We start from the raw sequence: 72,089 nt of genomic DNA, 5'->3' as shown, positions 1-72,089 counted from the left end.
GTTTACCATTACAGTAGGATCAGTTCTAGTGTCCTCTTGTAACTGTGGAACTTCTTCTGTAGAGGCAGGGATACCAGAAATAGTTGGAGTAACTAGAGTTTCTGAGGATGTTGAAACACAAGTTTCAAACAAACCAAGAGACTTTGATCTAGTTAAACGAGATCGCTTGGCCTGGAATGGTTTCGTTTCCGGAGCCAAAGATAGTTGACTCGTTAGTCTATGTGAACGACGGGGTTTTGATTGAATTTCTTCCACAATTGCGGATTACTTGATCAACTCAAAATAAAAAGGGGAAAATGTTATTCTGAATCAAATGAATTTTAGGACGCTTTGACACAACTTGCTTTTTCAATTTTTAAGAGTCGAGAAAAAGCTAAAGATGACTCTAGTTGCCTTCAATTTTAATGAGCCTGAAGTGACAAATGCTCAGATGGACCTTTTCTTTTAAGGAGTCTGAAAAGGAATGAAAGTGACTACTCTGGAAATGTAGACAAAGGGATTACCAAACCAATCGCAAAATTGCATAATACTTTTTACGGTACGGCAGTCAATCTTCCCGAATGCTGTGTTCAGTGCATTGTGATCGATAGGGCGGCAGACATGGCTTCCTAAGGATAAAGGATGTAGCCTATTGTGGTCTCCCAATATATACTCAATGGTATGTGGGAACACAAGTGCATACTGGAACTTGTCGTCTCAAAGAGGAGGAATCACCCAACCTACGATGAAAGCGATAGTTACCAAGCTTTACAATGCCAGAATACGTCTCTAGCCTAGACTTCTAAATGTTGTGCGTTAGGTTCCAAAGCGTTTTTATGTTCATTGAGGTTTATTTTAAAGTTGATCTTTCTTAAGAAATTTTCCTTTAAGGTTCACCACGTGATGTAGATATACAATTCCTAAATGTGCAATCTAAGATGATAAACAGTCGTTTATTTTCTTTTTGCAATGAAAATCCTAGCTACTAAGGAAAGAGAAATGAAATTCTTTCAACATAAAGTAGGGAGCACATAGTAGATGCACTTTTCCTAAATCAACTTCAGCATGCAGTCTTAATGTAAATGCAAATGCATGTATTGTTTTTCATTTTCCTTAATGTGAAAATGACAAAAAGAAAACAAAGTATAGATCTGAACTATCTTCTTTCAAAGCGACAGTACTAACAATTTTCTTTTCAAAAAACGAAAGTAAAGCCAAGATGACACTTTGTGATTTCGAATTCAAAATTTCTTTCGACACTTGAAATACTAATGATTCAAATCAAATACAATGGCAAAAGTGTAATCGACTGTATAAAAGAGGAATGCTTTGTAATACTCTTTCTCTTGACTGAAAACGACACTTGCAACACTTTCAAATCAAAAGACGACAGTTCGATTAAGCTAATATTTGCACAAGAGAGCTGTAAATGACAAAAAATACATAAAAGAACATTCACAATTCTTTATCAATGGAGGCTGAATAATGCAAAGGAAGATGGTTTCAACAGAGATATATTGATCACAGATAGAAAAACTACTGAATAAAGCTGAAGACAATGAAGAAAAAACCAAAATCTGGAGGCAGACACAGTCTCATCTGATCATCGCACCTGTAACACAGGGAAACAGGGATGCATCTCACCTACAACACACGGGAGGTGTGATGCATCTAGACTACCAAGAAGAGATAGTGTGATGGTCTAGGGACGAGATTGAGCTTGGTTTTTTCTCACAGTTTGTAGCTAAGTTTAGGGATTTAGGCTGAGCTAATGATTGTCAGTAAACAAAAATTATAGGGGCTGATCTAATGAGTTTATTTGAGCTACCACTAGGGCACTTAGGATGTTTGCAAGCTAGATGTTTAGTCCATAAACCAACCCAGAGATTGACTGAAGCAGCATTGATCTACTTTGCAGTTGCATAGAAAAAGTAGTTTGAAGGCTAGCTGTCTTAACTTCAGGCTATGTTTGTTGTTTATAAAGCAAACAATAGTAATGAAACAAACAAACTATTCGCTTCCCAGTGGAGTCACCATTTTGTTATCGGGAAAACTAGTGTCTATTTAGAGCTGCTAGTCCCACTAAGATGGGTATCTATCTTAGAAACAAATGGATTAAAGTTACTTGTGTTTTCCTTTATGAGAGATAGATGAGAGAGAAGCATAGAGCACCAACCTCAGTCTTTCGCTAGTCTCCTTGCTTGTTTCCTCTCTCCTTTGATAGATATTTCGCCACTCCTTCCTCACTTGTCCCGCTTCAAAGAACACCTATAGAGCCAAGGCAGCAAAATACCATCAAAGCATAGAGATCTATAACCATAAATAATGTAGGATCAGATGTACATTAACCATATAAATGCATACATAAACAAGATTCAGAGATATACAAGCATATGGAGGAAAACTCAAATAGATTTATTGATAGAAGTAGTAGAAGAGAGGATTACAACCAGGTTGTCTGATCCAGCATCATCCTCCCAGCATGAAAGCCCTCTTCACCTCATACAAAGCAAGATCACCCAACAATGTCTTCAAAGAGAAACCAACAACACTTCCTTGCAAATTACAAAATTCTTGCCTCTGGATCTCTTGGATGAGGGATCCATATATAGATGCTTTCAGGAGAGTGAGTTAGCTTCTGGGATTTTGATTAGTGTCATTTCACTGATATTTCGTGGTTCCACTTGGAGATTTTAGATCTCTTACTCATCCCTGGGCGAATTCAAAGAGGCAAGTGTCATAAGAGAAGTTTCTAGAAGATTCTCTGGGTTTCCACCTAGCACACTGCTTCTACCATTTGTTTGCTCTCACTCATCACACCCTACAGAAGGGCTTTCTAGTATGCATCGCACCCCTCATGTGTAATAGGTGAGATGCATCACACTCTATGCATGGAGCAGTCTGTATGGTCCTGTTTTGTGCAGTTCTGAGTAGTTTTTCATGGGGAACTTCTGGGAGATGATGTAATCAGCTGACCTTGTTCTTTTAGGGTATGAAACAACACTTTTAGGGGTTTAGAATCCCTTGGTTTATGGACATATGTGATTGGGGTTATAGTGCCCAAATATGTCTATAACATGATTGACCCAAAAACTCAAACTTTTTGGAGAGATAATGCTTAGGGATTTGCAAAGGGAGGATGACAAAGTGTTAAGGATGTTGATTGATCCAGGTTTTAGGCCATTTGATTGGATGAAACAAAATGACCTGTAACATATTCCCCCCTAAAGTACAAAGTTAGAAGAAGTGGCTAAGGATTGAAGTACTTTACATTGTGACAATTCTGGATCAAGAATATATTGGTTGAGATCATCATCTATTACAATAGATATTATCATCTTGATATCATAACTGAGGGAGGAATACCCATACTCAGCATATAGACCAATATACATGTACAATGATTAAGAATTATAATCCACTAAAAATAGAGAGTGGACCCATGCTTGGATGACTATATGAATGATCATAGCCATCATACTTTGTAGTCTTGTATTAATCCTAAAATCACAACATCGATGGATGGAACATTAGGGGAATTTTGAGGTCTGAAATGGGCCTCCTACGGAAATTATAAAATAATAGTGGGAATAATAAAATAAGATGAGGTCACATCATCAAATTTTAGAGGGGAAAAAAGAAAAAACTATTTTTTCAACTCGTATTTTCAACTTATCTCCTTATGGGTTTACTCAAATTTCAAGCGGAAACACTTGTTGGATGCAAAATTTGATTCCTCATCGAAGGCATACCTATGTTGCATACTTTCTATGGACCCTGCTACGCGAAACATGAGAAATACATGAAAAAACGTGATTGCAATCACGTTTTTTTAAATGTATTTCTCATTTTTCGTGCAACAGGGATACTCCTTGGATGAGGAACTAGATTTTGCATCAAACAAGTACTCTCTCTCGAAATTTGAGTAAAAACTAAGGGAGATAAGTTTAAAATATGAGTTGAAAAAATAGTTTTATTATTTTATTATTTTTTTTTAATGTTTTTACCTTTTTACTCCAAAAATGGTGAATCATCACCCATGGTTGACATCACCATATTGAACCTGTTGGATTTCATAAAGTTTATATTGGTGGTACATTTTTCTTAGGAGGCCTGTTTTAGACCTCAAAAGTCCCCTAATGCTAGATTTGGGGTCTTCTACCTCGCCACTTGATAGTATGAGTCTATCAATGTGAATAAATGAGTTGGAGTCGAACATGGTAGACACCATCTAAATATTGGCCAATGATGTAAGTTGTTAACAAATGCGAGAGAAACCATTGATAATGATAATGGCTCTCAAGGTACTATAGTACAATCTATGTGGTGCAAATGAATGAGATGAAGTTGAACACCACACATGATCTCTCGGTCGAAGGCCAATGATGAAAACTTGTCACCAAAAGCAAGAAAATTTTCCATTGAGGAATGAAAGCTCCAAGGCACTTAAGGGAGTTTCTATGTCAAATTCTTGGATAATGAGCTAATCTCAATAGGAATCGACTTGTCGTAGGAGGTACTTGATGTAACCCTCATCAACGACACGAAATGGGTATCAATATTTGAGATGGAATGATGTTGATGTAGAGCTAGTTCAAGGACAATAAACATGAAGGAAGGATTAAGATTATTGTAGCAGATGTCAACTGAAGGACTTCTCTTGAACATATGAGTGACACTTTATGGAGTTGGAAAAATTTACTCAAAACTTATTACAGAGGTTTGTAATATGGTGTTATTAACCAAAGAGGAAAGAAGATTTCCCAACCCAACAGTCACGATGCTAAAGTGAAAGAGTGTCATGTTCAAGAGTGACTTGTTTCCATTAATAGGTTTAGTACCCTATTTTCCCAAATTCCCAACCATTTATGGCCAATACCTCTTCATTTTTGACAAGCTTGAAGAGGATAACATTTTCTTGATCTATAAGTTCATCCTTTGGATGAATCAATTTGAGTATATTTAACAAACCCTAAGAAGGAGTGGTTCAGTCTAATTATGTTTGATTGAGTGCAACAATGTTTTATGATTTTATTGGTCCAGCGAAGATGTAACTTGACTTCTTTTTCATGTTTAGAGAGTTTAAAAAAGAGGCGAAAGAGAAAAATCCAAATGGTTCCTTTTCGTAAATTTAGTATCTTGAGTCCAAAATGGAAAAAAATGATACCTAGGAGAACCTTTTAACCATGTTCGAATAAAGTATTCCTTTTTCATAAATTGCCCATCCTAGTTTAGAAAAATGTTAAACTTATACTTGGTAGATGTCTTTCATTTACTTTAACGAGTTCAAAAAGACAAGTGATTGATGATCTTTTAATGTTTTTGGAGTCTAAAAAGAGATGAAAGAGGACTCCTCCTGGAGGAACAAGTGTTATAAAGGGTAGCAGCTAGTTCCGATCATGATGGAACTGTTCAAAACAAGTAGAGGTCAAAAGGAAGGCTAGTAAGACCACTCATCACAACTGTTTCTCAAGAAAGGGTAAAAACCAAGTGAAAGCGTATGATCGATGAACCAGATGGTAATGATCAAATGAGAAAACTAAGGCTCATTGAGCAGAAATATGTTCATAAAGAGTAGCAATCATAAAGGATAAAATGTGGAAACAGGTTTCATTTTTACACAAGCTTGAAACAAAGGAAAAGTATGCATAAGAGGGGCTTCAGTTTTACACAAGCTTGAAACAGAGAAAAAACTATGCTTGGAATTAGTTTTAATGCCCCCAAATAATGACTTAATTCTAAGGACATGCCCCAAAGCTTCATTTCATTCACTAAGTAGACTACTAATTACTAATAGGTGTGTGGAATGAAGGTACATTTACAATATCAAGTGAAAGACTCGACTCAACATTACGATATCTAATCAAAGACTCGGATTAGAGGGGGATCTAATTCATTTTTCAATGAGCTTGACGTAGGAAACAAACTATGCTCATGACACCTTCTTTCATTTTTAAATGAGCTTAAAATAAGAAAATGAACTCTTCTCTGACACCTTGTTTCATTTTTAACAAGCTTGGCATAAGAAAAGGAACTCTACTTTGGGAACCTTGTTTCAGTTTTTAATGAGCTTGACACAAGAAAAAGAATGCTACTCTGACCCCTAGTAGCTCATCAAACTTGTGGGGGAAGTTTAACTGCTAGTGAGGGATATCTATGATAGGATGGGATGGGTTGGGCTAATGAGATTTTCATCCCACCTCGATACAAATTGTTTCGATAATTAGGATAACCCATACCAGGTTGTCCAGTGCCACAATTGTTTTGATAGTTTGGGTAGACTTGATATTGGTGGGAATTTACACCTTGGAAATACTGGCCTGGATAAGGCTATTGTATTGTTTTTATCTGAACAACAAAACCTTGGGGTATTCCTTGTAAAGGTTTCCCTTATGGGATTTGTGTCATTTTTGGACCAAGTTGACCAATTTTCACCTGTGACATGCTATAAATGGATTGACTTAATTGTAACTATTGAATAGTCTGACCAAGTGAGTCATTACTTGGAGGGGGTTCCATAACAATAGGAGAAATTTTCCCTTGTTCGAAAGGAACTAAAGAAACAAGAAGAACCTAAGCGTATGAAATTCACTCCTAAGAGGAAAATTGCGATCGCATGAAGGTGGAATCGAGTCAACCATTTTTTCAACCAATGGTTGGTTGGGAACAAGGTCATGGGATTCATGTTTAGAGAAAGTTTGGTTGAATAAATATGGATTCAAATCAATCACTTCATTAACTAGTGGAGGATTTAGGAAAAGCTTTTGGTAGCTAGTTGGACGCTTCTACTGAGAAGCAGTAAGGGTTTCCAACAGTTTGGAGGCTTCATCCAAACAAGGGAAAAGGCACATTGGATGATTCCCTTCATATAAATTACTAGGAAACTTAACTTTACCCTTCTTTACATGGACCTTATTAGCACTAGTCCGTGGTTGGTCACCAACATGAACTCCAAAGGCTGACGAAAATGGCTTATGTGAGATTGAGGACCACACTTCTAATACCTATGGAATACCAGGACAATGTCTAAGAAGGTGTTCACTCTTAGAATCATGCAAAGGAATTTAACATTATGGGGATTGTTGGAATTAGTTGCATTCATAGAAATGGTTTCTTAGTTACTCCCCTGCTTATTTTGCTTCTTCTTCTTCTTCTTCACTTTTTTCTTCTTCTTAGCTTCCCGGCTACTAGTATCAATACTTTTTTCTAGGAGAAGAGGAACAAGGGGAGGAAGAAACAACTGGTGAAGAAGGAAAATGGTCAATTTAAGGAACAACTTGAGGTTGATGTTATTTAGGTGGAGCACTTGGTTGTGGAGCAACCGAGACATTTAGGGCTAAGGAGGTTGAAAATAACCAATTTTTTAAACTAATGGTAAATTCAGGAAGGGACAAAATTTCCATATAAGGAACACCAATATTTGCAAAAGAAGGAAAAGGACAAGGATTACCTTCAGAAGGGTTTCCTTGATTGGTAGACACTAGAACTGTTGCCATTAGATTCAACCTAAGAATTACTAAGGGGTATAGAGTGAGTGAATTAATTGATTTTAGAGATTAAAAACACAAATAAAAATAAAGAGGGGTAACTCGGCATATAAGGATTACCAAGCCACTGTGAACTACAATATATTATTTCTAGTACATGAGGGAAATCTCCCTGAATGTTGTGTTCGGTGTATCAAAATTAACAAGGTGGCTGACTCAGTTACCTATGGTAGGATAACAACCTAATGGGGACTTCCAAAATATACCCGGAGGTACGTGAAAGTGAAGTCTGTAGTAGCATTTTCTAATGTGTTCTATATGATAGGAAGCATTCTCATATACTTTTCATACTAGGAGCGTCATCCAATATACCTGAAGGTATGTGGAGAAAGATCAAATATAGTTACATATTTGGAATACCATCTACCCCCAAAATAACACAAATAAATAACATCAACTCCTACATTTAAAGATGCTGAAACATGTCTCCAGACTAGACCTCTATGTGTGTCATTAATGTTCCAAATTCTCCTTAGATTGATCGAATAAATTTAAAAGTTGATCTTCCATTACGTTTCAATTTCAAGGCTCATGGTACGAATTCACCTGAATTTCCTATGATGCAACTAGCATGATAACAAGAAATCTTTCACTTTTAGATTAAGATCTATCTACAAGAAGGAAGAAACAAACAATAATGCAACAAACAAAACTTCCTAAATCTTTCAATTCAACTGCTCCAATTTAATTCAAAACCCTATATGTAATGCAAGTAATGAAATTTTTTTTTTTTGTTTCTTTTCAATTTTCAAATGTAATGAAAATGAAATGCAACTAGATCATTGATCAAAAAATTCACACAGACTAGAACTATAATATAAAAGTTCCTTTTAACCATTCAATAATCAAGCGAAGTGTTCACAAAACCTAATTGATAAGAAGAAATAAAAAATCAAGCTCTGAATAAAGGAAATAAAACTCAAATGTAAACGCAATGATGGCTTTACACAGACACAGATAAATTTAGAGACTCAAGAAAAACTTTTGGACCGAATCAGAACTCAGAGAAAGGCATAGAAATGATTTTTTTTGCATTCTACAGGACCATTGCATGTCAAAAATGGGCACCAAAGTGAACCATCACACGTAAAAAGAGGAAAGACTATGTTGGGTCACTCCATCTCAGAATAGAGAGTGTGCAGGGGCTACTTTTACTCAAAATATGACACAAAAACACTACCAAGCTTAGAATTATGTTTTCTTACCAATTGAACAAGTCAATTCAAGTCACTTTGAAAGGTTAAAAATGATTAGGCCAAGGAAACCACTAAAGGGAAATCTCAATCCCTACTGGACTTGCCAAGTTGTTATGTGGAAAATTCTCTTCTGCGAACAAAAGGGAACTCCCTAGATCTAGTGGCTTGACATAGAAACAATAGGGGAAAAAATATCTATGCTTTCCTTAAAGAGATTAGAATACAAAAGAAATACCTACCTTGAAACTGTAGTAATCCCTCCTCTTCTCCTTGCTTGTAAGCTCCAACTCTAGCTTCGAGCACTATAAATGGAACCTAAAAAATGACTAAAACAACCTAGAAAACTACAATATCTACTTAGCCTCCCGATCAGGATGTGGAGTAAGGTAGGTGAGGGTGGGAGGAGTGATTATGATTACAAAAGGACAGACAGACGTAACCACAGGTATGAAGCCGCCCTTCCAGCCAAAACAATGAATAGTAGGATAGTGCAAGTCTCAAGAAATTGAAGTGGGGGAGGTGGAATGCAAAAGATTAGTAGTAATGGCGGCGATAGTAGAAGAGTGAGAAGGTTGGTGAAGATGCATTATATGAAGGTGGTGGAGTATAGAAAAAGGGGTAATCTAAGTAGAATGAAGGAGGAGCAGAGCACAACGCATCCAGGAGGAGCCATTAAGGAGGTTAGCGATTCTGGGTATGTTAAACCTGAGATCCCTACATTCCTTTTCTCTATCTTAGTAGGTATAATGGTCAAATTTAATACATGTGAAGCCCCTAAGGAAGAAAAGGGTTGGAGTGAGTTTGGCCTTCACTCAGCAATACATTATGAGAGGGCAATTGGGTCAGAATCGGGGGGGTGGGTGGGGATTCCCGAAGAAAGGGGGAATTGTAGTTGGGAGCACAGTCTGGGAAGAAACTTGGGAGACTATGTCAAACAATCCATTGCAAAAGTAGAGGAGAATTCTGAAAGAGGGGATTCGAAAATCATGTCCTTAGCCCAACAATTAATCTGCATGACAGAGGGTCTTATACGCCTCTTGCATCCTAGAAATGGCGAACAGTGTCAAACCCAAAAAGAGGGTGGCGACTGTAGCAGAAGCAGAGGAACAACCACAGAGAAAATTGTGGTGGAAGACATTGAAGAGAAACTTAAAAAACTGACCCCTATGATTGATAACTGTCAACAGGAGAAGGTAGAAAATAGGATGGCATGCCCAGGTTGTGGCAAAGGACGTGGAGGCCGAGGGCGACCAAGGCAAGGGAATCAGGAGAGACGACCAACAGGTTTCCCAAGTAACCAGAGCAGAGGGAGAAGGTCCACCTTGATAGCAGTCTAGGAAGCGGTAAGAGCTTATCGGGAAGGTATGAGTGAAGAAATTCACCGAATCATTCAAGACATGGAAACCAGTGTGTTGGAGGAGCAGTCTGAATCCGAGACAGAAGAATGGGCTGAAATGATTAGAGATCTGGGGAATATGTGGGGAAGGATGACTCTGTATAGGTAGTCTCTACATATCTATTGGTTACTAAAACGCCTCCTAGCAAAGGCTCTGGAGCAGGTGGAAAATGAAATGGTGGAAATTGTAAACAGCATGCCAAATTTGCAGAAAGAATTGAAAAACTTCCAGGTTATCATGATCAAGCAAAACAACAAACTGGAGGAGATGCATCAGCTGCTATCCTGGATGGATCGCACAGACCCAAGTAAGGATGAACAAATGGATGCTCCCATGGACATGGACCAGAATACAGGCATCAGAAAGGAATGATCCTCTTGAGTCTCTTAAGCGTTTTTTTGTGAACCTTTTATTTTCACAGTTTTATGCATGAAAGTAGCTTAATTGGTAGTTTCAGTTGTATTGTGCATATAGCCAGAATGGAAAGACTCGTTAAATTTTGTTTTTGGAATGCTTATAGCAAACTAAGGTGGCCAACAAACCTGGTTTCCCTTCGGGGCAGGTTGAGGCCACCAAAATGATGTATCTGGTCTCGTTGGTTTTTATAAATAGAAAAGAAACACACTACCTATACTTACAAAAAAAACTACAATATCTACATAGCATAAACTAATGTGTCTAATAAATGAGTCAAAATGCATTGAAATACATAAGCATCAACATGAAAAAAGTATAGGATAAAAAGTGATTTTTGTATTAATAAATGAACGAGAGAGTTACAACTATATATAGATGCTTGACTTTGTAGATGTCTCCCCAATTATCTTGTCCTTCCTTGACACAAAGAAAATCTTCAACCTCAACCCAAATCCATCAATGGATGATGATTCCTTAAGCTCAAATTTTAAAGTGGCAGCATGAGGGCACTAGTAATCTCCAAAAGCCAACCTAGACTCTATAGGAGGCAATGAATTTATAGGGTAAAATTGGTAGTTTAAGATTTACCAATGTAGGCTTAATATCCACATATTCAAGACGATAAGGTATAAGAATAAGAGTTAAGACCTTTAGAGTAGGAATTTGAGATCTTTATCAATGGAAAATGGTTAAAACCACCTTAGAAGCTTTTGGATGGAGAATTTTCATAAATCTTTTTTATTTTTCCCGCAATTATAGAACCATCGCACCTACAAAGGAGAGAAAATTGCACTGGTCAGTGCAGGTGTTGAGTTATGCAACGTGTAACCATTGCAGGTGGACTGAAGTGCAGGGTGTGTTGGGGCCAAAAAAACATGGTTTTTTAGTTGATTGACCTAGAAACTCTGACTTTTTGGAGAGATAATGCTTAGGGATTTGCAAAGGGATCATGAAAAAGTGTTAAGGATGTTGAATGATCTTGGTTTTCAGGCCACTTGATTGGATGTGACAAAATGGCCTTAAGACATGTCCCATGACCTTGGTCTCATTTTGCATTTGTTATCCTTTATTACATGAAACTTTAACCCGAGGTTGTTACAACGTGGAGCCCAAACATACATGTTGAGAAAATACTAAAAAATATTTTATACCTATTTCTTTTGTACCTCCACATTCGTGCATGCCCGCATTCCACATAATGAAAGCTACATGTCCACAATGAAATATTCCTCTGCACAATCAATACTCTTTCGCATATGCGCACTCAATGAAAACTTTTTCATATTTCTCTATTTCTTATCTGTTTTTTTCTCCTTTTGTTATGTCTCCTGCAATATCTAATTATGTAATTGTGGTTACATTATTTTAATAATAAAATGGTTATGTGACACATTGCAATTTGCAAACCATGGAGTGCCTTACATATCATTTAGATGTTTTGGGTTTTTCACAAAGTTTAATAACACAATTTATCAAACTATTTATTTCTTTAATTAAATAAATTTATTTAAGATGTTGAAATAAATATGTTTTTAAAACTATTTATGCATTTGTTTGTGCATTTCAGCATTCCTTCCAATTCCCCAAAAGCCAATAATATAACTGTACTTATTTGATCAATTTTCTATTTCCAAGGCTGAATATGCATGATAAATCTACATGCTCTGCTAGTTGCATTTCTTTCAGTAGTCATGGAAACAATTGCAATGGAAAAAGAAATTTCAATATCGATACAAATATATATATAACAAAATTAGTAAGTAGTAACTAGATTATGTGCAATAAGAAAAAGTCCATAATTCATGCAATTTGGACAAATAATAGTTGATGTTTTATTATTATATTCAATGTGATTTTGTCTAACTAGTATAGAAAATATAGATCTACCCACATGACTTCTAAGGTAGTATTGTTGAAGCAATGATCATTGTCACATTGTTTCAGAAATCTAACTTCTTATGTACATAACCTAGCTAAACACGAATCTGACATTGAGTCATTTACACATACATATTTTTCATAACAAATCCCGGAGTTGTTGTCACCCCATTATTTAATTTCTTATCCTTAATGGATACTCTCCTTGAGAATTGAACAAACTATAATTAGAAATAGATGCCTCTTTTTGTATTTCATTACAAAGGTCTCTCATCTTATTCATCATACTTATTCACTGTTATGAAACCAGCTCAAGAAAAGATAGAAAAGATAGATCAACGCCTTAGAATTCAGCCTCTTCGAGGGGCAACCTCCTTTACATTACATAAATGAACAATTCTTGGATCATACAATTGAAAAGACCTCCTTTCTATATATAGGAGTCTAAGGGGTCATAACATAATCAGAGCCGACATCAAAATAATAATGTAAGGGCACAATAATAACAATAGTGGGCATCTATGGGGCACAATAGTAACAATATGGGCACTACATGGGTACATCAATATAACAAGTGGGTTGTACTAATAACAATAAGGGGTTACACTAGTAGTATAGGGGCCTAACATGCCCCTCTCCTTCAAAAAGCGTTGTCCTCAATGCTTGAGTAGTTCTTGATGCTTCTGTATAAAACTCTTGTCCTCCCATGTGGAATCTTCAGCAGGTAAGTTCTTCCACTTGATGAGATACTCTGAAATTGATCGATTTTGTAGCTGTCGAGTTCTTGTTTCTGTGACTGCTCCAGGCTCCAATATGATTTTTCCTTCCTCTTCAATTTCTGGCAATATTGTTTGAATTGGGATCTTTTGCAACTTTTGAATAAGTGGCCATACTTCTTCATCCTTCTTCCATTCATCACTTGCTTCGTTTATCCAATCTGGTTGGATAATAGAAATAGCATAAAACAATGCTTCCACATCCTCATCTTTGAAGAGTCTTCCCATTCGGTAAGGTCACTATTTTTTAAGTGCATGTAGTATTGCCAACATTTCCTTCTCATAAAAAGCTTGCTTGAGATGTAGCAGTAAAAATACCCAATCACCTACATCAAAACATTTTTCACTACAATGTTGATCTACCTGTTGTTTCCTTTGATTTTGCACCGAAGTGGCGTTATCCTTTAAAAGTTGGAGAACTTGTTGTTGATGCTCGATGTGATCTTTCACTGCTTGAACATTTTTCTTCTTGATATTTCCTTCTATCTCTAGAGTTTGAGGAGTGGTAATTTCTTCCAATCCTTTACAAGATATGGTTGGATTCATTTCTTGATGCTCGATGTGATCTTTCACTTCTTGAACATTTTTCTTCTTGATATGTCCTTCTATCTTGATAGTTTGAGAAGTGGTAATTCTTGCCAATGCTTTACAAGATATCGTCTGATTCATTTCTTCTTTCTCTGGGATGGGGTCCTGGCGCATATCTTCTTCTTTTGATGTTTCTTGATCCTTTTCTTCCTCCTCTTCATATTATATGTAAAATAATTTCTTCTCAGCACACTTATGACCTTTAATACATTTGCTATCACATTTGTAACAAAGCCCTTTTTCTCTTTTTTCTTCCAATTGTTGTGGTGTAACCCTTGTAGGTTGTGGAAGGCTAGGAGAAACAACATTTCCATCTTTATAGTTGTGAGGGGTATGCTTTCTGGTTTCCATAATTTTGCTTTCCACTATGTCACAAAGAACTTTTACTCTTTCCAATTGTTGTGGTGTTGCTCTAAAGAAGGTGTTGCTCTTTGTATCCTCATAATGTGCTATCATTTCCTCCGTGAAAATTGACCACGTAACAATTTTTTTACGAGAACAAAGCCCCTCATACCATAAAAATTGATCTGGTTCTAAATATGAAGATGCAATACATACCTTTTGTAATAGTTGCACCTCATGTAGATCGAAATATTTCTCCATATGTAGTATCCAATTTACCGGATCCTTGCCATCAAACTTCCTCATCTCGCTTTTTCTTGATTTTAGGAGCTCAATCTTTAAACGACTTTAACTCTGTACTTTTAGATCTTTAAGTTCTGAAATTGTGGCATGTAGTAGCCCTCTGTGTCCTCTTTCCAATGCCACAAGTCTGACCCAATTTAGATTCTCCAAGGAAGAGTTATGCGAAATCTCCCACAGTGACTTGATTATAGACTAGTTCAGTAGAGCGAATTTGTATGACGTGCCACGAGTCACTGTTTCAACCTTTAGATCTCAAAAATTCATACAAGAAACTAAAGTCTGTCCTCTTTTTTTAACTTTTTACAAAATTTCAATCCGATCCCCAAAGATAAAGTTATGACGATTTTCCCCAGGTCACCTGTTTTGAATGTAATTCAAGAGTCTGCAAGAAGACCAACTTCCTCAGATCATATCTCCTCCAATATCACGTGAAAAACTCTGAAATTTAGATCCAAGGTTCAACGCAATTTCTTCTCAAATGGGTTTTTTTTGCGACTTCTGAAACGTCACAGAAAACAAGTTATAGCGAAAATGCCACGGTGACCTGTTTGGAGCAACGAAACCCTAGAATCCAAAGCTCTGATACCAAATGTTATGAAACCAGCTCAAGAAAAGATAGAAAAGATAGATCAACGCCTTAGAATTCAGCCTCTTCGAGGGGGCAACCTCCTTTACATTACATAAATGAACAATTCTTGGATCATACAATTGAAAAGACCTCCTTTCTATATATAGGAGTCTAAGGGGTCATAACATAATCAGAGCCGACATAAAAATAATAATGTAAGGGCACAATAATAACAATAGTGGGCATCTATGGGGCACAATAGTAACAATATGGGCACTACATGGGTACATCAATATAATAAGTGGGTTGTACTAATAACAATAAGGGGTTACACTAGTAGTATAGGGGCCTAACATTCACAACAAGACGATAACTAAGAAAACAGGAAAAACAATACTATAAATGCTCTTGCCATAAAGAGTACATCTATAAGCTATGAGTTTCTTGCAAATGCCAATTGGAATTATCGATTCATTTCTCCCTGTTAAAGCTTTGGTCCTTGATATTGTAAATGTTATGGATTTACTCATTGATGGATACCATTCCATGCTACTTTCTGCCACACTGAAACAAGAATACTTAAACTTTGTCCTCCATTTCATTTCTAGATTCTGAACAAGGGTCCATATTTCATTCGTCTATGCTCCTTTATTAATTCCAACTTGAAAAAAATTTAGACAAGGGGGATCCATTAAAATTTCTTCTTATTGTAAACAATGTAAAAAACAACAACTTTGTAGCATGAATAAACAAGAACCACTAGCAAAATTCAATAGGATTGAATTCACAAAGGGTCTAAATATATAATTATTTTACCATTACTCTACTACGAATTCTTATGATTTTAATATTACTTGCCATTAAGATCCGAAAAGATATCTGTTAATCATAGGATTAAGGCTTGATTATTTTTTTAGTATCCACTAACCTGTGCTACGGAAAGTTGACATGTACGGAGTAGTAATGTATGTAGATATGCAAAAAAATAAGGAAGAAAAGTTTTTCCACATATATCATTCTTCACACATCCTTCTAGTCTACTGGAATCGATACTGGTTGGATGTGGATTCACTGAATAAATTCCAAAAATACTATTTTATAATATTGATGGATATGATCTTCTTGATTTGTTAACAAGCAATAATCATTATGAAATGCATTAATGCTATTAAGCATTGGAATGATGTCTGAATTGTGCGTTGATTCACTGAATAAATGTTTATGTTAGTTGGGAAGGGACCTTTGGTTCATTGTAGGATTGAGCCTTAATTGTTATTTTAATATGATTCTAAGAACTTGAAGGATGTGTTGAGCACATGTCCTACATTTTGTAAGAGGTCAATGGAATCTATGTAACATTTCGCCAAAATGTTGCTGGGAAATGACGAAATGTATGGAAGAAATGTGTGAAGCATATTGTTTCAATTTATTATAACATATACTGGTTACAAAGCCCTATGCATCTTCTTGAGTGTTTACAAGAAGTAAATGCTACTAAGCACTTGAACAATGTGTTGATTACATGTTGATTCATCGAATCTAAAAAGGCTATTTTATAAAATTAATGAATGTGATCTTCTTGATATGTTTACAACGAATAATCACTATACAATGTGTTAGAGTAAATATTATTAAGTGGTCCAATGATGTCAATTCTCTATGTGAAGTGCAGAGGTGGGGAGGAATATTCTATTATGCAGAAGAAATGTGTGAATCGAAAAAATTGTGTGAAGGAGATCCGCACATCGTTTCAATTTTCTATGTTGGAAACTGGTTGTGGAGACATGTGCATATTCTTTACTTTTTTTAAAAACAATAAATGTTATTAAGCACTCAAATGATGTGTTGATTATGCATCGATTCGCTACAAAAATGTCGAACATACTATTTTATAATATCGATAGATACAATTTTATTAATATGTTTAAAAACAATAATCATTACACAATGCGTGCGAGTAAATGCTATTAAGTGCTCAAGCAATGGCTTGATTTCGCATCAATTCATTGAATAGATATTAATAGTACTGCTAAGCCTTAAATAATTTTTAATGCTAATTGTGTAATCATCTACATTGTAGTCAGTATTTGTCACTGTAGGTTCTCGCATCTTCGCAAACATTTCTATCTCAACACAACTTTCCCATATATGGTTTCTTGTACACTTATTTTTTCTCGCATACTAAATGCTTTCAACCATTTTCACTTCACCTGTTAGCATTACAAATATTATGTGATATAATATGTTATAAACACTAATTTTTACTAGTAATAATTGGTTCTATCATTATATTGTTAATGTATATTGATGATATGGATAACATGCTTACATTTGACCCCTGTAATGGTGACATGTGTTAATTGGATAAACATCCACACTAATTATTAATTTAAGAGAAATTTCATTGTCTTATGAATTTTGTTAAGCATTTCTTTGGGCGATAGGTCACTAGACAGAATGCAGAAGTGTGAAGAAATATTTCATTATGCTTATTTTTCACTCCACACAATCTTAATCAATTAATTAGTGGTAGCTAAGACTTAATTAATTTTTCAATATTGAGAAATCATTTACAAGTTCTTGCATCTTCGCAAACATTTCGATCTCAATACTAGTAATCCTTGGTTCTATTGGTATATTGTTTGACCTGTACAGATTATATGTATAACATGCTGGCATTTAGCCCCTGTATTAGTGACATATGTTAATTTGATAAACATCCACACTAATTCTTTGGTTAAGTGAAATTTTGTCATCTTATGAATTATGTTAAGTTTTTCTTTGGGAAATGTGTCACTACACAGAAAGTCAAGTTTAGAGAAATATTTCATTTTTCTTTTCGCACTCTATACAGCCTTAATCAATTAATTAGCGATAGAAGCAGGGACTATGTTGCATTGCAACTATTAATCTTGTTTAAATAACCTAATTTCATATAACTAAATTTCATATTGATATTGCTTTATGGAAAAGTATACATATTCCCTTTACCTCCTTTATTCACTAATGTGCTTCAAAAAAGTTGTAGAAGTGAAAACCAATAAACATAATAAATGCATAGTGGTCTGGGAAGAGGAACAAACAACTATGTTGAACTCCTATGTCTTAATTTGCTTCTTATTTTTCTATCGAAAAAGAATGCCATTATTTGCATTTTTTGGTGACTTTATGATTATTATTAACTTGTTTAATAAACTTCAAAGATGCCACATGCACACACTGATACCTATATTTTATGAGCTCCTACAGTTAAAACACCCATTTGAGAAGATTTCATGTTGATGTATTTGCAGGGAACAAAACTACACAAGCTCTCAGATTATGGAAAGTATATGTGCAATTATATGGAGTTACATATGAATACTATCACAAATATTTTATGGAGAGTCACCAATAAGAGATCTGACAAAACAAATACTATTTTTTATATTACTTTTTTTATTATTATTATCTTTGTTGGCATTATACACTATGGATTGTTTATGCTACCCGTTTTGATTAGTGATATGATTGCTTGATAGCATGATGTTTAAATTCAAGTTGAATTATAGTTTTGATCTTGGTCATGGTACTGATCTATTACTTTGTGGATGATGGTTGTTCAACACCATTTTGAGTGTATTTATATGCATATACGGAATGTAATTATTATTTCCCTTGAAAGAAATACTATTTTTCTAAAAAAAACACCCTAAATATCATATAGAATGGTTTCAAAGTAAAATGTAGGAAGTATTAGAATATGAAAATTGGTCCCAAGGTGCATAAAAAGGTGGTGCATGTCTAACAAGCATATCACCTTTTTGAACCCAAATGAAAAATTAAATCAATAGTATCTTTAACTCATAAATGTATGACAACCATTGGGTCAAATAATAAAATTGGTTGTCTGATTCAATGGGTAAAATGAGGACAAAACATAATCAATACCTTCCTCTAATTTTATGTGTATACATTGTGAATCTACATGTTATGACATAATCTCAAAAACATAGAATATACAAGTAAAAAAATATGGCAACATTCAACTAAGAACATTTCTTTTATTTAATTAATATAGCTTATTATCTTTATAAAGTAGAAAATATTGGAAACTAACTCCTAGAAGAGGTAAAAGAGAATAGAACATCATATCAAGGAGTGGGTTTGGAGTTTTTTGTATTGCAAAGATGTTGAAGCTATCAAGGCGAGGAGACCATTTCATTACAAAGGAGCAATAAACCAATCAATGGATTCACCACTTAGCATGTAGACCTCTTTTTCATTTCTTTGTAAATATATTTATCTTATGTTATAAACAAACATTTTTCTAGAAGTGCTGAGCCTTTGCAATTTCTATTTCAATCATTATAAACATTTTACAGACTCTAACTATTTTTTATTATTGTTGTTTTGGATATTGGGCCAACGGATTATCTAGTAAAATATTTATTTTTTTCACGGTTATGTCATACATTTTTCCATGTTTTGAACAAATATCCCCTTTAAAGTTTTGTGACATATAGCATTTACAACTACATGTCTACAATAAAGATTGTATTTTATCATAAATCAATATTTTAGGGGTTTTCAACTACTCAAGTTATTAGATATATATAAGGTTTTCAATTATTTTCTTGCATGCATTGGAATCTATTAAATGTTTCCAATGCACTTTCTTCTTTATCAAGAAGGTTAAATACTACCACCCTCAATAACCCTCTTGCCAATTTTTCCTTAGTACCAAGAAATAACTATGATATTACCATTGGTATATGGGACTCTCTTCTTACCATAAATTATATTTTTATGTTTTTGTGTGATGGGATATAAAGGTTCCCATTGAAATTATTTTTATCTAATGATCTAGTTCAAGTTGACTGGTATATTTGACTTACACTATTACTCTAACATTTGTTAAATGCAAACTTTAAAATTTGTCATTTGAGGGTGTTTAATGAAGTTGTTATGAACTTGTTTAGAGTAGCTATCAGATTAACAATTTAAGGGTTACACACTCTGGCCCAAGAGCTAGCATGAGGCCTAAAGTAGGGAAGATATTATCCTCCATAGGGTTCATCAACACTATTTTCTTCTATAGAATAGTGTCGAGGATTCAACGTCTATTTTAGTGACTCCGTTGGGGAGTGAAGTTCAAGATTTCAATTTCTCAGTAAATAAAAAAAAAAGTGTTCTGTGGCTTGGTGGTGAATAGGGGCAGAACAACATGCACATGGTTTATTTCAAGAAAATATTTATTTAAAAAAAAATTAACCAGTGATCCCAAATTTTAAGACTCCATTGGGATCAAGTTATCTTATTTTGAGAAAGGAAACATTTTATTAGAAAATGGTCAAGTATATGATAAAATATTTCTTTCAATAAAATGTGATTTTATTGCTTCATCCTATATTTTTCCTTCCTCTATACTTGAAAAGGGTAATTCTTGACTCCATATATTTGGAAGATGAAAGTACTATTCCACTATTAACCCTTAATGACCATGACAAGCCCTTTGAGGATTATGTTGACCAAAAGGTACAAGTACTATTTTCTCTTGTGCTTAACAAACATGATGAATCCTCAAAGAAATTACATAACTATTTTTTGTCTTAAATTTCAAGTAGATATAAAGCCGTCAAAATTTCACATGTTCTTATTGTTATGTTTGCTAGATATCTTTGAGCTCTTCTAATATTTAATGGAGATAATGATGTTTTCACATAGGAAAAATTTTCAAATTTTCAAGATTATACCAATTACTTGAAAATTGAGTATAATTATGTATTCATGAGAATGCTCAATCATTCCCTGAGGAAATATTATAGAGAATGGTTTAGAAACTTTCCTTCTAAATCAATAAGGTCATCAACTGATTTTCATAAGATCTTCTTTGATAAATTGAATCAAAAGAAAACCCATCATTGATATCATTTTATTCCATGGAAAGGGATGATTGTGAAACTCTTTCGAAATTCAACGAGAGTTTCTAAAGGTTATACATCAATATGCCTCCTGAAGTCCAACCCTATGAAGTTGATTCTAACATAGCTTATGTATTCGTGCATGAACCAAATATTTCTTTCCTTATTTGATAAAGAATATATTAGAACAATTTTTTCTTGATTCTTTGGAAAGAGAAGAAAAGTTTTTCATTGTTTAGGGTAATAATCATCCTAGAAATAATTATCAAGAAAATCTTTCTCCTCAAATATACTATGAAGAAACTGATTTGTCTTTTGAAACTTCAATGAAATTAATTTCAATATATGAATATGTATTCAAAGGATATGTTAATGAAAAATATTTATTAAGGTGTAATTGAGAGTCTTCTCATCATTTTAACAATAATGAGGCATGTGCACAATTGATTAGTACTTCAAAATTCTTGAAATAAAAAGTTGAAAGGGATGAGGAAAACATTATCACTATTGCTAAGTAATATAAAGATATTTTTAAGGGTAATAGTTCTAAATGTGTCCGTGAAAATTTTCAAGAAAATACAATATTCTTTTCTATCCTAGAAATATCTTATTAGCCTTCATATGAACAAGTCCTCTCCTATTTTAAGCAAGTAGTATTAGCTATCCAGGTAAGCATAGAGGAAGAGCACATTATTGTTGATGTTATCATTGAGGATTTATAGATTTTGGCATTTAATGATGTGTTATATGCTGTTGACCAGATTTTTTATGTCTCGCCTAATTAGAAATATTAATATGTATTAGATGTTGACACATTTTTTTAATTTAATAAACACTTTATGTATGATAGCCTATTAATATCAAGTTTAAGTATTGAAGATTAATCTGAAAATAATTATAACAAAAATGTAGAGAATGCATATAAGCCTTTTCAAAATGATAATTAGAAATTACTAGATGCTGAGGCTACTCACATGTTGCATTTGAGTAAGAAATAACTTATTTCTATAATCACATTAAAGAAGGAAGGAGAAAATTGCATTGTCATAACTCATATATCACTTGGTTGTGATTATTTTGGTGAACCAACAATATATTCTCATGATATTGAAGATCCAATCACAGTTTTCTTAGAATTTTTTCTATCTGAGAAGTTTGTACCTTTTGATCCCATGAGGATGTTGCTTGTAGGTTGTACGTATGAAGCTTTCTTTCAAGTTATGCTATGGATTTTGAAGTTAGTAACTTTACTTATAATAAAAAACATTCATCAAATTTGTGTAACTAGTAAATAGCTTTCTTAGTTGCATTAGAAAACTGATTTTACTTAACTTGGTAATCTTTGTTGGTTAGAGTAGGTAAGTTGTGTACATAAATAAGCTTATTTTTTAACATAATATATCTATTTTATTTTTCTTCTTATCGAGTACTATTTGGATCTCAAAACTTTAAAGTATATAATTAATAGATTAGAATTTAGTTTTAAAAAAGAAAGTTAAAAAGAGAAGCAAAGTGTTATTTCTCATTAACCTAATAGGTCTTAGCAAGGATGATGATACCAATTGTTAACTTTGTTTGGAGTACAATGAGTTTGGGGAATATACTACACAGAAAATATTTTTCTTATTAGTAGGTTGAGATGGGTTTCCTTTTGATCATCATTTCTTATAAGATGGATTGAATTTCATATTTTGAACTATTTATTCTATCTAATCAAAATTCCATAACCCACTTAACATAAGTATAACTAGTTAATTGGTATAGGTAGAATTAAAACTATGGGAATGGATACGTATGCTGAGAAAACACTATGAGATGAGTGTATCTAACTTACGTTTACAATTATACATCATCCCTCCATGCTTAAATATAAATGCAAATGCCTTCGTTAGGGCTATAGCTGCTCACTAGTAGCGAAGCAATGTCCATGGTATTAGGTTATTCTAGTGCATTAACATCCTTATTATAACATAAAATTATATTCTAGTCTTCTTTTTATTCCTATGGGAAATGGAATTATATTCGTGTGGGCTATGGATGCTCACTGGCAGTAGAACAAAGCCTGTGATGTCAGGGTAACTACACCATAGGCTATGGACACTTTTTCACAGTGTATCAAGATAGAAAAGATGAGATAGGATGCTCATATGAATCTTTATTATATTTCTCAATATTTTGAAGTCCCTTTAGCATAAACTTTGTCTCATGCTTAAAATGATGCTTTTGACAAATAAAAAACATTTTGAAATTCGAAATTTAAATCCTAATAAATTAAACTGGTTACTTAAAGCGAGTAGACAAAAATTTTGAAAATGAATTCTTTATCTTTCTAATATCATTCTTAATACAGATCTTAAAGGATAGGATTTTGTTTCCACTTGTTAAAAGTTTTTATAAATAAATAGGCATCATTTTCACTGATGGAGATAAAGATGGATTTGTTTTAAAAGTATTTTAAATTAATATGATAAGATTTAAGGATGTTTGTTGAATTATGTTTAAAACTAACCTTTGTACATGTGGAAAATGTTTTCCTACAAACTATGAGAATTGTACTAGTTGGCATAAAAGAAACATTTTTTCTTCTCGGTTTCAATTTATTTACAAGTAATAAGCAACGAGTAATAAAAAGATTTGGATGAGGTTATCATATGTAAGGTTTTGATATTTAGATTTGGTAGTAAAATGATTTGGTCACAATTGTAAAATGACTCCATGGCCCAACAATAGAAGGTGTCAGAAGGTGTGAGTCTATAGTTCTTGATTATTTACAGGGAAGGATATCCCAATATGAAGCAGTTATTCTAATCTTAAAATACCCCTTCAACATTTTTTCATCTCTTCACAAATTTCATTCATTCTCTCTCATTATTTCCATAATTCCAAAACACCTTTCCCAAATCTACCAAGTATTGGCCATTTTTTCATAACCTTAAAAATTCTCCTTATTTGTAAGTCTCATAATCGTAAATGAGTAACCCTCCTCCCAACTAGTCATATGATCATTTCTAAGTCTACATTTTAGTCCTCTTGAATGGCTATTGTTGGTTTATATTAATTTGTCACCATAGATCGTTTTCACTATATCCCTAGGACAATATACTTTATCCCTTGATATGTTAATCATAATAAGTACTAGCATTATGAAATCTTCCTTAATCTATTACATACTTTGTTATTTTCCTTGTGAAATCATAGTTGATCTGGAAATTAGGGGCTAAGATCCAACAATCATGAGTGTTAAGAGAGGAGGAGAGAAAAATGTATAGATATCAAAGAACTAATCAAAGAATAACATTGAAAAAAAATGCACATTGGATACATCGAACATGTGGAAGGAAAGATAACCACTCAAGATAACTATTTTTTAAATGAAATAAACTTTTGACCAATACATTGCAATGGATGAATCCATCCTTTTACAAAGTGGGGTTCATTATACCATGGGTGGATACCATGGGTAAATACCACGGGTTTATTCAATTTTTCATTCAGATCATTCATTCCCCCTTAGGAAGCAATGGTCCCATTTGTGTAAAATTCCATATTGAGAAGATTTTGTTGAATATGAGCTAATGAAGAGAAGGGTTTTGTGTGGTTGACCCATAATTGTGGGTTTTCAAATGACTCATAATCGTGGGTTTGTGTATGACCCATAACCAAGTTTTGTTGAAGACAAAGGCTTTGTGTGGTTGACCCATAACCATGGGTTTGTGGATGACCCAAAACCATGATGATGGTTTGAGGATAGAGATGCCCTATAATGCTTGTGGACCAACTATGATACTGACAATGTGCAACTTAGCAAATGGATTTCGATGACAATGGTTTTGTGTGGTTGACCCATAACCTTGGGTTTGTGAGTGATGCATAACCATGATGAATAAGGTTCGAGAATAGATATATCATGTATTTCTTATTGGCCAACTATAAGGGTGAAAGTGCTTGGCCTAACAAATGGACCTCGAGATAGTTTGCTTTTCGATTTTCTTGGTAGAAATCTAGTGGCTTGTCTTTGTAAATTTTGATTATCCCATTAGGTATTGTAAAGGTTTCCTCCATGTATAACAAAGACCAAATGGATTCAATGAATTAGATGACATCTCCGATGGACTCAATGGACATGGGACAACCACAATCTGAGCGTTATTCGAGACTATTCCGACCATATCCTAGACGATCTCTACAATTGTTATTCAAATAACCTATTGGGTTTTTATAATTGTTGTGAGGCCTCTTAGAATGATGAAGATGACCCAGATGAAGACCACAATTATGAGCCTGCTAATAGTCTTTGCTATAAGGGTCAGCCCGGTGGCTAAAAAATCCAAACTATCCTCATATTTTCCCACCAAAATGCCCCATAAAATACATTGTTTTACCCTTTGGTCCTCATCATACCGAGGTTTCCATTTATGTTATTGAATTGATAAGTGTAAAAGAGGTTGTTGGACCATTAAACAAGGATGAGAAAAAACATCATAGTCATCATACAAGAGATATTCCAGGGATCTACAGTTGATATCACTGTCGAGAGTGCCCCTCAATTAAATCATCAGTTGTCGATCCGCCATGTCGATCTTGTTTCATGAAGAATTTAATGGAAAAGTAGGTAAAGAAGGAGACAAAAATGGTAGAAAAACCTTAATAACCTTCTATGGAAACTACCTCATCAAGTATACTTTTGTTTACTGTCATCATCATCGTTGTCATGAAGGGAGAAAGTTATGTCTTTGTCACCACTATATGAAGCCTTTCTTGTTGTTGCTCCACAACCTGTGTATTCTGAGATTACGTGAAATGAGGATCAATATTTAATGAAGGTTGGAGACTGGAAGAAACAACTCCATCTACACCAAAAATGTCTAAGATTAATGACTTAGTTTGAGAATTCTATGAAAAATTAAGAGTTGATGATGTTGAATCTAATGATGAAATTATCTCCTTTCTATAGTTGATGTGAGATTAGCACTGACACTTATGATTGTGTAGCAAGTAAAGAAATAGGTTGATTAAGTGAGTGCCTAGTTATCAAGTCATCTCCTAGTAATTTTTTTAGCAATTCACTCTGAGAAATAAATTCCTTAAGTTTAGTGTGAATAGAAGATCCTAAATCTTTAATGCTCTTTGGAGGTGATGCAGGGTTACCCTGCACATACCCACAATGTGCAATAATCTACATAAATGCATCTTTACAAGGTGTTTAACTCTCCTGAGTTGTCGAAACTTCAAAACATTAATGGTTAAGGCCCTCTATAATAGTTCCTTTATATCAGAACACAATCACCCCGCCAAAAATTCTATCGGAAGTTAAAGCCTCTTCAATCCTCTATAAACCATAACCCGCATATATATTAACCTTCCCCCTTAAACTATTGGTTAATATACATAAACCACACAAAATCATATATCAGCATTAAAATCCTTTAAAATCCAATTATAAAGGAAAACCCCGCTTTCCATACCTTCTCCACCTTCCGTACATTCTTGGCACAGATCTCGAGACAACACTTATCGCAATCGGGACCTCACAACCCCACAGTCATCCCTCAGGCCTCTATCGCATCCGATATGCGAACATATTACATAAAAACTATGGAAAACTCTGCTTTACCATAAAGCTGGATCTCAAGGGTTATATACCCGCATATATAAATATATTGGGTCTGCCCTTAAGTCACTCCTCTCCTCCGATAGGTCGAACTCTGCTTGGCCCAATCATCGATATTTCCAAACGTCGATCGCCAATTATCACTGTCGGAAATATCACACATTTGCCAATCGTTCCTTTGCACTTTCGACTCCCAATATGCAATTTAAATCGTGACCGTTGATCTGGCCATGATCCAACAATCCACGATTAATCACGCATGGTCATTGCAATTCTCCAAGATTCAATTGCAATTCAATATCAACCGTTGATCTTCCAGATCTAACGATTGCTAAGCATTATTTCTTAGATTCTCTTTGTGCCTATGTATTTTGGTTCTTTGCCCTTTTCTACAAGTTTCTATGATTTCTGGGTTTTCTTAATGATTCTTGTTCCTTGCTGCTTTCACTGCGCGACTCCTTTCAGCTTATTCTTCTAAGCTCCTTTTATCTATATCATCCCAGGTCACTTCTTGATCCTTCAATGGATTCAAAGGTCCATCACGAACTCTGGTTCGTTCCTTTCCTCTGTGTTCCACTTAACTTCATCTCGGCCCAATTTCACTTCATTGTTCTGCTCGAACAGTTCTCAATTTCTCCTCTACGTGTCTTTCTTAGTTCTCCCTGCCATCATGTTACAAAACCTACAAATCATGCATAATCCAACACTCGAACACGCATTCCACTAAGAATTGAGATAAATATATTCATGATAAAAACAATTGATTACATAACTGAGCCTCTATGTCTCGCCCAGGCCTGATTTTCTACTATCAGTGGCCTCTATTTTACATCCTGCCCATAGGCTCAAAATCACTCCAAAATGTCTAACCTCTCAAAACATTCACCTATCTAAAAAATACCCCTGAATTATACAAGAAAATCACAATTTATACAAAAAATGGATTCATGAACCAATTCTGGTTCAGAACCAGAAATCTCTCACCCTCTCCTAAAAAGTCTCTTTAACTCCACTCTTTTCTAAACAAATGCTAAGTCAAGCTTTTAGTTTCCTAATTTTCTATTCAAACCAAATAAATCTAACTATTTGGCATGATCTCCACACAGGGAGGATCAATCAACCACTATACCCTTTTCTCAAAATAAAACATTCTCACACATTTAAATAAATAAAGTCAACTAAACTCTTGCCTTCCAACCCTTTGTTAGTCACAACATGTGGTCATCCCATCACATTGCTGACTAGGTCTAAATGCTCCTGCATCAAGAGGCCATATCAGAGTGGAACAAGATAGGAATAAATATCCTCCTGAAGTTGTGTGGGGATGAGAACATTGGATATGTTATGCGAAATGATGTGTATTCACAACATGTAAGCAACCTCGTCAAGTAGTACCAGCTCCATCAGCAAAGCCTATTTAACATATATAACAGGCTATAGGAAAACCATAATCCCCATCTATCACCCACTCTATGTAAGTCCAAACCATGCATAATTGATGTTCCAAAAATCATATGCATTCACTAAAGACTAGAAATTTATGCACAAAACAATAAAACTTAGTTTCCTTTTGACACTTACACACTAGAATAACCAACAGTTTGAGCCTTCATATACTCCATCACATAGAGCCAAGGAACTTCTTGAAAATTTGGATCATATTCTCCTAGGGAAATTGCTGAAGAGCATATATTTGTAGTCCTCTCACACAGTCTGAAACAACCTTCCCATCTCCACTATATTTTCTATGCAAAGCTCTATGAACAACATCGACTTGACCAGGAATGGTGCGATGAGTAATTTTCTTTATCATATGAGGCACCTTCAGCCTTTGCTTGCGAATCACATGGTGGTTTATGAGTAAATTTTCCTGATACATCACATTCCCTTAGTCGAATTGTGTGTGGCCTGTGAAGCCCGGGTTTGGATTTCACTTTGCTCCCAAATATTTGAACCCCGGATAACGTTTTTTTAGACGAAAAAAAACATTAACGTTTTATTAATATAAAAAAGCGAGTACATATTTCATGGTTATGAATCAATGATACCTTCAGGTCTTAGAATGATTACACTCTCATAAATTTATCCCTGTTCTTTCTCCTTCCTACAATGTTTAGTTATATCCTACAAAAATCCTTCATAGATGTGTGATTTACACTTTAGAAGGTTACAAAAACAAAACATAATTTCATCGTTTTGCATGCAACAGGGATCACTTGTTCCGCCTTCTAAGAAAAGTATATGTTTTCAACTTTGGTGAGGGCATCCTATTCATATATGGTATAATAAAACTTCCCTAGAGTGTTTGTGATGCCCCTTTTTGATAGGATATCCACAACCTGATTATGTTCTTTATGTATGTGCTAGAAATTGATGTCATGAAAAGAGCTTACTAGAGACCTAATGCACCTCATCCAGTTTAAAAAAATTGGAGGGTTCAAATTAGTGAAGTCCTTCTATGATTCCCTTTGTGTCCCCAAATATTTGCAAGTGTTCTAGATCCATCCAATTTTGAAATAAAAAGAAAGCCCATAGTGCATTTTTCTTAGCCTATTGGTACTTGTGCCTCCCTCCCACCAGAAAGGATAGTAGTGTCTAGGATCTAGGGTAATAAAGGAACCACAACCACACTTCCTCTACTAATAAGCCCCATAAAAAAAACCAATGGGGAAAACCTCCCAAATATTCTTGTATTTTAGCTCCCTTTTGAGTGCTATTTTTCTTATTTCCAATCTCTTCATAGTATGCCACAGTTTGAAGTGTGGCCTCCTTGATCACTGGCTGTTTCATTTCAAAAAAATTAGAGTTCCTATACCTCGATATAGTACAAATAAAGTAAAAGGGAATGAAACAATGTTAAATATGTTTTTTGTACAACAATCCCATCCAAGCTACCAGGGAAATACGCACCTTCAGGTGACCAATGTTAAGAGTGTCCAATACGCCATCCCATACCACCGTAGCAAAGGTACATCTCAATAGCAGATCATTCGCATCCTTAGATTCGTTCCTTCACATGAGGAAGATATTGGGACCGATGAAACCCTGATGTTGTAGTTGATCCCATGTGAGTATTTGACCATGTCCATTCATGTTAGGAAACCAGCTCACAAAAAGATAGAAAAGATAGATCAACACCTTATAATTTAGCCTCTTCGAGGGGCCAACCTCCTCTACATTACACAAATGAAAAATTCTTGGATGATACAAAAGACTAAACATCCCTTCTATATATAGGAGTCTAAGGTGTCATAATATAATCAAGCCACAATAACAGTAATAACATAAGGTCACAAAAATAACAATAGTGGGTTTCTATGGGGCATACTAATAACAATATGGGGACAATAGGGGCACAATAATAACAATAAGGAATACAATGACAATAGTAATGGGGGAATCACTAGTATTATAGGGGCCTAACATGCCCCTCTCCTTCTGAAAAGTATTGTCCTCAACACTTGAGTAGTTTTGGATGCTTTTGTATAAAATTCTCATCCTCACATGTGGAATCTTCACTAGATAAGTTCTTCCACTTAATGAGATACTCTAAAATTGATTGATTTCGTAGCTATCGAGTTCTTGTTTCTGCGACTGCTTCCGGTTCCAATATGATTTCTCCTTCCTCGTCAAGTTCTGGCAATATTTTTTGAACTAGGAGCTTGTCACCTATAACCTTCTTTAAACATGAAACATGGAAAACTGGGTGCACTCAGGAAGTTGTAGGAAGCTCCAATTTGTATGCCATAGTACCAATATTTTGCAACACCTTGTATGGACCATAATACTTTGGTGATAATTTATTATCCTTCTTAGCTTTCTAAGGGACATTTGTTTATATGGTTATAGCCATAGGAATACCCAATCACCTACATCAAAACTTCTTTCGCTGCGATGTTGATTTTCCTGTTGTTTCATTCTATTCTGTGCCAACGTGAGGTTATCCTTTAAGAGTTGGAGAACTTGTTGTTGATGCTTGATGTGATGTTTCACTGCTTGAACTTAGAATTTTCTCCTAAATATGATGTGATGGATGGTGGATGATATCCATAAAGTGCCATAAATGGGGTCATTTTTGCTGCAGTATGGAAGGACATGTTATACCACCATTCAGCTAGAGGTAACCAATTGACCCATTGTGTTTGTTTATCAGATACAAAGCAACAAAGATATCCTTCCAGACATTTGTTTACTATCTCAGTTTTCCCATCAGATTGAGTATGATAAGAGGAGTTATGAGCTAATTGATTACTGAGACAAGAAAATATTTTTGTCCAAAAATTTCCAGTGAAAATGGGATCTCTGTCACTTACAATAATCTTTGGGTTTCCATGTATCATTTGAATTGTTTCCATAAATGTAGTAGAAACTGTACATGATTTAAATGGATGTGATAATGCACAAAAGTGTGCATACTTGGTAAGTCTGTCAACTATGACCATGATGACACTCTTTCGTTCAGACTTGGGTAAACCTGTGATAAAATCCATTGAAACCTCCTCCCAATGTTGGCTTGGATTGGATAAAGGTTGTAATAGACCTAGGGTCTTAATTGTTTCAACTTTATTTTGTTGGCAAACCAAACATTCCACCACAAACTTTTCAATATCCGATTTAAGGCCATCCCCAAAAAATTCCTTCATAACCCTATGATAAGTTTTTAAAAATCCTGAGTGCCCTCCTAAGGGAGAAGTGTGCAATTCCATAAGAATTTTTGTTTGAGTTGGGAATTCTTACATAGGTATAAGCGATCTTTGTACCATAACGAATCATTTTTCTAGCTAAATGTATCAGATGTATTGTATCTTGTTGTAACTTTCGAATGAGTGCCCACACTTATTCGTCATTCTTCCATTCCTCCATTGCTCCGTTTATCCAATCTGGTTGGATAATAGAAATTATGCACAACAATTCTTCCACATCCTCATCCTTTCTTGAGAGTACATCTGCCACAACAGTTTTCTTCCCTTTTTTGTAGATGATTTCAAAGTCATAACCCACCATCTTTGTGACCCATTTTTGTTGCTCTTTAGAGGATAATCTTTGTTCTAAAATGTATTGAAGAATATCATCATCCATTTTTACCTTGAAGTGTCTTCCCATTAAGAGCATGTAGTATTGCCAACATTTCCTTTTCATAAATAGCTTTGTGTAAATACTTTCCCTTGATTGGTTGACTTTCGAAAGAAATGGTTCTTTCATCTTGCATTAAAACAACACCAATTCCATTTCCTGAAGCATCACATTCCACAATAAAGGTTTTTGTGAAGTCCGGCATAGCTAAGACCGGTGCTTGGCACATTGCCTTTTTAAGATGTTTGAAGGCCTTTGTTGCTTCTGGAGTCCATGAAAATTCATATTTCTTCAATAATGTTGTTAGAGGTGTTGCTATTCTCCCATAATTCTTAACAAACTTGCAATAATACCCTGTCAACCCGAGAAATCCTCACAGATGCTTTATGGATTTTGGGATTTTCCATTCCTTAATTGCTTTAATTTTGCTAGGGTCTACCTTAACACCTTCATGAGATGCAATATGACCCAGATATTCCACCTCTTGTACTCCAGAGAAACATTTGGAGCCCTTTGCATATAATTGTTTCTCCTCCAATAGTTTGAGCACCCTGTCAACATGTTCAACATGATCCTTCCAAGACTTGCTATAGATTAGTATATCATCAAAAAATACTAACACAAATTTTCTAAGGAAGGGTTTGAAAATGGAATTCATCAAACCTTAAAATGTAGAAGGTGCATTGGTAAGGCCAAAAGGCATGACCAAAAATTCATAATGACCCTTGTGAGTTCTAAATGTTTTTTTCGGAATGCCTTCAGTCTTCATTATGATTTGATGATATCCTGAATGAAGATCCAACTTGGTGAATAAATTGATCCATGCAATTCATCCAATAATTAATTAGTGATAGGAATGGGAAATTTATCTTTAATAGTGAGTTTTTGAGCTCCCTATAATCCAAACACATGCACCACGATCCATCCTTCTTGTGCACCAATACTACTAGAGCAGAGAAAGAACTTTGACTAGGTTGAATTATACCAGCCTCTAGCATTTCTGCAACCATACGTTCAATTTCACTCTTTTGGGCATAGGGATATCTATACAACCTAATGTTTGGAGGAACACTTCCTGGAATCAAATGAATATCATGATCATGATCAAGAATAGGTGGGAGAACTTTGGGAGTCTCAAATACCTTGGAATGATTTTCCAAGACATTTTGGAGATCTGGAGAAATAGATGACTTCGATGTGGGAACCTCTAGCAAACATAATTGTAAAATTACACCTCATTGCTCCTTCTTTAGAAGCTTTGTCATACTGTTAGAGCTGATTATCTTTCCCGGTTTCCCTGCAATACCCCTTAATTCAACTTCCTTTCCTTCGCACAAAATTTCATGAAAATTTCTTGAAAATTCAAAGCTATTGTACCCAAGGATTGTAGCCATTGGACTCCTAGTACAACATCAGCACCACCCATTGGAATTGAAAGCATTGGGCTATTCAATACATATTCTCCCATGGATAGCTTGATATTATGGCACTTTCTAGAGCAATTTATGGTTCCTCCACTTGCAACCATCACTTGACACTCTGGTGCTAGATATAGGAAGCAATTCAATTCCTTTGCTATCTTACAATGAATAAAATTATGGGTGCTTCTCGAATCAATCAACATTACTGCCTTTTTCTTCTTGATATGTCCTTCTATCTTGATAGTTTGAGGAGTGGTAATTCTAGCCAATGCATTACAAGATATGGTCAGATTCATTTCTTCTTTATCTAGGGTTTGTTCCTGGAGTATATCCTCTTCTTTTGACATTTCTTGTTCCTTTTCTTCCTCCTCTTCACAATCTATGTAGAATAATTTCTTCTCAACACACTTATGACCTTTAGTGTATTTTCTATCACAACTATAACAAATCCCTTTTGCTCTTTTTTCTTCCAATTGTTGTGGTGTCAACCTTGTAGGTTGTGGAAGGCTAGGGGCAACAACACTTCCATCTTTATAGTTGTGAGTGGTAGGCTTCCTGGTTGCCATAATTTTGCTTTCCATTTTTCTTGCTAACCTGAATGCCTTCTCCAATGAATCAAGTTCCCAAAGGCGAACCTCATGTTGGATATTATCCTTTAAAGTCCCTATGAACACATCAATCCTATGCTCCTCTGGAATATCTTTTACCCTTATGTTCAATTTTTGGAAGTCCTCAATGTGCTCCATCATTGAACCCTTTTGTTTGAGATTTATCAATTGGCTAAAAAAGGTGTTGCTTTTTGTATCCTCATAATGTGCTATCATTTCTTCCGTAAAAATTGCCCAAGTGACAATTTGTTTATGAGAGCAAAGCCATCGATACCATACAAACTGATTTGGTTCCAAATATAAAGTTGCAATACGTACCTTTTGTGTGTTTTTCACATTATGGAGATCGAAAAATTGCTCCATCTGTAGTATCCATGTTCCGGGATCCTTGCCATCAAACTTCCGCATATTAATTTTTGGAACATGGTGGATCTTCAATCCAACATTAGAGTCTATGAAATCATGATTAAAATTTCTTTTGTTCTCATCATGAGTTTCCTTTACTACCCTTTCACCATTAGTGACCATTTCTTGTAGCAACTTATTTAAATTTTTCTTCAATTCTTCCATCTTATCGTCCATGTCATTCATCTTAGCATCCCTGCCATTCATCTTAGCTTCCATGCCATCCATCTTAGCTTCCACGCCATCCATATCAACTTGCATGCCATTCATATTAGCTTCCATGCCATTCATCTTGGCTTCATTTACCTTTAGTGAGAGTGAAATTTATTGTACTTGGTCTTGTAATTTTGATATATCATGTTGCATTTCTTCCTCTTCTTCACGAGTCATGCTAGAGCTTTCAGGTTGCTTACTAGGTGTTTCCATTTTCTTTCTTTGGGGCATTAATTAATGCTAATAATTCTTCACTATTCCATTTTAATTCCTTCACACCTTTTTTTCACTTTGTAATAGCTTGACATTGAATCTTTTGTATCTCTGTAACTGCAGATATCGAATATCTAAAATCTCGTCCTATGGTAGCCCTTTGAGTGTTCTTTCTAACCTCGCAAGTCTAATCAAGATTGGATTCTCCAAGGAAGAGTTATGCCAAATCTCCCACGATGACCTGATTATATATTAGTTCAGTAGAGCGAACTTGTACGACATGCCACGTGTCACTGTTTCGACCGTAGTACATGAAACTGATACATAGAAAACTATAGGCCATCCTCTTTCTGGAAATTCTTAAGAAATTTCAATCTGATGCACAAAACAAAAGTTATGACGATTTTCCCCAAGTCACCTATTTGGAATGTAATTCAGGAATCTGCAAAAACCCTAACTTCCTCAGATCATTCTCCGCAAATATAGTGAGGTAAGCTATGAAATTCGGACCCGAAGTTAAGAATGATTTCGGCTCAAATGGATTTTTCTGTAGTTTCTAAAACATCGTATAAAAAGAATTATAGTGAAAATGCCACGATGACCTATTTGGAGCAGTGAAACCCTAGAATCCAAAGCTCTAATACCAAATGTTAGGAAACTAGCTCAAAAAAAGATAGAAAAGATAGATCATTGCCTTAGAATTCAGCCTCTTCGAGGGGGAAACCTCCTTTACGTTACATAAATGAACAATTCTTGGATGATGCAAATGACTAAACCTCCCTTCTATATATAGGAGTCTAAGGGATCACAATATAATCAAGTCGACATAACAATAATAACATAAGGGCACAAAAATAACAATAGTGGGTTTCTATGGGGCATACTAATAACAATATGGGGACAATAGGGGCACAATAATAACAATAAGGGATACAATGAACATAGTAATGGGGGAATCGCTAGTATTATAGGGGCCTAACAATTCAACATAAACTCTTTAGTTTCTATGGAATCTCCTACTTCCAAGCTTCATTTAGGCATCTGTAGATAGTGTTTCCTCTATATTCTCTTGGGAATCTCTGATAGATTTATTTTACCATTGGCTACTTTTTCTTGAGCAATCCATCCCATATCATCCTATCCTCATTTTCTATTATGCTTATGTCTATTGCTTTTAACTTGGTGATATAAGAATCCCATTCTAGTGCATGGTATCCAGTAAAACCCAATTTTTTTGCCTTGTACCAATTCTGTAAATATGATATTTGGTAGTGGTCCTTCTTGATCTGTGTAAAATACTTGTTGTCCCTGTTATGGAGGGAATGGATGATGTCTACCAATATGGTGTGATTCCTAGTGAAGCCCTTAATTGTGTCTAGACCAATCTCAACATGTTGTCCATTCCCTACTTCCCATTTCAGGAATACCATCAACCATTTGCAATTTTTTAACATGTTGTTCTAGATATATGATGAGCCTTTTCACCCCTTGGATCCTCCCCTAATCCATATGGAAAATTGTCTGCCACTCATATATTTATCTCTAATGATTTTGAACCACATGTTTTCACTATACATCACCCTCCACATGTTTTTAATGATAAGAGCCCTATTAAAAATGTGTGTATCGAGTATGTCCCAACCACCTTGATCCACAAGCCTTGTAATGTTATCCCATCTTACCAATTGAATCTTTCTCTCTTGATAGAGGCCCGATCACCATATTTGTCTCTACTCATGCCTTCCAGGGCTCTAGAGCATTTAATCAAACCAAGGCTTTCAGGACTAGTAACTCAACCCACAACCTTCTCTGGACTTCCAGAGTGTTTTTGCAACCAAGGCTTCCAGGACAAGTAACTTAACCCACCAAGGGATTCTAGAGAATTTATCCAACAAAGGCTTCTAGGATTAGTATCTCAACCAAATATGTTACAGGGCTTCTAGAGAATTTGTCCAACTAGGGTTTCCAAGAACTAGTAACTCAACCCAAGCTAAAGGAAACATGAGAACCAAAAAAAAAAATGAACCTACAACACCATGGCTGTCCAAGAAATGGAAAGGCTAGGAAAATCCACTGTCAATCTAGGAAATCCTCCATGTCAATGACAGATCATGACAAATAAACCACAGACATATGCCATGCATGCCAGAACTAATGAGGAAAAGATACATGCAACTGGGTACCTGGAAGAAAAATCCATTGTAGTTGCTGATCTTGATGTCCTCTTGCACTTTCCTTCTCTTCATTTGCCTTCTTGATCCAAAATCCAAGTTTTCCACACTCTCCAAGAGTACTGCAATAAAACTCTAAGTGTCCAAGGGTATGAGAGAGAGAATAGAGAGAGAGCTCCAAAAAAAATTGACAAAAGTATGTGAACTGATCCTCAGAAGCATTTTTATTAATGGGGCCTCTATTTTCTTCATTTATCCATTATTTTCCTTCATTTTCCTCCACACATGCAACCTGTGACCTTTCACCTCCCTTTTCTCCTAATTTCCATTATTTTCATAAATAAATGTGCCAAAATTCCATTTTGCCTTTTAAAATCCTTTCCCATTGCCTTTTCTAATTTCCTTAGCCATTAATCAACCACGAGTGATCCCCATCACTATGCGTTTTCCCAACATTCAACTTGGAATATATGTCCCATTAACTGTGGTTATTATTTTTCCTTTATTAACTTTTATTACATGGAATTTTCACCAGGGTTGTTATAGAAGCCCCCCCCCGAGGGAACACCATCCTTTGTGTTCAACAACACCTACAACCAACAAGGCTTCTATAAGAAAAACATACTACCCATGGAGCTTTATAACTTAGCTCATTACAGTATTTACAATGATCATCCTGCTGAGAAGCAAACCAACATGACAACATAACAAGTATAACATCATAATGACATGACACCCATACCTATTATTAGATATTTATAACATAGTTCATGGCGATATTTACATCCATATACATATGTACATATACCAAACATCACCAAAACATGTACCAAAAACATATACCAAAGACATATACTAAAACATCTACTCAACTAGTGAATAAGGAAGGATACATAGCCCAGATCTAATCCACCATCTCCCATGTAGTTTCATCGGGCCCAAAGTGCTTCCATTACACTTTAACATGCTCGATTGCTCGGTTCTAGAGCATGAGCATATTTCTCTGCAAATACACTATGGTTCCAGTTGGAATTATCACATGATCAACATATTTAACATACTTCTTAAGTAATGACACATGGAAAAAATCATGTACTTTCACTGTCGGAGGCAGTGCAAGTTGATAGGCTACTGGCCCAATTCTCTTAATAATCCTAAAAGGTCCACATAACTAGGGTGCCAACTTGGCACATGATCAATCCACAAGGAGCTCTTCTTCTATTTGATTCTCAAGTACACTTGTTCCCCAACCTGGAACTCCTTGAACGACCTATTCCAATCTATATAACTCTTTTACCTATCTTGTGTTGCCTTCAAATTCTTCTTGATTACTTGCATTTCCCACTCCATGTCTGTCAACATGTTCAATGCAATCAACGCCGTCTTAATTGGATTACTCCAACTGATGTTAGTATTACAAATATGCCCATACAATGCCTCAAACAGACTCATCCTCAAGGATTCTAGATACCCATTGTTATAAGCAAACTCTACTAGTGGAAGATACTCTTCCCACTTTCGTTGTTGATTCATTACAAACATCCTCAACATGTCCTCCAATATCTTGCTGACCCTCTCTGTTTGTCCATCTGTTTGTGGATGATAAGCTGTATTGAATGCCAAATCTATACCTAAACCTACAAGAAAACTCCTTCCAAAATTTGGAAGTGAACTTCGCATCCCTATTAGATGCAATCTTCTTCAAAACCTCATGCAACCTAACCACATCCCTAATGAAGACCTGTGATACATCATTCGTTGAGAATGTAGACTTCACTCGAATGAAATGTGCTACCTTTCTCAACCTATCCACCACTACCATGATGGATTCATGCTATCTCACTCTCCTCAAAAAACTTGTGATAAATTCCATGGAAATGACCCCCCATTTCGACTTTGGAATCGAAATCAATTGTAGAATTCCACCTGGATGCTTACACTTTTCCTTCACCTGTTGACAATATAAGCACCTAGCCACAAAATATGCTACGTCTATCTTCAAATTCGGCCAATAATAGAATTTCTTCATTGCTATCAGTGTCTTTTGATAACTTGGGTGACCTGAATATGGTTTTGCATGAAAATCCCTCAAGATCACCTTCTTGAGCTCATTGTTATCTGAAACATATATCCTATCCCTAAATCTAACCAATCCATCTGTCGTGAGACAATAGCTCACATCCTGTGCACCTGAATATGTACTTGTACTTGTACCACTACTTGTACCTATACCTATACCACTACCTGTACTTGTACCTATACTCTACTGCAACCTATGCACAATCTCCATATACTTGTCATCCTACTTACCTGACTGCAATATCCTATCCTATAAAATTGTCTCATAAGAGCTCATAGATGCTATGTGATTTACCTTTATCCACCCGCTAAGAGCGTCTGCCACCCTATTCTATTTGCCTTTTATATACCTAACCTCAAAGTCAAACTCATTAATCGTGGCCAACCACCGAGTCTGCTTGACATTCATATTTAGTTGGTCAAATTGATACCAAAAACCACTGTGATCACTCATCAATACAAAATTTCTGCCAAGAAGATAGTGCCTCCACATCTTCAATGCATGTATGATCGTTTCCAACTCGATATGTGTCAGGTATTTCTACTCGTGATCATTTATTTTTTGTGACTCATAGCATACCACATGACCATCCTGCATAAGGACTCCACCAAGTCCTCTCTTGCAAGCATCTATACATACTGCAAACTCTTTGTTTGTATATGAAATCTATAACATTGGTGCATGTGTCAACAACTACTTGAGCTTATCAAAACTGGCTACACACTCCTCTTTGCATTCAAACTTCTTACCTTTCATCTGCAATGATGTGATAGGATAAGCAATCTTCGATAAGTTCCTGATGAACCTCCTATAATAAATTGCTAACCCCATGAAATATCTCACCTCATCCACATTCCTGGGAGAATCCCACTCCATGATAGCTCTTACCTTTCCTGGGTCCACTTCTATGCCATCCTTGGAAATCACATGTCCCAAGTAGTGTACCCCAGTCTAAAAGAAACAACACTTGTTGATCTTAGCATACAATTGATGTTCTCTCAACAATCTCAACACTGCTACTAGATGATCGACATGCTCTTCTTAATTTTTTGAATATACCAATATATCATCAATGAACACAATAACAAAATTTTCCAAATATGGGCGCAACACACTATTCATCAAGAACATAAAGGTAGATGGAGCATTAGTTAAACCAAATGGAACTACAACAAACTCATTATTCCAATATGTGGTCCAGAAAGTTGTCTTATAGATGTCCTCTTCTTTAATGTGTACTTGATGATATTTTAATCTCAGATCAATCTTCGAGAACCCAGATGCTCTCTTAAACTGATTGAACAAATCATCAATCCTCAATAACAGATACCTATTCTTGTCAATGGTCACTTTGTTCAACTACCTATATTCAATGCATAACATGAGAGTGCCATCCTTATTTTTCACAAAGAGTACAGTGCACCCCATGGTGATACACTTGGCCTAATGTATCTATTGTCCAAAATTTCCTTCAACTACATCTTCAACTCCACCAACTCAGGTGTACTCGTCCTGTAAGGTGCCTTTGATGTCGGAGCTTCCATGGCACCAACTCAATAGAAAAGTCCATGTATCAGCCTTGGTTAAAAATCCATGTAAAATATATAAGACCACGGTTGATGGGACACATATCCCAAGCTAAATGGTGGGAAGAACATTATAGTGGGTGTTCATTTCAGTTACTATGGCTAAAGGAAATTGGCAAAGGCAATGGCAAAGGCTTTGGAAAGGAAAAATGGAATTTTGGCACATTTATTTATGAAAATAATGGAAATTAGGAGAAAATGGAGATGAAAGGTGACACATTGCATGTGAGGAGGAAAATGAAGGAAAATAATGGAAATTGAAGAAAATAGAGGCCTCATTCATAAAAATGCTTCTGAGGGTTAGTGGGCAAGGCTTGGTTAATGTACCCTTTTGTCAGTTCAGATTTGGAGCTCTCTCATTATTCTCTCTCTCTCTCTCTCTTGGACATTTAGAATTTTCTTAGAGAACTTTGGCATTAGAGCAAGAAGGGAAAAGAAAGCAAGAGGAAGCAAAGATCAAGTAGGGAAAGGCAATAAATCAGCTACAACAATATTCTTTGCAGGTATTGATTTGCATGTATGCTTTCCTTGCTAAATTTGGCAAGCATGGTATTTCATGTGGTTCTTTTACTGTTATGGCATGGGTTTCACCAGGTGTAACAATGTTTTCATCCTAGCCTTGCCATTTTCGAAGAGCCATGGTGTGATGGGGTTCTCATGTTCTGGTTGAGCTGGATCGCTGGATGGATTCGAAGCCGAGTGAGGTGGATCTCTGAATGATAGAGAACATGGCCTAGTGGTCCCTGAACTAGACTGTGGATCACGATAAAACCATTGGCCTAGCTGTATGTTTTAACCATGTACAAAAATTACCTGCATACGAATTCTAAAACATAGAAAATAAACAATGCAAGAGCATAACAAATAAAACAAATATACATAGAGATTTTCCCCTGGATCCCAAAACCGAGACTACCAGCTTGATTTTTCATTATGTTATAATACATATTTATACATGCCGAAGCATCCAATACCATGGACCAAAAACCATTGCCTCCAATACCATGGACCGAAAACCATCACGTCCAAAAACATGTGTGAAAATCATGCACAAAACCATAGGTGGGTCCACCCAACCTAACATAGGGTCCAAAACCAAAATTTTCTAGGCCACTACCCCGGACCCCATAAAGTGGGGTTACGAGTATGCCTCAAACCCCTTGTGACCCCCCCCCCCCCACTACACAATCGGTGCAACGAAGGGGGGCTCTACCCCCCCTCTAACCCCCCGGTTAACTATGTGGGCTAGTCGTGGAAAGAATATAACACAACCCAACATTCTCCCACTTGTTGTTTTCTTTCCACAGGGGCCACAAGAGAGCTTAGTCATTTTTTTTCAACCCTGAAATGCCCATTGTCTCTTTACACCTAGATAACTTCTCAGAGCTCATAGATTTTGTGAATGCATATGCAATATTCTTCAAAGTGTCCACCTTTACTAGCAACACCTTTTTGTCTTCTATCATATCCCTCACAAAGTGATACTGAACATCAATGTGCTTTGTCTTTGAATGATATGCGGGGTTCTTTCCCAAGAAAATTGCACTTTGTCTGTCACAGTCTATCCTTATAGCTCCCTATACTAACCCCATACTTGAACACAATCTCTGCAACTAAACTGCTTCCTTGCTTGCATGAGTGGCTACCATGTATTGTAGTTGATAGTGCCACTACAGATTGTTTCTTACTCATCCAACTGACTGCACCTCCAAATAGGTTAAACACATACCCACTTGTAGATCTTCTCTAATCTAGATCTCCAGCCCAGACTGCATCCACAAAGCCATGAATATCCAAAATTCTGTCCAATCTTGGTCTTCCTTGGTAGCATAAACCATAATCACTAGTGCCACGCAAATACCTAAAAACCTACTTCACTGCTGTCCAGTGCTCCTTCCCTGGTTTTTACATAAACTTGTTCAATACTCCCACTGCATGTGCAATGTCTGGTCTAGTACAGACCATTGCATACATCAGGCTACCGATTACACTTGAATATGGAACATGAGACATGTCCTCTTCCTCTTCTTGTGTCTTGGGACACTGTTTAGCAAATGACCTCACACCTACAGGAATAAGAACCTTCCCTTGTTTACTATCCTGCATAATAAACCTCTGCAGTATTGTCTCGACATACTTCCTTTGGTTTAACCAGAGCTTCCTCTTTGCTCGATCTCTTTTAATTTCCATGCCCAAAATATAGTCTGTAGCACCAAGATCTTTCATGTCGAATTTGGAGGACAATTGGGTCTTCAAATCCTGGATAATTACTTTGTCATTTCCAACCAGCAACATATCATCCACATACAATACCAGATAAATAACACGGTCACCAATTAATTTAAAATACACACAGTGATTGCTTTGCTTCTGGTGAAGCCAAGTCCCCGTACAAATGTATCAAATTTCTGATACCACATCCTTGGTGACTGTTTTAACCCATACAAAGACTTCTTTAACTTGCATATCAGTTCTTTCTTACCCTTCACCACAAAGCATTCATGTTGCTTCATGTATATTTCCTCTTCTAGATCCCCATGAAGAAATGTTTTCTTCACATCCATCTGTTCTACCTCAAAATCAAAAGCAGCAGCAATAGATAAAAGTAATCTAATAGAAGTTACCTTGGCAACAAGAGAAAAAATATCACCAAAATCAATTCCCGGCACCTGGGAATAACCTTTTGCTACTAACCGAGCTTTGTATTTCTCCACCTTTCCTTCTGCATTTGTCTTCTTCTTGAACACCCATTTTCTGCCACTGGGTTTCCTTCCAGACGGAAACTCCACCAGATCCCAAGCCTCCTTTTTGTGTAAAGATGTTGTTTCATCAACCATGGCCTCTTTCCAGAGTTTTCCATCCTCTGAATCTACTGCTTCCTTCACAGTTCTGGGATCATTGTCAGTAATAGATAAAGGAAAATTGAACAGAAAGTAGATGGACTATACCTTTCTGGTTGCCTTCTTTCTTGAACTAATCTTCTCACACCTGGAGTTTGTGGCTCTTCATCTTCTAATTCCTCCTCTGTTGTAGATTCTGATTCTTCCTCCTTAAGCTCAAACTCTATCTTCTCAGGTTCCTTTGGTTGGAATTCATGTTTAATAACATCTTTGACCTCTCTGAACACCTCATCTTGGCTGTACACAACCTTCCGTGTGACTGGGTTCCAAAGCTTATAACCCTTAAAACCATCCTTATACCCAATAAAGATGCACTTTTCAGATTTACTATCCAACTTGGTTCATTTCTCCTTTGGAACATGTACATATTCATCACATCCAAATACCCTCAGATGTGAAAGAGATGGTTTCTTACCAGTCCATACCTCTTGTGGAGTCTTATCCTCCAACGCTGATGAAGGTGACCTGTTGACCAAGTAACATTTAGTATCCACTGCCTCTGCCTAAGATTCTTGTCTTAACCCGGCACCACTAAGCATGCTTCTTGCCCTTTCCATCAACGTCTTATTCATTCTTTCTACAACTCCATTTTGTTGAGGTGTATATGGAGTAGTCTTCGGTCATGCTATACCACACTTCTTACAGAATTCTTCAAATTCCTTACTACAAAACTCTCCACCATTATCTGTGCTCGGCATCTTTATCTTCTTCTCTGTCTGGTTTTCCACCAGAGCCTTAAATTCTTTAAACCTGTCAAAGACTTCAGATTTCTTCTTAAGGAAATATATCCATATATTCCTTGAGAAGTCATCTATAAATGATACATAGTACACAGACTTACCTAGTGATGGAACCTTCATAGGTCCAAACACATCACTATGCACAAGCTCTAATATCTATTTCGCCCTCTTACCATGAGAGGGGAAACTCACCCGATTCTGCTTCCCATATACACAATTTTCATAGAAATCAAAATCCAGAGAGCTATTACTCATACCTTCTACCATACCTTTACCATGAAGTATTCAAAGGCCCTTCTCTCCAATATGTCGAAGCCTTTGATGCCACAACATGGTCTTCTCTCCAGAGACCACTAGATTTTCTGCTCCACTTTTAGGAACCATAAAATTGTTGCAGCCATCAATAACAGTGCTACCTTGCAGCTTGTACAGAGTTCCAATCGGAACTCCCTACATCAATACCAGTGCTGTTACAGGGAAAAGTGTCTACTCAGAACTTCTCATCCCACTAAGGTGTGACAGCTGCCTTAGAAACAAACAAAGTAAAGCTACTTTCATTTTTCCTTTATGAATTATAGATAGAGAGGAACAGAAAGACCAACCTCTGTCTTGTGCTAATCTCCTGATTTGATTCCTCTCTTCCTTGATAGTCTTTCGCTACTTGTTCCCTTGCATGCCCAGTTTCACAAAGTACCTGTAAGATCACAGTAGCATAGCACTATACAAAGACATGGATCTATAATCATAAACAATCTAGGATCAGATGTAAATTGACCATACAAATGCAACAAACAACAATGACACAAGAGTATGGAGGAAAACTTGAATAGCTTTTATTGATAAACAAGAAAGAGCCAAGAGGAGTTACAACCAGTTGTTCTGACCCAACATCAACCTCTCAGCAAGGAAGCCCCTCTTCACCTCATACAAAGCTTAGATCACCCAACAATCTGATGTTTGTCTCAAGAAACCAACAGCAATTGCTTACAATATGCAAAATTCCAGCCTCTGGATCTCTGGGATGAGGGATCCATATATAGATATCTGTAATGGAGATGAGTCAGCTTATGATTTGATTAGTGTCTTCCCTCTGATTGTTCTTGCTTCCACTTGGAGATTGATGATCTCTTACTCATCCTTGGTCGAATTCAGAGAGGCAAGTGTCATAGGAGAAGTTTCTAGAAGCTTCCATTGCCTCTCCACCTCGCGGAATGACACTGCCATTTGTCATTTCTCGCCCATCACACCCTATAGAAGGGATTTTTGAAATGCAACGCACCCACACAGTGTACTTAGGAAAGATGCAATGCACTTGGCCAGTGGAGCAGCTGAAATGATCCTGTTTTGACCAATTATGAGCAGTTTTTCATGGAGAACTTCCGGGAGAAGCTGTAATCTGTTGACCTTGTTCCTTTAGGGGTTAGAACAACACTTTTAGGGACTTAGGAGCCCTTGGTTTATGGAAATTTCATGCTTGGGGTTGTAGTGCCCAAAAATGTCTATAACAGTTGCCCCCTAAAGCATGAGGTCGTTAATCTTTTGATGTCGGGTGAAATGCTTTATCATGAGGATCCGAAGTTCTTTCAAGCTGGGAGGAGACCTGTAATAAGACACAATACAATACATTATCTTCATAATATTTTCATGATCTAGCTGAGGCGGGCATTCCCATTAGCTTTATAAATTCATTTTCATGTACATAGGACAGACAATCGTCTGAGTGTAGACTGATGATTCTGATAGAGCCATCATCCCTTTGATTGGATGATTATCTGTGCGGCAATGATGTACAATTGATGTTTTTATTTTCCTGAATGTATATCGCAGCCCGGATAGATGAAACTAGATCCGGGGTCTTCAATCTCGTTCGATCTTCACTCGAAGTACAAGTCTATCCATGTGAGAAATGTTCTGAAGTCGAACGTGGAAAGACATCGCTTGATTACCAGCCAATGATGTAAGCTGTTAACAAGCGCGAGAGGAATCACTGAAAATGATAATGACCCTCAAGGTACTGCAGTACAATTCACGTGGTGTGAATAAAGGACTTGGCGTCGAACACTACGCAAAGCCCTTTCGGTCGAAGGTCATTGATGTAAACCTGTCGCCGGAAGTGAGAAACTTGCCATTGAGGCATGCAAGCTTCAAAGTACTGAATGGGGTGTTCCTAGATCACCTTCTTGGATAATGAGCTGATGTCGACAAGAAGTGATCCGTCATAGGAGGGCCTTAATGAATCCCACATCAATGACACGGAACTGAGCAAATGATTTTAATGGAGGTGAAAACGGTTTGGTGATATAAGGTTCAGGGTGGTGGTCATGAAAGAATGGAGTATAAATGTATTGTAGTGGGTGAGACACAGGTGAATTCTCTGAATGACCTCTCTTGAACATATCAGCAACACTGACTTGATGGATTGGTAGCATTAACCCCAAATGTGGATGGTATGATGGGACCATGGTGATGTGATCGGTGAATGAAACAACCCAACCTGACTTGGATGCGGAGTGAAAGTGTCATGTTCAAGAGCGACTTGCTACCAACAAAGTTTCTTCAAGTTTTCTTCCCAATTTTCCCCAGTCATTGCTGACCAGTACCTCTTTATTTTTATCAAGCTTGAGGAGGATAACATATGCTTGTTCTATAATTTGCCCTTCGGGCAAACCCATCGCTATGTTTTAACGAGCCTAGCGATAGTGAAAATCGTTCTCGTCTATAGACAAGTTTGTCGCTATTAAAATTTTAACGAGTTTAACGACAAAGATAACTCGGTCCTTTTCAATTTTAGAGAGTTTGAAAAGGAACGTAAAGGTAACTCCAAAATTCCTTTTTCGTCATCTAATCCCTTAAGTCCGAAAAAGTATAAAACAATACAGAAGGGATGAATTTTCGATACTTTTAACGAGCCGAACAAAACAAGCGCTCGATCTTTTTGTGTAATGATCCCTCAAGTCTAAAAAGATTAAAATTTAGAGGAGGGATAACACTTCCGGTCCATTTAACGAGCTGGAGAGGCCAATGGCTCGACAATCTTTTCATATTTTACGAGTCAGTTGAAAAGAGCTTAAAGGAGACTCGTCTTTTGAGGAACGAGTGATAAAATGGGTAGCAACTGATTCCAGGTAAGGTTTGGAATTTTCCAATCATGGCAGTGTTACAAGGATGGCTAGTGAGATCACTCTTCGCAGTTGTTCCTCAAAATGGGTAAACAATCAAATGGAGGTGAATGATCGGCCAATGCAAAAGTGGAGGTGACGGTGCAAACACGACCAAGGCTTTAATGGCTGAAGTACTACATTCACGATGGTTATTTACCGGGGAATAGTTCATTTTTTAATGAGCTTAAACGTGGGGGGAAACATTTGCTCATGGCTTATGTTTATTTTTTAACGAGCTTGAACTATGTGCTAAAACTGCTCGATGCGGGTTTATTTTTTAACGAGCTTGAACCTTGCGGTAACACTGCTCGATTAATCCAGTCATATAATAAGAATGTCCCATTTAAAACGGAAATTTTTAGAGTTTTTCCCCACATCCTTTCTTAATGCAAGTTAGGAAACGACCAATTCAAAAAACATATAAATGATCGCTCTTTGCTTGCACGCCAAAAGGTTTGCATGCCCCCAGGTATAAAACAGAATTTCAAGGTTACCTCTTCTTCTTTCCTTTAAAACATTTGTTTTACTGGGAGAGGTCTACCTCTTACAGGTTACCAAAGATTGTTCTATTCACAACGTAAACAAAACACTTCTTCGGCGATGTCTACCGAAATAGACAAAGGTGAGTGAAGGAGGCTACTCCACTCATGTAACTTTGACAAGAGAATCTTGTTCCAGAATAACTCCCTCTTCCAATCACGGATGGGAGTACAGACCAGTCATATATCTCTCGTGGAAACCTACCCTATACCCGAAGTTTTCCTACCTAAGCAGACCAGGGTGCATGCCCCCTGGGTTTCAGTCATGTCCCTCGAATCACTCGCGCTCATCAGGCGGGCGGACTGGAGATTGAGACATTTCTTGCGTGAAAAGACCATTCAGGGATGGTATATGACTATTTGCTATGCGTAAACTGGGGAATGAAAGTTGGTCTACGAGCTTGACCACTCTTCCTTCATGTGGAAAACACATTACTCTAAAGAGTGAGGAGACAATCGCTCCCAAGCAATAAATATAGTCTCGTCCAAGGAGTAGATTATAATCCAGGGGTCCTTGAACTACTATTACGTTCATGTGAATGGTTTTTCCTCTCAATGTTATGGGCACATTGGGAAGGATACCTAACGGTTGACTGGTTCCTTTATCAAAGCTTGTTAGATTTCTCATCTCAGGCAAAAGCGATGGCAACCAAGCGCTTTCCAAGCAGTCGAGGAAAGGATACTCACAGAAGCCCCTTCATCTATGATGGTACCAGCCATAACCATTCTATATATTTGAACAATGATTCGGAATGGTACACTAGCTGGTAAACAGGGTCTGCCTAGTTGATTCCAATCGAAGGAGACAACTAGGTTGCTTGGAGGTGGGACCGAATAGATGGTCGGGTACAACTCTGACGAACTTCCTTCCTGTGGTAAAGGAACGGGTAAATTTCCCCCATGTTCATTGGAGTCTGTGCTTATGAAAAGAATTTGGACGGTGTCATCCTTGTTCTCTTCGGTGACTGTATCATCTGAAGATGGAACCTCTGAAGGCAAGACTGGGTCAACTGTCGCCTCGACCTTTTGACTTTCATCTGGTATGGGTTCAGATGGTTTGTCTTCAATGATAGATGCTTCAGCCGACCACCTGAGCGGGCCAGCCGGATTTTCAACTAGTGACGGACTCGGCAAGAGTTTTTTATATCCAGGAGGAAGTCGTAACGGTGAAACCGGACGATCGTCCAAAACTCTTTTAGCCTCGTCTAAGAAGGGACAACGGTGGACGACATGATCGCCTTCGCACAGTTTACAAGGAAATCTATATTTTCCTTTTTGTCCTGGGGCTTCACTTTCACTAGTCGACGGTGTGTTTTCAACATGATCATCAGAGGTTGATGACACCGGGTTGTGCAAACGAGGAGACCAGTCCCTTAAGATCCGAGGGATGCAAGGACAATCTCTATGATAGTGGTCTCCTTTGCAAATGACACATGGCGATTTAGGCCTGGTCGGTGCAGTGTGTGGATTTTCGCTAGATGACGCTCGTTTGCCCCCATTCGCTTTTGGCTCCTTCTTCTTCTTCTCTTTCTTCTTCTTTTCCTTCTTCTTCTCAGGTACTTGACTTTTGGCTTTACCAGCCCCATCAAGCGAAGAGGAAGGAGGAGAGGAAGAATTAGAGGAAGTAGAAGGTTGGTGGGTAGCTCTGGACTAGTCTAGTTGCTGATTCGATTGTTCAAAAATTGCGGTGTTCTGAATGACAGAGGTTGAGAAGAGCCATACAGGCAAGCCGATTGTCAGTCCTGGAAGCAACAATGTGGCCATATGGGGTGCACCAACATCTCCCCAAGAGGAGAAGGGACTAGGATTTCTTCCAAGGGGAATTCCTTGGTTGGTGGACTCCATTTTCTCAACCCAAGATCAACGTAGGAAAGGGTAATGAATATTCCGTTTAAAATAAATTTTAGACGCTTTGACACAACTCGTTTTTTCAATTTTTAAGAGTCGAGAAAAAACAAAAGATGACTCTAGTCTCCTTCGATTTTTAATGAGCCTGAAGTGACAAGTGCTCAGATGGACCTTTTCTGTTAAAGAGTCTGAAAAGGAATGAAAGGGACTGCTCTGGAAATCTAGGTAGAGGGATTACCAAACCAATCGCAAAACTGTAGAATAATTTTTACAGTACGGCAGTCAATCTTCCCGAATGCTGTGTTCAGTGCATTGCGATCGATAGGGCGGCAGACACGGCTTCCTATGGATAAAGGATTAAGCCTATTGGGGTCTCCCAAAATATACTCGACAGTACGTGGGAGCACAAGTCCGTACTGGCACTTATCATCTCAAAGTGGAGGAATCACCCAACCATCAGAGAGAACAACAGTTACCAGGCTTTACGACGCTGGAATACATCTCTAGCCTAGACTTCTAAAATGTTGTGCATTAAGTTCCAAAGCATTGTTAGATTCATTGAATTTATTTTATAGTTGATATTGTTTATGAAGTTTTCCTTTCAGGTTCACCACGAGATGTAGATGTAATTCCTAAAATGCAATCTAAGATGATAAACAAACTTTTTATCTTCTTTGTGCAATGAAAATCCTAGCTACTAAGGAAAGAAAGACAGAATCTTTTCACAAAGAGCAAAGAGCACACTCTAAATGCACTTTCCTAAATCAAACCAATCAGACTGTCTATATGCAAATGCACATGCATGTATTTGTTTTCGACTTTCTTAGTATATGAATGATAAAAAAAAAGTTGATGCACAAATCTGAATTTCTTTTCAAGCGACAGATATCAACAAGTTTCTTTTCGAAATAAAAAATGGAGATGATCACAACACCTTACGATTTTGAAATGAATACTTGTTTTTGACACTAGAAAATTACAAATTCAGACCGAAAACAATAGTAACGGGATAATCGACTATCAACAGCAATCAAACTCTTTCCTATGATTGAAATCGACACTTGCGACAGTTTCAAATCAAAGGACGACAGTACAATTATGCTACTTTTGCAAAGGAGAACTGAAAATGACACAACAAACACACAAAAACATTTACAGTTCTTTTGTACAAAGGAGGCGGAATAACAGCAAGGAAAAGGGGTTTCAAACAGACATATACTGATCACAGGCAGCAAAATTCAGGAATAGAACTGGAAAGAATGAATCACAGAAACCAAAACTGCACAAAGCCTAGTCTGATCAGCGCACCTATAACACAGGGAATTTGAAATGCAGCGCACCTTCTCCACTCGGGAAGTGCGCTGAAGTTCAGATTCTCTTAACAGTACCTGCGCTGGGCCAGAAACGAGACTCTGTTTGGGTTCTGGGTCACAGTTTGCAGTTTAGTTCATGGGTTTTGGCCGAGCAAAAGGTAATCAGTAATGCAACAATCAGGGGTAGATCTAAGGAGGATCTAAGAGCTATCACAAGGGCAATCAGAGAGTTTGTGAATCAGTTGTTTAAATCATAAACAGATCCCGTAGATGGACTAAAGTAGCATTTACCTACTTTTCATTTGTTATGGCAAATGCAGTTCGAATGCTACCTGTAATTTTATGAAATAGACAACAAGAAGATAAAAAAACAAACTAATTCGTCCCTAGTGGAGTCGCCATTTTGTTACAGGGAAAAGTGTCTACTCAGAACTGCTCATCCCACTAAGGTGTGACAGCTGCCTTAGAAACAAACAGAGTAAAGCTACTTTCGTTTTTCCTTTATGAATTATAGATAGAGAGGAACAGAAAGACCAACCTCTGTCTTGTGCTAATCTCCTGATTTGATTCCTCTCTTCCTTGATAGTCTTTCGCTACCTGTTCCCTTGCACGCCCAGCTTCACAAAGTACCCGTAAGATCATAGTAGCATAGCACTATACAAAGACATGGATCTATAATCATAAACAATCTAGGATCATATGTAAATTGACCATACAAATGCAGCAAACAACAATGACACAAGAGTATGGAGGAAAACTTGAATAGCTTTTATTGATAAACAAGAAAGAGCCAAGAGGAGTTACAACCAGTTGTCCTGACCCAGCATCAACCTCTCAGCAAGGAAGCCCCTCTTCACCTCATACAAAGCTTAGATCACCCAACAATCTGATGTTTGTCTCAAGAAACCAACAACAATTCCTTACAATATGCAAAATTCCAGCCTCTGGATCTCTGGGATGAGGGATCCATATATAGATATCTGTAATGGAGATGAGTCAGCTTATGATTTGATTAGTGTCTTCCCTCTGATAGTTCTTGCTTCCACTTGGAGATTGATGATCTCTTACTCATCCTTAGTCGAATTCAGAGAGGCAAGTGTCACAGGAGAAGTTTCTGGAAGCTTCCATTGCCTCTCCACCTCGCGGAATGACACTGCCATTTGTCATTTCTCGCCCATCGCACCCTATAGAAGAGCTTTTTGAAATGCAACACACCCACACATTGTACTTAGGTGAGATGCAACACACTTGGCCAGTGGAGCGGCTGAAATGATCCTGTTTTGACCAATTCTGAGCAGTTTTTCATGGAGAACTTCTGGGAGAAGCTGTAATCTGTTGACCTTGTTCCTTTAGGGGTTAGAACAACACTTTTAGGGACTTAGGAGCCCTTGGTTTATGGACATTTCATGCTTGGGGTTGTAGTGCCCAAAAATGTCTATAACAAGTGCTCCCCAAACCATCTTGCAAGTATCTTTCTCGAACACTATCTTTACACCTACATCATCCAGCTTGCTTACAGAAATCAGATTTCTAGCCAATGCAGGAATATGTAGAACACCCGGAAATGTTCTAACCCTTCCACCTTGCAACTTCAACTTTACTTTTCCACGACCAACGATTCTAGCCTTCCTATCATCCCCTAAGAATACATCACCACCATCGTATTTCTCATACTCATAGAACGACTCTCTATGGGGAGTGAATTGAAAGGATGCACCTGAGTCAATCAACCATGCCTCATGATCTACATTTGTACTTGAAGAAGCCAAGTACACATCTCCACCTTCATCTAAGGTGGTTTTCACCTCTGCAGAAGGAGCATCAAAAGATCCCTTTGCTTTATCAGGAGCTTTAGATTTATAGTCCCTTTTGTATTGCCCTTTCTTTCCACATTTCCAGCACACCACCTTTACAGGTTTTCCTGGAGATTTAGATCTCCCTCTATATTTATATCTCCCACTCGATGACTTATTTCGTTTCTGTTCTAGGACCGTCCTCGTATAGACAAGGCATCACCATTCTGGCTCTCCATATTTTTCTGTCTCATCTCCTCCATAAGCAAAGCTGAGACTATTTCATTAAACTGCAAGGCAGTTGCATTGCTACCTATTGCAATAACCAGACTATCCCACGAATCTAGTAGAGAACACAACAAACTAATGCACTTATCTTCATCTGAAATTTTAATATCAACAAATGCTAACTAACTTACCACAGTATTAAATCCGTTCAGATGCTTTGTCACGGAGTCTCCATCTTCCATCCTCAGGTTATACAGCTTTTTCCACAGGAACAGTTTATTCACCAGAGACTTAGATTGGTACAAAGTCCCTAACTTGTCCCACAAAGCCTTCACCGTAGCTTCCCCTGATACATTCAACAATAGTGAATCTGAGACACACAATCGTATTATGCTCTTTGCCTTCTGATCCAACTTCTTCCATTCTTCATTAGACACTTCCGTTGGTTTAGTACCTAGATCTACTACAATCCACTAATCTTTATCCACCAATAGATCCTCCATCTTGAGTTTCCACAACTCAAAACTCTGACCATTAAATTTCTCGATCTCTATCTTTCCACTGCTCGCCATCTTCTTTCACTGCCAGAATCAATCTCGCAGATCTCCCACTGAACAGGGTCTACCATAGGCCCGAGCGAAACCCCTCAGCAACAAAGGCATCCCCTTGAAGCCAAAACAGCTCTGATACCAGATGTAGGTTTTAACCCCGTATAGAAATTACCTGCATACGAATTCTAAAACACAGAAAATAAACAATGTGAGAGCTTAACACATAAAACACATATACACAAAGATTTTCCCCTGGATCCCAAAACCGGGACTACCAGCTTGATTTTCATTATGTTATAATACATATTTATACATGCCGAAGCATTCAATACCATCGACTGAAAACCATCGTGTCCAAAAACATGTGTGAAAATCATGCACAAAACCATAGGTGGGTCCACCCAACCTAACATAGGGTCCAAAACCAAAATTTTCCGGGCCGCTGCCCCAGACCCCATAAAATGGGGTTACGGGTATGCCTCAAACCCCTTGTGACCCCCCTTCCCCACTACACAATCGGCACAACAAAGGGTGGCTCCGCCCCCCTTCTAACCCCCCCAGTTAACTACGTGGGATAGTCATGGAAAGAATATAACACAACCCAACACTAGTGACCCCTGAGCCAAACTGTGGGTTGCAGTAAAGCTAGGATTTTGTTGCCTCGGTGGGCCTAGGATATACGGTAAAGCCAAGAGGTTATTTCTCCGTTAGCCCTAGTAATCCCAGGTTTGGGATATGCAATAAAGCTTGGAGAGTGGGTCTTGATTTAGGGCCTAGTGATCCGGGTTTGGATTGCGGTAAAGCTTGAGAGACTAGGAGACAGGAAAATTCCTCATGGTGTAGATGGAGAAATCCGATGGCATCCATGCATGTTTTGGCCTAGTGATCTGGTGGAGATCATGGTAAATCCTGTTATGATATGTTTATTGTGTTGGCCTAGTGATCCGAGATTGATTATGGTAAAGTTTGGTTTCTGTTGATGAGGGTGAGGTGGTTTAGCCTCGGTATTCCCTGGTTGGTTCTTTTGGTTTGAATCCCACATTCATGCTTGGAATATGGCATAGGGGTGACTGGCTGAAGAGAGACTTGGCTAAGCTAATCTATGGCCAGGTGGAACATGGTAGTACCATCTCCATTTGGGTTTTTCATTCATTAATGAGAAATTCATTCCCTTGGTTTTCATGTGTAGATGTACTTGTTTATATATGGATTTTATGGCTAATATATTTATGGTATTTCTGTGGTTACTATGCTCATTATATGTATGTTTTATGAAAATAGATCTCAGTATGTTTTTACTTGTAAATGAATGGACAATGTATTTATGACCTAATAGATGATAATGCAGCAAAATACATGAGGGGACAATGGTTCTTAGAAATTCTCAGATAAGTATGAGATCCCTATGCTTAATTCTATTGTTTACACTTGTAGATTACATGTTTGTGATATGATTGACGAAATGCATTTCATGGCTAGTAGGGGTCTGATTAAGGGCTTGTTTAACTAATTTCTTCTACTTCATTGTTTCCCTGTTATTTTACTTCCCTTAAGATATCATTCCATTATGGGCATTGACCTAGGCTCTGGGTTGGAAAAAGTGGCTCAAATCCCAAGGATGTTGGCACAAAAATGGACAAATTGGTCCCTAGACACTAGCATGCAAGCCTGTGAGAGCGTCCAAAGGTCCCTAGATGTTAGCATTCCCATAAAATGAGAGTGTCCAAAGGGAAAGTGATCAGAATCGTCAGTGGGACCCAGGGCCAAGCTGCCTGAAGTTTTTTCATGGTTCTCAGGTGTCCTATAGCTGATGTGGAAGGTCTTTTTTTTGTGTTTCTATCGATTCCATTTCCTTAAGGTCACATAGGAGGTCAAATCCAACCATAGTATCCTTTCATCGCATGTTTACCCCGGTTGGTTGGTTACTTGGGTAGATGTGGGAGGAGGGTGTTACAGAGTCATATTAGAGCACGAGTCAACCCTCAGATTGGATGGGATATGTGTTGGTCATACATTCATGTCTGTTGCATATGTGTTCCTTATTCTTGTAGTCCATGTGTTTGTTGGATTTTCATGGTGTTGATCATGGTTGTAGTGATGTCGCCATGTGAAGGTTTATGGTGTTTTTGTGGAATGTGTCGTCATGGGTGTATGGATATATATGCATTTGTTATGCATGTTAGTGTCTATATGTTGCTATGCATGCATTGTCATGGTTATGGTTATGCATGTATGGTAGGTCAAACATGAATTATGATGTCACTATATGCAATTAGTTCATCATGATGATATGGTATGTTATGATGCTAATGTGTTGGTTGAGATAAAGCAAGAGATGAAGATCATTAAAGTGAATTTGCAGCATTGGACCTCGAGGCAAGATCATGTCATCATACAGGTTTGTATGTTGGTCATGCAGGATTATAGGTTAAGGATTGTTATATGAATTATGGTTATGTGTATGCCTTTCATTCTATTGAGGTTATGGTTACATACATGATAGATGCTAGTTGATTAGTGTAGTCATATGCACATGTATCATATAGTCATGAATGATAGTAACATGTGGTTGTATGCATTACTATTGTTGTTTTATGTTAGACAACTTGATGATTATGTTATATGTTGTTGATGAATATGTTATAGGTTAACTTGTTTTTGTTATATTCTAGTAAGTTGATGATTAGGGTTATAGCATTATATCTTCATGTTATATGTATCATGATAAATTGGATTGGCCTATGCAGATGGTTAGGGTTGTGACATTTAGGTATGAGTCGACCTATTGTGACATTGTGTTGTACTAATCTAGACTAATCGTACATATGCAATTGTTATGCATGAATGACAAATGTTTATGCGCTATTGATGTGAACATGTTAGTTAGTTACTAACATGGATATCATGACCTTATTTATGGTTGAGTTGATATGTTATGAAGCTATATCATTCTAATCTAGCTTGATTATGTAGACAAGGTAGCCTCCCCTGAGATACATTAAGGTATAAACTTGCTTCTGTCATCTACTTTGTGCTTTAATGTTTGATTATGCCATATATTTTATGTTTTAGTGTTTGATTATGTCATCTAGTTGATTTATTTAACATGGTATGTTTTCAAGTTGGTTGAATGTTTGATGAATTACATAATATGACTATGTGTATGTAAGATTGCATGAAGTATTGATTTTGTTTTAAGATGGTTGTACTAACATATATGTGTTGAGATAGTTGATATGTACTTGAGTGTAGTAGGTGACGGTTGTAGCATTATGCCTAATGACTATGAGCTAACTATGGATTATGACATCATTGTTAGTCTTGGTAAAGGTTGATTTCAAATTGATAGATATGATTGTCTTGATATTTGGGACATGTGGTTGACATGTGTAAATAGATTCAGGAAACATGCTTGGTATTAGCATGACAAGGTAATAATTGATTTTATTATATATACTTAATAGCTATGTGAAGTGATAACATATAGTAAGACTCAATTGTAGCAAGGTAAATGGTAAAAGAAAAGGAATTGGGAAAGAATTCATTTGGCTATGTTAGAAACCCTAATTCCAAACAAATGAGTGTTTTTCATACAAGAAGCCTTCTTAGCCTTGATTTTATCTGACATTATGCAGATGTGTATTATATTTATGAACATGTATTTGAAAGGTACATCAACTAGTTGTTAGTTATAATTGTTTTCGTCAAAGGATTGGAGTCCCTTGAGAGATGGCTTGGATGTGTTCAGTCGCAAGCAACATGCTTGGCACAACAAGGTAAGGTAACTGGTTTATTGTTGTGTTTATTTATGCACTGATAGTTATGTGTTTATGGTAGTATGATGTAGTGGATTTCATGGCAAGAGGTTTCCATGAAATCTTGAAGAAGGCCCAGGTTGAGCTTTCCTTAGGAACCATGGGAGTTGAGTCACGATGTCTGTTGTTAGTCTTTTGCTTTTGGTATTTTGTGATTTATCGCATTTTATTGCGACTTTTTTATGTCTGATGCATAGCTATGCCACTTTGGTTGCAGTTTCATATCATTTTTGGTTCTTCATGTTTTTTTTCTTATTTGTTTCTTATCTTTCCTTTTATGCTTTGAGTCTTGGGAATTGGTTGTGAAAGAGGAAAGTTAATGGAGCTCAGGGAGGGATGGGTGGCACCCAGTAGATAACGTAAGACACGTATGAAGCTCAGCGCATGAGTAAGCATAGCAGAAGGTAAGACTATGAAATTCGGTTGGATTGGTTGGGTCCATTGTGGTAAATGGACGATGGTAGTACATACATGAGAAAGGTAACCATAAAAGGTAAAGTAAATGGATATGAGGAGTAGGATGCCTTGGCTAAGTTGGAAAATGTGGTTCTCAATGTTGTGCATGCTATGCACAAATAAGGAAGTTCTCTTAACCTAGACCTTATGTTATCTGGTAATTATGTTGTGATCATGACTAAGTGGATGTTTATATATGTATACATGTATGTATTTATTTACGTCATTGTCTCACAGGATGATGATTATTTTATGCTAATGATTATATATGTATGTATGTATGTATGTATGTATGCCATTCTTTGACAGGGTTGTCAAGGATCATTCTTGTGGGAGAATGATTGCTTACACAAGTGAATGGCATGAGGAGATTCCTGGTTCATGAGGAATTGAGTAGGAAGAGTAGCTTGATAGATCAGTACCATGTGGATACAAATTGATATTATGTGATTACACTATGTCTATGTTTATGTTATGGATAGGCCAATCCCAAGGGATATATCAGGGAAATGAAAGCAGTGTGGTTTACAACATGCTAAGATCAACATGGATGGTGGAAAGACACTGGAAGCAAGGTTGTTTGGTAGAGACAATGTGGTTTTGGGTGTGTGGTACTAATGTTGTGCATGTGTTGTATATGTTGTACATGTTGCATATGTGATGTTGTGTGCATACGATGTTGTGTATATATAGTGTGTGTACATGTTGTTTATGAAATTATTATGTACAAGGTGGTACAGATAGTGTTGTGTGAATATTGCATATGTAGTGCTAGGTATAGATGGTGCTATGTACATGTTGGATATGCGATGCTATGTATATATGGTGTTGTGTGCATGTTGTACATATGGTGCCATGTATATATGGTGTTGTGTGCATGATTTTACAAGTGGTGTTGTGAGCATGTGGTGTCGTGTACATGTTGTACATATGGTGTTGTGTGCAGGAGGTGTTGTGTACATGTCATGCATATGGTGTTGTGTACATGGGGTGTTGTATACATGTCATGCATGTGGTGTTGTACGTCTAGTATTGTGTACACATTGTACAAGTGGTACGATGTACATGTGGCATTATGGACACGTTGTGTAGGTGGTGTCATGTACATGTGATGTTTTGTACATGTTATGCAAGCGATGCTATATATAAGTAGTATTGTGTACATGTTGTACATGTGTTACTGGTGTACATGTGGTATTATGTGCATATCATACATGATGTGCTGCAGGCATGTGGTACTATGTATGTGCATTGTGTAGTCATGGTATCGTGACATGTGTATTTGTTATGTTTTACTCCGTGTACATATATGTATTGTGTGGGGTTTTACATTGGGTATAGATGTATGTATTGTGTTGTACGTCGGGTGTAGGTGTATGTATTGTGTGGTAGTGTACATTAGGTGTAGGCACATGTATTGTGTTGTGTTGTACACTTAGTGTAGGTGTATGTGTTGTATGTCAGGTGTAGGTTCATGTATTTCATGTTGTTGTATGCCATGTGTGGTTGTATGTGTGTGACGCACACTATGTGTATGTGTACATGGTTTAGGAGAAGGAATTGGGTGTTTGTCTAGTGTGGCAACCGATCCGATGTGCGTACAGAATAAGGACAAAGGTATACACTAAGGATTGATTAAAGGATAAGTATCAATATTTTATTTCAGTTTTATTATGCATGTGATTTATGATCTTGGTCAATGATGATTACATGTGATCTATGATTCTGGTTTATGATGGTTACATGTGATTTATGATTTTGATTTATGATACTTATGTTTTGAGATAATGTGATGTGATATGTTTATTCATGATGATTTGATCAAAAAATTAGTTTGACTTATTGTGACAGGAAGTAAACAGGATTGCAAGTGTACCTTATTGACGAGCTACCAATGAGGTATGATGTGAATTTATTTCAATTTATTTTAAATCTAATGGAAGTTATGTGCTTTATACAGGAAGCATGGAAATGACCCGTTGGGTGGTTGAAATTGACTGCAAGCATTAGCAACGTCAGTGAAAGAAATTGGAACAAATAGCAGTATGCTTGTAAAGTACTTTAGGAGCAAGGCCATTGTGGGACATTGGTACCCAATAGTGTCCATTAATTTCCATGAGCATGATATAACTAGTATGATGGTTTTGAGGCAGGGATATGCCTTGGTTCTTGTATCTTCTGATGCAAAGAAGCCTTGCTAAGGGATGGACTTCTCGGAATGGGGGTGCCAGCGAAACTTGGAAGGTGTGTGACTGTATGGAAGGGGGTGACCGGATTGCCTGAGGACCATGTAGAAGAGAAGGGAAGGCCGGGTATATATTTGTTTTAGTCATTAGCATTGCCAGATGGAATCAGATGCACATTGGGAGTGTGCCCTGGAACAATGATTTGGTAATTGTTCACTGAGAGGAAAATTGGCACAAGATTATAGTGCTGGACATTGGATGCAACTTTGACTTTGACAATGGATTTTGGACATCCTGGGAAGGAGGTGAATCATGTATTACTTTGAGGGTGGAGGTGTGAGCCTCTGTATTCCCTTATTGCAGATGTAGGCATTGTATCCTTTTTATTTGTTGGTTGAGAAAATGTGCATATGTCTATGTGTATATCATTGTAAATATTGTATCGAGATGATTTATAAAGCTCCATAGACAATATGAATATTTGATGGGTGAAGCAAATGTGTATGTGTGTATATGTGGTTATTAATGTAAATAACGTAACGAGCTATGTCATAAAGCTCCTTTAAACTATATGTTTGTCATGTTTTAGCAGATGGTCATTGTAAATACTACAATGAGCTATGTTATAAAGATCCATGGGTAGCATGTTTTGTTTTTAGCAGTCTTGATTGTTATAGGTGTCATTGAAAACCGAGGATGGTGTTCCCCCAAGGGGGAGGGTTCTATAATGGCCCTGGTTAAAAATCCATGTAAAAATATAAAAGGCCACATTGATGGAACATGTATTCCAAGCTGAATGGTGGGCATAACATCCTAGTGGGTGTTCATATCAGTTATTATGGAGAAAGGAAATTGGCAAAGGAAATGGAAAAGGCTTTGGAAAGGCAAAATGGCATTTTGGCACATCTATTTATGAAAATAATGGAAATTAGGAGAAAAGGGAGGTGAAAGGTCACAAGTTGCATGTGACGAGGAAAATGAAGGAAAATAATGGAAATTGAAGAAAATAGAGCCCTCATTCATAAAAAGGCATATGAGGATCAGTGGGCAAGGCTTGGTCAATGTAAACTTTTGTCAGTTTAGTTTTAGAGCTCTCTCATTATTCTCTCTCTCTCTCTCTCACAGACACACACTCACTCACTCTTGGACACTTAGATTTATCTTGGAGCACTTTGGCATTGGAACAAGAAGGGAAAATAAGGCAAGAGGAAGCAAAGATCAAGAATGGAAAGGAAGAATCAAGCATCTACAACAATATTATTTGTAGGTATCGATTTTCATGTGTATTTTCCTTGCTAGATTTGGCATGCATGGTATTGCATGTGGTTCTTTTTCTGTTATGGAATGGGTTTTGCCAGGTGTAATAATGTTTTCAGCCTAGCCTTGCCATTTTTGGATAGCCATGATGTGATGGGGTTCTCATGTTTTGGTTAAGTTGGATTTCTCGATGGATTCGAAGCTGAGTGAGGTGGATCTTCAAATGATAGAGCACATGGCCTAATGGTCCTTGAACCAGACTGTGGATCATGGTAAGTCACTGGCCTAGTGACCCCTGAGCCAGACTATGGGTTGCAGTAAAGTCAAGATTGTGCTGCCTCGGTGGGCCTAGGAATCCTTGTCGGTGAATGACAGGATATACAGTAAAGCCAAGTGGTGGTTTTCTCTCCATTGGGACTAGTAATCGAAAGTTTGGGATATGAGGTAAAGCCTGGAGAGTGGATCTACGTTTATGGCCTAGTGAAGGTTTGGATTGTGGTAAAGTTTGAGAGATTAGGAGATAGGAAAATTCCTAACAGTGTAGGTGGAGAAATCCAGTGGAAACCATGCTTGTTTTGGCCTGGTGATCTAATGGAGATCATGGTAAATCTTGTTATGATATGTTTATTGTGTTTGCCTCGTGATCTGGGATGGATTACGATAAAGCTTGGTTTCTATTGATGGGGGTGAGGTGGTTTAGCCTCGGTATGCCCTGGTTGGTTCTTTTGGTTTGAGTCCCACATTCATTCTTGGAATATGACACGGGGGTGATTGGCTGAAGAGACACTTGGCTCAGCCAATATATGGTCGGGTGGAACGTGGTAGTCCCATCTCCGCTTCGTTTTTTCATTTATTAATGACAAATTCATTCCCTTGGTTTTCATGTGTAAATGTATTGGTTTATATGTGGATTTTATGGCTGATATATTTATGGTATTTTTGTTGTTACTATGCTAGTTATATGTATATTTTATGACAGTAGCTATGTATGGTGGTTAGTATGTTTTTACTTGTAGATGAATGGACAATGTATTTATGAACTAATAGATGATAATTTAGCAAAAGACATGAGGGAACAATGGTTCTTAGCAATTCTCAGATAAGTATGAGATCCTTATGCTTAATTATGTTGTTTACACCTGTAGATTACATGTTTGTGATATGTTTGACGAAATGCCTGTCATGGCTAGTAGGGGTCTGGTTAACAACTTGCTTAAATAATTTCATCTACTTCATTATTCCCTTGTTATTTTACTGCTCTTAAGATATCATTCCATTCTAGGCAGTGACCTAGGCTTTGGGCCAGAAAAAGTGTCTCAAATCCCAAGGACACTGACACATAACTTGATAAATTGGTCCCCAGATGTTGTCATGCAGTCCTATGAGGGCGTCCATAAGTCCCTAAACACTAGCATGCCCATAGCATGAGAGCGTTCAGAGGGAAAGTGATCATAATTTTTAGTGGGACCCAGGGGAAAGCTGCCTGAAGTGTTGGCATGGTTCTAAGGGGTCATGTAGCTAATGTGGAAGGTATGTTTGTTATGTTTCTATCAATTCCATTTCCTTAAGGTCACATAGGAGGTCGAATGCAACCATAGTAGCCTCTCATCGCATGTTTACCCTGGTTGACTGGTTACTTGGGTAGATGTGGGAGGAGGGTGTTACAGTCTACTTCCCTATGAGGTGGCAACTCTGAAATATCTGCAGGAAATACATCTTGAAACTACTATATAATTGGGTACCTTCTCAAAGCATCTACATGCTCAAATTCCTTACCTTTGTCACTAGAAATGTGCATTGCAAATAAAAAACACCCTTTCCTGCAACTACACTTGGCCTACATAGGCATCACCATCCTAACTAATGTTTCTTTTTTCTTACCCCACAAAAATATTTGTTCCCCATTGTCATCCAAGAACTCAATGGATTTGTCATAAAAATCCACCTTGGTTCTATGAAGGTAGAACTAATCCATGCCCAACAACATACTGTATGATCCCAATGGTAATACATTCAAATGTGCCAAGGTAGGCACACCATTCAAATCAAATGCACAAGCTCTTACCCAATGATGAAATTTCTTCTTTGTACCTATAACCAACTGCACTAACCAAGGCACTACATGCACTTCTTTATCCAAATCACACTTATCGACCAAGTTAGGATTAACATAATTATAATTAGATCCAGGATCAATCAAAATAGAAACAACTTGATCACAAAGCTTATCATCCATCTCAATGATAGATGCCTGATGGTTTGTCTGTTTGTTATCCAGTGATGCATAGATCATAGGAATACTTTGCCCAACATCTCCCACTATATGTGCCTCATGAGCACTATATATTTGCGGCCTTCCACCCTGATGTTGTGGAAAATCTCTCATATGATGCTCTCCTCAACAAGTCCAACACTGTAAAGGCTTCTAGCCTTCATCCTTATTTTTTCCCTCAAATCGAAGTCCCTGTCCTCTGTCATATGCATTGAACATCTTAGATGGCACTACATTCTCTTTATTACCTGTACCTTGAGGTATTTCTCTCTTCTTGTCCCATTTTCCTTTTTTCTTTGCATTACATTTCTAGTTTGGCTTAGTCTCATATTTGCAGTTCAATTTCTCATGGAAATGCTTTAGCTTTCGAATGGCCTCCTCCAATGGTCTAGGCTCATCGAAAATAATCCTATTTTTGAATGCAATCAATAACCCACTATTGAATCTATTATCACTGAAAATATTTCAAAGGAAAAGGATAAGGTAAGGGAGAATTGGTCTTGGTTATTCTCATGCTCCTTTCATGCATAAGAAGCACTTGGAAAACTCATGATCAGCATACATCAGAGTTATTTGAAGGCTCAAGCAAGGCATGTAAGGTATAAACATCAAGCAAAGGCAAAACAAGGAAAGGAAAGACTTTTATGAACTCCAAAGTTTCATGTTATGAAAACAGCAGCCAACTTCCAAGGGGATTACCAAGCAATGGAAAACTCATCTCGGAAAAGTAAAAGAGGTTTTCATTATTAAGATACTAAAGTACAAAAGCCTCTTCCACTTTCTTCAAATCCATTATTATTTGAGAGAAATGAATGATCAAACGTGCGCTACGAAACTGTTGTAGGTGCAAGTTTTCCACAGGCATATTTCTCTGTCTGAAAAGGTAGTCAACTTCCAGGAGATCTCTAAAGCAACTGAAAGCCTATTTTGGGAAATGGAAAGAGGTTTTTATTCCTAAAATACTTAACTAGAAAAACCTCCTTCAGTTTCCTCAAATCCATTATGATCTGGGAGAAATGAAGGACCAAACTTGCGCTACGAAACTGCTGTAGGTGCAGTTTTCTACAAGCTTATTTCTCTGTTTTACACCTGTTTTTCAAAGACACATTCTCGGCGGTAGGAAAGGTGTTTCAAAAAACCAAGAGAGGTTTTTGTTAAGCACGGATTGGTTCACAAAATCCTCCTTCATTTTTTCCAAATACATTGTTTATGAGAAGTTATGAGCTCTGTCCCAAGACCCATTTTTCAGCCAGAACAGAGCAAAGGACAGTTTCCTAGTTTCTAGGAACATCAAAAGGATGAGTCATCAAGGGCCAGCTGGAAGGTTATGAGCACCATCAAGTTCGACTTCATGGAGTTTTAGGTGTCAAAGAATGTTTTAAATGCTTAGATAAGGTTGTTATAATCATAATAAGGAGTTACACTCCTAGATGTATTAGGTCTCTAGAACTCCTAGTTAGCTGTCCTTTGTATTAAATAGTTAGTTTTAAGTGTCAATAGGTGTCAAATTAGGAGGAATTCGAATTCCCCTCATGCTGGAGGAAGGAATCTACATGAACTCTATATATGGGAGAAGAACTAATGTATTAGGGGTTGGAAATTTCAAGAGAAACAGTGTATATTATGTTATTGCAGAACACTGTATGTTTTATGTTAATGCAGAAGTTTGGCTTTACTACTCAGGATTTAGAGAGGGTTTTATGTGTTTTATTTCCTCATGGATTTCTTCATTTGCTCACTTGCAGTGGTATGAACACATGTTACTTAGAATTCATTGATAATGCTCTAACTTCCTTCATGTGTTCATAGACTGTGTTTCCTATATCATGCCTCTGTTTTGCTAGTAGATTAAAACTCTTTATGCCTTGACGTCCATGTAAGCTGATCTGTTGTTGTACTAAAACATACTCTGACTCCATAGCCCAATAGATGCTTGTTGATTGGCATTTCAACCATTTATACATTTTCATTTGATTTCAATCTATAGAATTAGCCATCTTATTCATTGTCCAAATCTTTAATCTTGTGAGAGAGCCCTCTCAGGTTGGGGAGGCTAAGCCTCAACCAAAAGTTGGTTTGAAAGAGTTACACAAGGTCTACCTGATCAGCAGCCTTTCAGGGCTTGATTTTGTGATAACAGAATCTATGAATATTAGCCTTCTCCTCCTTGAGGTAAGGCACATGCCTCAGTAGCTCCAAGAACCTGCTAGTGTACTCCTCATCTATCATCAATCCCATCTTTAGATCATACAATTATTTTTCCCTGTCATCAAAGTATCTCTTTGATAGCTACTTCTTCTTGAATAGTCACTCGAACAAATTCCAAGTCAAGTACTCCTCATTCATACCTCTGACATTCTTCACATCTTCCCACCAAAAATCTTCTTTTCCTTTGAGACTAAATGTAGCTATTCTAGATTTCATTTTCTCTAAATAATCATGCAACCTGAAGAAATTCCTCATACCAAGCAACCATGCCTCTACATCCTTTTATTTCTTCATCTCTCCATCAATTGTAGGTGGATTTTCTTTCTTAAAGTCATCTGAAAAATATCCCTTGTCACTCCTCCTGTAAGGATGATAACGATGCTGATCTTAATGCCTGTCAGAACCAGAACTAGAATAGTACTTGTGTCTACCGCCTCTCCTATCCGGAGTGTCTAAAGACCTACCCTCTCTGATCGTGTCATCTCTATCTAACCTGTACCCACCAGGAGACCTATTTCCATATGCCCCATTAATTTTTTCCTCTTGATCATGGTTGATCTGAAGTGGTCCCTATCACTGCAATTATAACAAACTCTGAAGTATCATTGCATTTACCTCTGCTTGTTTCTCTTATGTCTATATGATTCTATCATTATCTTCCTTACAACTCCTTATTTATACCTTTAAGCTTCTGAGTGTGTCTTCCAAATCAGAAGAATTCCCAACACCACGTTTCTCATCTAATCCACAAGGAGAGTCTTGGGAACTATAGTCTACTATCTTGCTAGTGATCTTTGATATTCGTCCTGCAAGGTATATCATGTCAACTAAACCAAATCACAATAAACCAATGTACCTTAGCATAATTTGGGGAGGATACCTCATCTGCAGGATCAACAAATCATCATAATACATGTATAACATAGTCATGATAGCATAAAGAAATATAACACATAAGCATATAAGCATATAACCATCATTCTAGCTAGATTATAGTCATCAATGCATGACCATATCAACTACACACAAAATGACCTCATGTGTGAAGAAAACCACCACATCACTGTAAACTTGACCACATGTGAATACTAATGTGCATAAGCAATGCATAATCAACCATACACTCATGATGACACACTCCACAAGAACACCGTCAAATTCCCATGGTGACCTCACTACAACCATAACCCATACCATACAAATGCAACAAGCACATGCTCTTACAACACAAGAAACACATAGGAAACCTACATGAATGCATGACCAACACAAAGTACATCCAGTCTGAGGGGTGAACCATGCTCTGATACCACTTTATAACCCACTCCTCCCACAACTACCCAAGTAACTGGCCAACCGAGGTAAACATGTGACGAGAAATTATTATGACATGATCTGACTCCCTATGTGTCAGTTAAGGAACTGGAATCAGCGGAACATGTCACACATACCTTTCACATCAACAACAAAATTCCCAGGAGCCATCCCAACCACTCAGGTAACCAACCCCTGAGACCAACTGAGGTTTTAGACCATTAAAACCCTGGATGCTTCCTTGATACAAACAAGCATGCTTCCAGGAGGCTCCAGACACTGCCACAACATGGCTATTCCTACGTCTGGGGACTTTTCTCCTTAGACCTGTGCTTGTGACTCCGGGATTTGTGCCACTTTTTTAAGACCGGAGCCTAGGTCACTGCCCAGAAATCAATGAAATTTTGAGAATTGAAATATAACAACAAAATAATGATACAAATGCAAATACTTGAACAAGGACTTGACTAGATCCCTACTAGCCATGACAAGAATTGTTTCAAACATATCATGATTATGTAATCTAAAGGTTTAAACAACATATATGAGCATAGGGGTTTCATACTCATCTGAGAATCGCTAAGAAGCATTGGTGCCTCAACACATTAGCTGCAGTTTCATCCATTAGGCTATAAATACATTGTTCATTCATTTACAAGTAAAAACATGATGAGAGCCATACATAGCCACTACCATAATACATGTTCATAACCAACATAATAGCAACATAAATACCAAGGAAAAAGCAACCATATAATTCACATATAAATTAGTAAAATACTCATGAATTAATGATGCAAAGGCCAACCAGGTTTAGAACTTCCACGAACCACCCGACCATAGACATGGCTGAGCTAAATCTCTCTTCAACCAGTCACCCCAGTGCCATATTCCAAGCATGAATGTGGGATCTCATGAAAAACATCAATCAAAACCATCTAGGGATTCTAGAGGCCAACCACCTCAACCCATCAAACAATTATTCCACTTCCCGGTCAGACATCACAAACCATCACCAAATTGGTCTCTACCCAAGTATTCTAGGGCTCCAGAGTGTTTATTCTAGCCAAGGCTTCAAGGACTAGTAACTTGATCCACAAATTTCATAGGGGTTCCAGAGTGTTTGTCCAACTAGGGCTTCCAAGACTTGTAACTCAACCCGCCAAGGACTTCTAGAGCATTTTTCCAACCAAGGCTTTTAGGACTAGTAAATCAACCCAAGCTGTTACAGGGCTTCTACAACGTTTTCCAACCAAGGCTTCTAGGAACTAGGAATTCAAACCAACCTAAAGGGAACATGAGAACCAACCCAAAAAACAAAGAATGAAACCACAACAACATGGCTATCCAGGAAATGGAAAGGCTAGGAAAATCCACTATCAATTCAAGAAATCCTCCATGGCAATGATAGATCATGACTAATAAACCTCATGCATATGCATTGTATGCCAAAACTAGTGAGGAAAACATACATGCAACTCGGTACCTGAAAAAAAAAGCTAGTTGTAGATGTTGATCCTAATGTACTCTTGTGCTTTCCCGCTCTTCCTTTGCCTTATTGCTCCAAAAAACAAAGTATGCCACACTCTCCAAGAGTGCTTCAAGAAAACTCTAAGTGTCCAAGAGTATGAGAGATAGAGAATAGAGAGAGATATCCAAAACTGAACAGACAAAAGTCTGTGAACTGATCCTCAGAAGCATTTGTATTAATGTGGCCTCTATTTTCTCCATTTTTTCATTAGTTTCCTCCATTTTCCTCCTCACATGCCACCTGCGACCTTTCACCTCCATTTTCTCCTAATTTCCATTATTTTCGTAAATAAATGTGCCAAAATTCCATTTAGCCTTTCTAAATCTTTTGCCATTTCCTTTGCCAATTTCCTCAGCCATTAATCAACCACAAGTGATCCCCATCACTATGATTTTTCCCAAAATTCAACTTGGATAAGTATCCCATCAACCATGGTCACTATTTTTCCTTTATTAACTTTTATTTCATGGAATTTTCACCAGGGTTGTTACACCAGGACAACATTATCTTCCTCCGAAAACACGACGGGCAAAAGAGAGATGAATTCCATTTGAGAGGAATGTACTTGTTCCTACTCATCATATTTCCTTGTGAAATGATTAACAATCTCTTATTCAATTTCCACCTGAGATTTAATATGTTACCTTCCTCATCCTGAATACTATTGATAGAGTTTACTGGCTTCCTTTTGTTAGCATACATGTGAAAAAGAATTGTGTTTCTATCCCCCACCTTCACCCACAATGCATGACTTTTTAGCCTCCATTCCTCTTCCTCCGCCAAGAGTATTCCTCTCTTTTCCCCCTACAATTCCAAGATTTTTCCCTTGTATGTCTCAAAGAAAAATATTGGGTTTGTGGGGTTGTTGAAGTAACCCAAGGTTGTTTCGATCTCCACCAACATTTTTTTCCTAGCCTTCTTCTTTGCTTTGCCCAGTTACAAAATTCTTTCTTGAGGTTCCTCAGCTTCTCACATATGGAGCCCATTTGCTCACTCAGGGGAGTGGTGACCTCACATTTCCATGCTTCTGAGACTAACGACATTAAACCCAAGGATTTTATCCATGTAGCATTGAATTTAAAATATATATATATAGATAGATATATATATATATATATATATATATATATATATATATATATATATATATATATATATATATATATATATATATATATATATATATATATATATATATATATATATATATATATATATATATATATATATATATATATAACGTTTATTACCCTCCAAAGACATGAACCTCGGGTAGCTTCATGGACTCAATTGAGAATTTTATTATCGTTGCATGTAGATGAATATATGGAACATGGCTCTAGTGAGGGCAAGTCAGAAGAAATAGAAATGGTTTTGAAATTGTAATTTTGATTCTTCAATTTTGTTTTTTTCATCTAAACAAACCATGCCTATTACATCTCTCAGGCATACATAGTCCTGCCCAAGATTGTACCACAAGACCTGTGGGACCAAACCTCCCCACCTAACCATTGGAAAAAATCCTTGGGACTTTTCTGATTATCAAATCTATTGAGGATACCCACTATGGGTTGGCATATTTGGGAATCTAAAAGTCTCTTTAAAGGGATAATGTTTGAATGGATCTATTGCTATTGATTGGGACATGGTGTAGGAGTGTGTGAAGTGTGGGCCTCCAATTGTTATATGATGTCAGAATACTCAATGTCCAATACCTCCCTCTTTCTCATTTGGGTGATGGTGTTGTGGCTCTTCCAACTACAAGTGTATCAACAATAGTGAATTTGGAGGTCTCAACCTGAAACCCTTGTTCACAGGTTAGTAAGTGCATAAAATTAGAATTATTGTGAAAGATCATTGAAATAAATAATTATTTTTGGTTCCTTCCGGAAATGCAAAAATAAGGATTATGAGCAAATCTCAAAACTTGTAATGGAGACCCTTCAAACCCTCATTTCCATTGAGTCATATCCTACTCTGATACCATTGATCCAAATCTTGGGGGATAATATCTAGGAATCGTGAGTGTCAAGAGAGGAGGAGAGAGAAATGCACAGTTTCCAAGGAAATAATCATAAATGAACATTGAAAGAAAAATGTGAACTAAATACATCGAACATGCGAAAGGAAAGATAACCACTCAAGATAACTATTTTTTAAGAAAAATAAACTTTTGACCACTACATTGTGTTGGGAAAATCTATCCTTTTACGAAGTGAGGCTCATTATTTATAGCCTTCTTGAGTTACAATACCATGGGTGGATGCAATTTTCTATTTGAATCAATAGTAAACCTTTTCAATGTTATACACTTATATTTACTTCAAAAATATCACTACAAGACTTATTAAGTATTTAAATAATATTGAGTGCTAGTTAAATATCATGGAAAGTAATGTATTCACAACTATTTTTACACAAGAGTAGCTCAATAGTTTCTTTAATATCCTTATGGAGATCATTATATAATATTAAATACTTAAGTAATAATATTAAAGTGGTTTAAAACTTATATGGTTATAACAACCTCCTCGTAAAAATGTGCTATTACACTTTTTCTATATACTTCTCATAACACTTATGCCTATATGTAACACCCTCCTCCCACATTTACCCAAGCTAACCGGTCCACCAGGGTAGAAATGTGACAAAGAGTTACTATGATATGATTCAACTTCCAAAGTGTAGTTAAGGAAGTGGAACCGATGAACCAACACCTTACAGACCTCCCTCAAGTGCTACAAGAGCTAATCTACCACTCCAGGTGTCTACCCCGTGAGTTAACCTAGCCTTTCAATGAATTAAACCCCAGTCGCTCCCAGGACATGGGAATGCATGTGACTAGGACCCTCCACTCGCTCCCACAATTCCTACAAGGGAGAGACTCCATTCGTTTTCAGCCAGGTTTGTGGTAGAAACTACGCGTTTTAAGCCACTTTTTCAGAGCTAGTCTCCAAACCACTGCCTAGAACTTGATGAGACTTTCCAAGACAATAAATGAAACCAATACAAGGACTCTAACACAAAACTTAATCAAGGACTTGACTTAACCAAGCCTAACCATGATAGACATTTTATCAAAAAAATTGTGCACATGTAATCTATAGGTCATAACAACAAATCTGAGCATAGGGGTCTCATAGTTATTTGATATTCCTAAGGAAGCATTGATGCCTTATCGCATTAGCTGCATTATCATCTATTAGGTGATATATTCATTTTTCATTCATTTATCAATGAAAACATGATGAGAGCCATACATTATCACTGTCATAAAACATTCTCATAACCATCATATAACCAACATAAATAACAAGGATACAACAATCATAAATACCACGCATGAACCAATACATTTACACATGAATTACCAAAGAGAAGTAACTCTTATTAATGAATGCATAAGCCAACCAGGTTTGCGACTTCCACATACTGCTCGACCATAGATTGGATGAACCAAATATTTCTTTTAGCCAATCACCCTCGTGCCATATTCCAAGCATGAATATGGGACTCAAACCAAAAAATCAACGAGGGATTCCCGAGGCTAAACCACCTCACCATCATCAATAGAATCAAGCTTTACCACAATCCTCACTGGATCACTAGGCCCTAAATAGTAAACACATAATACCAGGCTTTACCGTAATCCCCACTAGATCAGGCCATAAACAAGAATGGATGCCACCATATTTCTCTACC

The 72,089-nt window shown here is 37.0% G+C and overlaps 1 pseudogene; it reads right to left on the bottom strand.

Moving 5' to 3' along the window:
• Positions 1-25,350: 25,350 nt before the first annotated feature.
• Positions 25,351-67,027, bottom strand: LOC149180274 (uncharacterized; annotated as a pseudogene).
• Positions 67,028-72,089: the final 5,062 nt, after the last annotated feature.

This window comes from Pinus tabuliformis, chromosome 3_2, assembly GCF_031772625.1.
Source record: "Pinus tabuliformis cultivar Carrire ecotype Pingquan chromosome 3_2, CPIR1, whole genome shotgun sequence".
Taxonomy (NCBI): domain Eukaryota; kingdom Viridiplantae; phylum Streptophyta; class Pinopsida; order Pinales; family Pinaceae; genus Pinus; species Pinus tabuliformis.
This window is presented reverse-complemented; position numbering and strand designations above follow the sequence as displayed.